The 70,356-nt window shown below is 45.8% G+C and overlaps 4 protein-coding genes, 1 long non-coding RNA gene and 1 pseudogene across 9 annotated transcripts; 4 read left to right on the top strand and 2 right to left on the bottom strand.

The window, feature by feature from the left end:
* The first annotated feature begins 15,530 nt into the window (after window positions 1-15,530).
* Window positions 15,531-18,433, top strand: LOC125511186 (expansin-A7). Its single transcript, XM_048676488.1, has 3 exons — window positions 15,531-15,814; window positions 15,934-16,258; window positions 17,636-18,433. The coding sequence occupies exons 1-3, from the start codon at window positions 15,643-15,645 to the stop codon at window positions 17,943-17,945; spliced, it is 807 nt and encodes a 268-aa protein (XP_048532445.1). The 5' UTR covers window positions 15,531-15,642; the 3' UTR covers window positions 17,946-18,433.
* Window positions 18,434-18,951: 518 nt separating this feature from the next.
* Window positions 18,952-28,018, bottom strand: LOC125511184 (disease resistance protein RGA5-like). 2 transcript variants are annotated; one of them, XM_048676486.1, is made up of 9 exons: window positions 26,936-28,018; window positions 24,236-26,239; window positions 23,965-24,158; window positions 23,537-23,605; window positions 22,855-23,255; window positions 22,295-22,430; window positions 22,057-22,193; window positions 21,843-21,966; window positions 18,952-19,597 (listed from the first exon to the last, which is right to left on the bottom strand). In XM_048676486.1, the coding sequence occupies exons 1-9, from the start codon at window positions 27,772-27,774 to the stop codon at window positions 19,182-19,184; spliced, it is 4,320 nt and encodes a 1,439-aa protein (XP_048532443.1). In that variant the 5' UTR covers window positions 27,775-28,018; the 3' UTR covers window positions 18,952-19,181. The 2 variants fall into 2 exon arrangements, with proteins under 2 accessions (XP_048532443.1, XP_048532444.1); XM_048676487.1 differs by lacking the exon at window positions 23,537-23,605 and having other exon boundaries at window positions 26,936-27,866.
* Window positions 28,019-31,750: 3,732 nt separating this feature from the next.
* On the top strand, window positions 31,751-36,198 carry LOC125511183 (annotated as a pseudogene).
* A 116-nt stretch (window positions 36,199-36,314) lies between these two features.
* On the top strand, window positions 36,315-48,322 carry LOC125511182 (probable disease resistance protein At1g61300). Of its 2 annotated transcripts, XR_007284924.1 has the most exons (9): window positions 36,315-37,197; window positions 37,700-37,887; window positions 37,963-38,218; window positions 38,469-38,691; window positions 38,798-38,936; window positions 41,398-41,568; window positions 41,681-44,485; window positions 47,242-48,012; window positions 48,113-48,322. XR_007284924.1 is itself a non-coding variant. In XM_048676485.1 (8 exons), the coding sequence occupies exons 2-7, from the start codon at window positions 37,726-37,728 to the stop codon at window positions 44,231-44,233; spliced, it is 3,504 nt and encodes a 1,167-aa protein (XP_048532442.1). In that variant the 5' UTR covers window positions 36,315-37,197; window positions 37,700-37,725; the 3' UTR covers window positions 44,234-44,278; window positions 44,376-44,485. The 2 variants fall into 2 exon arrangements, 1 of the variants encoding a protein (XP_048532442.1); XM_048676485.1 differs by lacking the exons at window positions 47,242-48,012; window positions 48,113-48,322 and having other exon boundaries at window positions 41,681-44,278; window positions 44,376-44,485.
* Window positions 48,323-49,220: 898 nt separating this feature from the next.
* On the top strand, window positions 49,221-58,387 carry LOC125511180. 3 transcript variants are annotated; one of them, XM_048676483.1, is made up of 4 exons: window positions 49,221-49,477; window positions 54,121-54,526; window positions 54,631-56,386; window positions 57,128-58,387. In XM_048676483.1, the coding sequence occupies exons 2-4, from the start codon at window positions 54,198-54,200 to the stop codon at window positions 58,103-58,105; spliced, it is 3,063 nt and encodes a 1,020-aa protein (XP_048532440.1). In that variant the 5' UTR covers window positions 49,221-49,477; window positions 54,121-54,197; the 3' UTR covers window positions 58,106-58,387. The 3 variants fall into 3 exon arrangements, with proteins under 3 accessions (XP_048532440.1, XP_048532441.1, XP_048532439.1); XM_048676484.1 differs by having other exon boundaries at window positions 54,094-54,526; XM_048676482.1 differs by lacking the exon at window positions 49,221-49,477 and having other exon boundaries at window positions 52,232-54,526.
* LOC125511181 lies at window positions 57,743-59,224 on the bottom strand. Its single transcript, XR_007284923.1, has 2 exons — window positions 58,848-59,224; window positions 57,743-57,862 (listed from the first exon to the last, which is right to left on the bottom strand). It is a non-coding gene; the product is annotated as an uncharacterized LOC125511181 (long non-coding RNA).
* Between the last annotated feature and the right edge of the window lie 11,132 nt (window positions 59,225-70,356).

The following is a 70,356-nucleotide window of genomic DNA, read 5'->3' as shown; positions in this document are numbered from 1 at the left end:
TGTTTCCAAAGTCTGACCTTTGCCTGAAGACCATGTCAATGCTATCTCGAAGCATATATATGTTACTCCAATTTTCAACAAGAACATTTAAAGCCTAATGTTAAATGTTTCCTGCTCAATTATCCAAACACCGCTGTATGGGTAATGTCTTGAAATTTCTCCCCCTTACCTAAAGAGTTTTCTACATTATATCCTGTCATGGATATCGTGCTCTGTTTGTCCTTGAGAAGGTATACCCTGAAATATGTGTCAAACACATTTTCCTTTCCATTGTTCTGTTTGATCTGATGATCATATTTTCCTTTCCATTGATTTGTTTAACCTTCCTTGTGATCCATATGATCTAAGCAGTAATATTCTTCTTCTGATGTAAACACCTTGGTGTACAACCGTGTCACTAAGACCCTGTTGCATTTGTCGATAGCATTCCGGTAACCACCGATGGACGAGAACTTTGCCTATTGGTCCGCCTCGTTCAATGAGCAGGAAAATTGTTCTCTTCGTCCCTCTCCCTTGGTACCGATGTTGACGTCGACGTAACTAACAGGCTTTCCTCTGACCTGCATTGCTATCATGATCGTGCATGATCACAACGCCCTCCTTAATTTTTTTTAAACCCACATGGTGGGCCCATAACCCTCGGCTCCATAGGATCGTAACCTGACTCTCCTGTACACCCCTGTTGCTAAAGTTATTTCTCGCGTTGACTTCGTATGTAATTCACGGGTCAGCTTCCTAGAGATGATCTATTCTGGTATCGGTCACAATACTTATTCTCATTGCTCTGGACCCCTTTCACACTTTGTTTCAGGCATCGAACGATTGCCTGCCCGCTCAAAAACTTCCCATGATACCTCCTTACTTTGCTCTCGATATTTTCTTAAGTTTCAAATTCGAGAGTTACTTTCCACCACCTTCCTTGATATTATTATCCGGATAAGCAACCTTGTAGAGGTATGTTCTTTCATAGATACCCTTATCCCTTTCATAGGTACGATGGAGTTCCTGAAGAAAGGATTACGACTTCATCATGAGGAACTGAAGCAGAGAAATGGAGACATCAACGTAATGGATCGACCTCTTCGAGGGGAGCAACCAAGACCGAGAAGAACCGTTAGAATTTCACAACCACAACTTCCCCCCTTACACCACCTCTTAAATCTCGGGACGAGATTTCTTGTAGTGGAGGAGAATTGTGACGCCCGGATAATTAGGCTACATTAATCACACGTTAATGATGCCACGTCACCTCGGTTACTGTTGTTAATCTCGCGATGGTTCAAAAACGATTCAAATTCAAATTTAAAATAAAGGAAAACCTCAAAAGTTTTCAAATGTTAAAACCAAAATGTTTGGGTTGTGCCAGATAATGCATACGTGATTATGATGAAGAATCCACATTATTATATAATGTATAAATTTACCAAAATGATTTAAACGGTAGCCAAAAACATTATTTTAAATGCCTTTGATATTTTTTCAAATACTAAACTATTTTATTTTGGGTTAAAACCTTTTGTGGTAGTGGGTTATTCTGAAACATTATTCTAGGAGCTATCATCATATTTTACTAAACCAAAATAAAATTAAACCAGTAAAAGGAAAATAAGGAAAAGTAAATTGAAAAGTCAAAGCAAGGTAAAAAAGGAAACAACAGCCCCCTATGGTCAACTGGACCTCAGCCCAGTCGGCCGGCCCAGCTGACCAGCCGGCCCACCCCCACGCCTGGCCCACATGCCCCCACCCCCCGGAAACCCAGCGCACACCCCCACTCACCCCCATCCCCCCACTCTCTCCCATCTCTCTCCCTCCCTCCCCATCCAGATCGGGATCGGGGTGCTACGCCCGCCCCACACTGTCCCCGGCGCCACGCACTCGCCCCCAACGCCGCGCCTGGTGACGCCCTGGCCCCGTCGCCGGACCTCGCCGACGACGTCCTCGCCGCCCTCTCCCGGCCTCGCCTCACCCTCCGGCACCGCGCCCGTCTTCCCCGAGCTCCGCAGGACATCATGCTCATCCGACGCCAGCACGCCGCTGCGTCACCGCCGTCCCACCACCACCTCGCGGATGCCATCTCTCTCCGAAGCCACCGTCGAGCCCCGCACCGCCTTGTTCTTCGTCCGCCTCGTCGAGCTTCGCCGTCGATTCTGGCACCTCCGAGCCTTCCCCGAGCGCCTAAGCACATCTGCAGGCTCAATGTGAGCTCCGCCACTTCCCCGTTTATTCCCGAGCTCGGATTCGAGCTCGAGCACCCTCGCCGTCGTTTCGTAGCTCGTCACCGCCGCGACCGAAGCCGCAGTCGCCCTCCGCCCATGCCCATGGCCGCCGTCCCCGCTCCCCTGCACCCCCCCCCGCAGCCTCCCTGGTCGCTCCCCGTAGCAATCCGCTGCCCACGCGCCGCCCGTGACCGCACCGCCACTGCTGCTGCGGCCCGCGCACTGCCTGCACACCCTCGCTACCTCTGTCGCTATCCCCTCGCCCCCTGCCGGCCTCACCCCCCCCACGCTCCAGCCGCGCCGTGGCCGCCGGCGCTCGCCCTCCTGGGCGCGCGGTTGTTCCCTGCCCCCTGGTGGCCTCGGGCACGAGCGCCCGCAACCAGCGCCCGCCCCGTTAACCGCTGCCCGAATCCACTATGGCCCTTGTGCCTATGGCACATGGGGCCCGCCCTGGAACATTAAAAAAGAGATTAAAAAAAAAATAATAAAATTAATTAATTAAACAATTAACCTAATTAATCATTAATGTAATTACATAAATTATTAAGTAATTAGATAACACGTAATGACATGCGGGACCCATGTCAGATTGACCCAGTCAATGCCTGTTGACTGCTGACGTCATGCTGACGTCATCATACACTATTCTGGATAATGTTAGAATTAAATTAATTAAATAAATCAGAAAATTATTTAAATCTTTAAAATAATATAAAATAAACCGTAGCTCGGATGAAAACTTTGTACATGAAAGTTGCTCAGAACGACGAGACGAATCCGGATACGCAGCCCGTTCGTCCGCCACATATCCCTAGCATAGCGAACACGCAACTTTCCCCCTCCGTTCATCTGTCCAAAAACGCGAAACACCGGGGATATTTTCCCGGATGTTCCCCCTTCACGGTACCACCTCATACCGCGTTAGGGCACCCCTAGCACCGCTACTTGTCATGTCATGCATCGCTATGCATCTGTTTGCTTAATATTTATTGTTTCTTCCCCCTCTTCTCTCGCTAGACACCGAGACCGACGCCGCTGCTACCCAGTACGACTACGGTGTTGACGACCCCTCTCTCTTGCCAGAGCAACCAGGCAAGCCCCCCCCCCTTGATCACCAGATATCGCCTATCTTCTCTATACTGCTTGCATTAGAGTAGTGTAGCATGTTACTGCTTTCCGTTAATCCTATCCTGATGCATAGCCTGTCCTTGCTACTACTGTTGTTACCTTTACCTGCAATCCTAATGCTTAGTATAGGATGCTAGTTCATCAGTGGCCCTACACTTGTCCGTCTGCCATGCTATACTATCGGGCCGTGATCACTCGGGAGGTGATCACGGGTATATACTATATACTTTATACATGATACATGTGGTGACTAAAGTCGGGTCGGCTCTGGAGCACCCGCGAGTGATTCACGGATTGGGGGCTGAAAGGACCTTTGTCCCAATGGCCCTCTGTGTGGATCTTTGTGGCGAAGCGACAGGGCAGGTTGAGACCACCTAGGAGAGAGGTGGGCCTGGCCCTGGTCGGCGTTCGCGGTTATTTCAAGATAACACGTTAACGAGATCTTGGTATTTGATCCGAGTCTGGCCACTGGCCTATACGCACTAACCATCTACGCGGGGACAGATATGGGCACTCGACCTCGTGGTATTAGCCGAAGCCTTCATGACGTCAGCGACTGAGCGGCGCGCGCCGGGTTGGACCGCGTAACGCAACTTCCTTTGTAATGGAGGTTGCTAGGTCTGCTCTCCGGCCGCCCTCGCAACATGCAGGTGTGCAATGGGCGATGGGACTAGACCACTGCGCCATAGGATATAGACCGGCATGCTGACCTCTCTGTTGTGCCTAGGTAGGGCTGCGACGTGTTGATCTTCCGAGGCCGGGCATGACCCAGAAAAGTGTGTCCGGACAAAGGGGATCGAGCGTGTTGGGAAATGTGGTGCACCCCTGCAGGAAAGTTAATCTATTCGAATAGCCGTGATCTTCGGTAACAGGACGACTTGGAGTTGTACCTTGACCTTATGACAACTAGAACCGGATACTTAATAAAACACACCCTTCCAAGTGCCAGATACAACCGGTGGTCGCTCTCTCACAGGGCGACGAGGGGAGGATCATCGGTTAGGATTATGCTATGCAATGCTAGTTGGTGAACTTACCATCTACTCTTTTCTCTTGCTGCAAGATGGAGGTTACCAGAAGCGTAGTCTTTGATAGGACTAGCTATCCCCCTCTTATTCCGGCATTTTGCAGTTTAGTCCACATATGATACCCTTATTCCATTTGATACCAATGCATACATATGTATTGTAGCTCCTTGCTTGCGAGTACTTTGGATGAGTACTCACGGTTGCTTTGCTCCCTCTTTTCCCCCTTTCTATACCCGATTGTTGCGACTAGACGTTGGTGCCCAAGAGCCAGACGCCACTGTCGATGACGACTACTACTACTCGGGAGGTGCCGACTACTACGTGCAGCCCGCTGACGGCGACCAGGAGTAGTTTAGGAGGATCCCAGGCAGGAGGCATGCGCCTCTTTCGATCTGTATCCCAGTTTGTGCTAGCCTTCTTAAGGCAAACTTGTTTAACTTATGTCTGTACTCAGATATTGTTGCTTCCGCTGACTCGTCTATGATCGAGCTCTTGTATTCGAGCCTTCGAGGCCCCTGGCTTGTAATATGATGCTTGTATGACTTATTTTATTTGTAGAGTTGTGTTGTGATATCTTCCCGTGAGTCCCTGATCTTGATCGTACACGTTTGCGTGTATGATTAGTGTACGATTGAATCGGGGGCGTCACAGAAGGCCTCTCAAATAGTGTATCATTTTCAATTGCTTTCTAATGATCATTTGTTACTAATAATAAAGTGGCTTAATTTTCACATAGAAAACATAAGCAAAATATGGTAGGACCCGATAAGCACTAGTTGGATTTAATACTTTTTATTGATATTTAGAATGATATGCCTTTTCTTATTTATCCCACAAACAATATTCAAAAATTGACAAAAATTAGATAAAGAATATAGAAAGATCTTCTATGGTACAAGAGATGGCATTTTTGTCTTATGACCTAAGTGTTTGAACTCATCTCGCTGGTCACCCAGGTTGTCCTTGGGTCGGGATCTGACTGGTATGAAGACATCAACAAGTATATATGTTGTTGGCAATAACTAATTTAATAATAGAATACTCATGATCACACATCTTCAAATAAATAAGCCAGCATGACATATGTGGGTCGTGTCCATGTTGAAGGTGTGGGTTTGAAGTTTTTCTTTGGGGATGATAGTCCCAAGTTTAATCTTTCATTGGACTCCATCATGATCTACACACTTTTAGTGATCCATTCATATGGGAGTAGCATACTTCAAAAAACACTTCCCAATATTATTTAATTTAAAAAGGTTATCAGAATCATTCCTTACATCATATGCCATGCAGGGCGAAAAACCAACTGAATTTCGCAATCTCATGTGCCACCCCATTGGCCTAACGATTGATCTTGGTCAACTTAAAATTTGGAGAAGTTTTGATAGGCTTCACGCTCCTTATTCATATAAACTAGATGAGATCTGTCAAGATTATCATCTGCTAAGAAGGAAGCCAAAAACAACAATCAATTTCCTAAAAGAAAAATCATCTTATGGAGGATGAATGAAGGATGATACCAATATAGCGATCGATGAGGCACATCCCAATAAAATCCCATGAAGATATGAGGACGTCGCCAAAAGAGTGCCCAACACAACCCTCACACTCGCAGCGCCAATGCTCTCCACATAATTAGTGTCGACATTGATCTTAATAAGACCAGAAGAGGATGGGTGCCACACTACATGTTTTCTACACGGAGTGGTGTGAGGCCTTAGCCTGGCCTCTAACCCCTTACTTTTGTTTTTTCAATCCATGGAGACGACAACTACATTCACTTTAAGTAGGGCACCATCTAAGTCCATGGAGACGACACCTATGGATTGTGGTTTGGCAAGAAACCCAAGTTATCGTTTCTTAAGGTTTGGGGATGTGATGCTTATGTCAAAAGGCTTCAGCCAGAAAAGCGCGAACCCAAAGCAGACAAATGTGTCTTCATAGGATACCAAAAATAGATATTTGGGCATACCTTCTATCTCAGATCCGAGGGCAAAGTGTTTGTCGCTAAGAATGAGTCCTTTCTCGAGAAAGAGTTTTCTCTCGAAAGAATTGAGTGGGAGGAAGATAGATCTTGATGAGGTTGTTGAACCTTTACTTCAACCAGAGAGTAGCGCAACACAGAAATATGTTTCTGTGGCACCTACGTTAGTTGAAGAGGAACCTAATGATGATGATCATGAAGCTTCGGATCAAGTTACTGTCGAACCTCGTAGGTCGACAAGGGTATGTACAACTTCTGAGTGGTACGGTAACCCTGTCTTAGAGGTCATGTTGTTGGAAAACGGTGAACCTACGAGCTATGGAGAAGCGATGGTGGGCCCGGATTCCGACAAATTGTTAGAGGCCATGAAATCCGAGATGGGATCCATGTATGAAACCAAAGTATGGACTTTGGAAGTATTACCTGAAGGGCAAAACGTCATTCAGAATAAATGGATCTTGAAGAAGACAGATGTTGATGGTAATGTAACCATTTACGAAGCTCAACTTGTCACAAAGAAGTTTCCGACAAGTTCAAGGAGTTCACTATGATGAGACTTTCTCACTCGTAGTGATACTAAAGTCTGTTGGGATTATGTTAGCAGTTGCTGCATTTTTTGATTACGAAATCTGGCGGATGGATGTCAAAACAGAGTGTCCTTAACGGTTTCCGTGAGGTAAGGTTGTATGTGATACAACCAGAAGGTTTTGTCAATCCTAAGGATGCTAAAAGGCATGCAAGCTCCAGCGATCCTTCTATGAACTGGAGCAAGCATCTCGGAGTTGGAATATACACTTTGATGAGGTGATCAAAGCTTTTGGGTTTGTACAAAGTTTGCAAGAAACTTGTATTTACAAGAAAGTGAGTGGCAGCACTACAACATTTCTGATAAATATATGTGGGTGACATATTGTTGATTGGAAATGATGTAGAATTTCTGGAAAGCATAAAATGTTGTTTGAAAGGAGTTTTTCAAAGGAAGACATGGGTAAAGCTTCTTACATATTGGGCAACAATATCTATAGAGTTAGATCAAGACGCCTCATAAGACTCACGGAGCACATACGTTGACATGATTTTGAAGGAGTTCAAAATGGATCGGTCAAAGAAGGAGTTCTTGCCTGAGTTGTAAGGTGTGAAGTTGAATAAGACTCAAAGCTCAACCACGGCAGAAGAAAGAGAAAGGACGAAGGTCGTCCCCAATGCCATAGCCATAGACTCTATACGGTATGCCATGCTGTGTACCGCACCTGATCTGTACCTTGACACGTGTCTGGCAAGGGAGTACAAGAGTGATCCAAGAGTGGATCACTGGAGAGCGGACAAAATTATCCTTAGAAGAATAAGGAAATGTTTCTCGATTATGGAGGTGATAAAGAGTCCGGCGTAAAGGGTTACGTCGATGCAAGCTTTAACACTAATTCGGATGACTCTGAGTAGAGTTTCTCGGTTATGGAGGTGATAAAGAGTTCGGCGTAAAGGGTTACGTCGATGCAAGCTTTAACACTAATCCGCATGACGACTCTGAGTAGCAAACCGGATACGTATGGTGGAGCAGCCGTTTGGAATAGCTCCAAGTGGAGCATGGTAGCAACATCCACAGTATGACATAAAATTTGCAAAGTACACGCGGATCTGAATGTTGCAGACCCATTGACTAAAACCTCTCTCATAAGCAAAACATGATCAAACCCAGAACTAATTGGGTGTTAATCACATGGTGATGTGAACTAGATTATTGACTCTAGTGCAAGTGAGAGACTGTTGGAAATATGCCCTAGAGGCAATAAAAAATTAGGGAAGGGGGGCGGCGCCCCCCTTTGCTTCTCTTCTCTCCCTCTCCTTCCTCCCCCCTTCCTCCTCCTAGTAGGACTAGGAAAGGGGAGTCCTACTCCTACAAGGAGGAGGACTCCTCCTCTCGTGGCGCGCCCCAAGGGCTGGCCGGCCTCCCCCCTTACTCCTTTATATACGAGGGCGGGGGCACCCTAGAACACACAAGTTGATCATTGATCCCTTAGTCGTGTGTGGTGCCCCCCTCCACCATAATCCACCTCGGTCATATCATCGTAGTGCTTAGGCGAAGCCCTGCGACGGTAGCATCATCATCCCCGTCATCACGCCGTCGTGCTAACGAAGCTCTCCCTCGACACTCAGCTGGATCGAGAGTTCGTGGGACGTCACCGAGTCGAACGTGTGCAGATCGCGGTGCTGCCGTACTTTCGGTACTAGGATCGGTCGGATCGTGAAGACGTACGACTACATCAACCGCGCTGTCATGACGCTTCCGCTTATGGTCTACGAGGGTACGTGGACAACACCCTTCCCTTCTCATTGCTATGCATCACCATGATAGATCTTGCGTGTGTGTAGGATTTTTTTTTGAAATTACTGTGTTCCCCAACAATTAGGAGTAGAGATGATCACGCATCTTCAAATAGATAAGCTAGCACGACGTGTGTGGGTCATGCCCTTGTTAAAGATGTTGGTTTGAAGTTTTTCTTTTGGGATGATACTCCCAGGTTTAACCTTTCATTGGATTCCGTCATCATCTACACACTTTTAATTATCCATTCATATGGGAGTAGCATACTCAAAAAATACTTCCTCATATATTATTAAATTAAAAAGGTTTTCGGAATTATTCCTTACAACATATGTCACGCAGGGCGGAATATTAACGGTATTGGCCTCACGGTTGATCTTGGACAACTAAAAATTTGGAGCAGTTTTGATAGACTTGACGCTTCCTTCTTCATATCAACGAGATGAGATCTCTCAAGATTATCATTTGCAAAGAAGGAAGCCACAAATGAACAATCAATTTCCTAGAAGACAAATCATCTTATGAAGGATGATACCAATATAGCGAGCGATGAGGCACATCCCAGTAAAATCCCATGAAGATATTTGGACGTCGCCAAAAGAGTTCCCCGCAACAAACCCCCCCCCCCCCCCCCCACTCGCAGCGCCAATAATCTCCACATAATTAGTGTCGACATTGATCTTGATAAGATCAGAAAAGGGAGGTTGTTGTATTACGTGTTTTCTAACCGGAATAGTGTCAGGCCTTAGCCCAGCCGGAACGAGATCCTCTAACATCACGAAGGGATGTTAGGGAAAGCTACAGTACCCTGACATCCCTTCTTCACATCTATATGATTAAGTCTAAAATGACTTGAATTAATTTACAAATTACAAATCTACTTTATACATTTACAATAATTACATACAAACAAAATTATGGTATAATAAAATTAATTTCGAATTTTATTTTCTATGAACAGTAATTACGCACATTGTCTTTGCTACCGTGCCCGTGACATCCCTTCTTCGTTTTGCACTAGGGTTGCATTGTAGCTTCGTGACATCCCTTCATGATGTTAGAGGATCCGTTCCCAGCCCAGCCACTATCCCCTTACCTTTGTTTTTTCAATCCAACCCAGCATACTTTTCATTTGTCTGGCCTCCCATTGTTTTTGTTATGGTTTGTCCCCCGTGATAGGTTGTGGTATATGTCGGGGAGGTGGCAGTATCTAAACAATGCAACAAGAAATCAATTGCCCTGGTTGTCTCTATTTTTATCACTGTTCAAGATATCTTTCTATATTCCGATAAATTAGCCGATTTATCGCTTACCGTTGTCTGGCCGATAAGATAAATTGGCCAATAAATCAACCGATATGGCGATAAATCGGCCGATATGCCGATAAACCGGCCGATTTACCCCTTATCATGGGTCGACCGATAAGTTCCCGATAAGCGATATCTCCAACATTGGTTTTTATTTAGTCTGCATATTAGATTTATCTAAAGTCAAACTTTATATACTTTCAATAACTTTATAGAAATAGATATTAATACATACACCACCAAATCAATACCACTGGATCATGATTGCATATATTTTCACATCATATAGATTTGTTGCTGTAAATGTTCATATTATTTTCTACAAATTGGTCAAACTTTATAAAGTCTGACTTCAGTTAAAAATAATATGTGAAGTAAATAAAAACAGGGGAAGTATGAAAAACAAAAATGCGGCCCGAGGCCAGCGAGCTAGTTTGCGGTCAACCACCCTGATCATCGCTGCTCGGCAACACGAAATCCGTCGCATGGCTAGTTAAGATAGTTGCAACCGGACCCAACAAGGAAGGTTCGGGTCTACTCCCTTCATTCCAAATTACTCGTCGCAGAAATATATCTAGATATATCCATTTTTACGACGAGTAATTCGGAAGGGAGAGAATAGCTGTGACGAACAGAGTGTAGGAAGCACGTATGGTGATAGCCAAGAGGTAGCGGCAGATTTGAGCAAGGGTGGCAGTGGCAATGCAATGATTGATATCGTCAAGGGAAAAAGAATCGTACGGAAATTGAAGCTTGCTTTCATAGTTGACTTGTGTGTTCGTACATGTAAAAGGAGCTGCAGTGGGTTACGTAGGCAGCGTAGAGGTAGAGTAGAGCGCGTAGCCATCCATGCGTTTGACCTCGATCAGCTTCGAGACGGACAGCGGAAACGTAGAGGCGAAGAAGAAGCCGCCGTCCCACCCACCCACCGGAGTTAACACGCGCGCACGGAGGCGCCCGAGGAAACCGTTGTTTTAGGTGGCCGGCTGGCGATCCCCCCCTCGACGTACCGTACGTACGTGCCGATCACCCGGCCGCCACATGGCCAGCCATGCAGGCCGGAGCGTACGGCGCGGCGGGCTATCTAGCTGGGCTACTCTACTGTCTACCACAGCGCGCGCCCACCGCGTACGGCATGGCCCCGGCGGGCCGCTGTCGACCGCCGCCGCGTTCGCGACGATCGAGGGGCTCGGACACGCCCACAGACTTGAGCGAACATGGGGCGCATGCATGCATGTACGTGTGCATGGCGACGTGGCCGCGCGCACACCGATCCTCCCGGTGGACGCAGCCGTGAAGTTTCTCGTGTCTGTGCGGGCGGACGCCTGTCGCGGCGGGGAGTGGGGGACGCCGAGCGCGAGTCACGCTCCGCGTTCGCCCCGCTCGTCACGCCGCGCAAACTGCCCGACGGCGACGGCGACGGCGGCCGCGAATGCCGGCCTTCGTGGGCTGCCTTCTTCACTGCCCGTCAAGAAAACGAACGGGCACGGACGATGTGGCAAAATCAATTTCACTGCCCGTACGTACGCGCTCGTGGATTGCGCACGGACGAAGGCGTCCCGGCGCTACCGATCCTGTCACCGCTCACCAGTACTCCATCACGTATCCTCGCAGTACCAGTACGCGTATCTCCTCGGATCCAATTGAAGGCACAGGAGACGTACTACGCATCCCGTTCGAACCATGCCGTGCGAGATCGATGCTCTCCTGACCCCATTTATGCGCGCAGGCGTGCGTCATGCACACGCAGTAAATAGGGGCGCACGGAACGGGTGCCATGTCCATGTGTGTGTGGTGCGGTCGATCCATCCCCGTGGTGCGGCTACGAGGCGATCGGCCTGCGGTGGGGCATGCGTGGTCGAGGCGATCACGCAGGCCGCCCGGGGTGGACGTGGTGCGTATGTACACTCGTACGGACAATGCCGAGGTATCCTAGGGCGCGTACGTACGTACGTGCGCCTGCTGCGGCCTCCACTTTGCCGCATGCACCCTACCTACGACGTGCTTGGCAAGGGCGCACCACCGACACCATGCAATTCCGTCTTACCAACAACAAAATGTACTGTCATTTTACTCACTGTGTGTATGAGCACATTTTTCCGCCCCAAGTGTGAAAACATGCTCTATTCGAAACTCAATTTATGATCAAATTTTTTTGAAAAAAAAGAAACAAATGATGCACTATTTTTTTTTTTGGTTGAGACCCCGGGAGAGCGTACATATGCGTGTACCGGGCTCGTTCGATCGCAATCAAGTCTAAGCTCTACCTTTTTGGCACCACTCAATCGCGTGCCCCAAATGTACATCTACCGCTACTGTTGGCATTGAACGGCTGCACGGGCATATTGGTTCATACGCCAACCTTATTTTGTTAACCAACCTGGTCCACGCTACTGCTACCACTACATGTCACGCGGCGCCACCCATGGCCGCTCGCTCACATTTGTCTGTCCACCGAGCAAACCATGATCAGTATGCATGTGTTGCCATCCACATTTGCACCCCTGCCAGCTACCCAATCATCGTCTTTTAGTCTATGTGTGTATCCTGTTCACGGCTGTTTTTTCTTCACCGCGGTTCCGTACACATGAATTGTGGACGCTGTCCGGCAAGAGCATCTCCAATACTACCATGCATATACACTGAAACATGTGAACTGAAATGAGTGAATAAACACACTGAAACATGTGTGGTTATATCTGGCTCAGGAAAAAGTTAGAACATCTATTTGTGAGCGAAGAAATTATTTTTATCCCAAGACACAAAATCTAGAAATTTGGGTTTATCACACGGGGACCCAAAAAATTTGGGTAGTCACTCACATTTTGCTAGCAAAGACCCGTACCTGGGTCCAACCTATCACAACGTTCATCTGACACAAAATCAGTTGCACGAGAAGTTTCATCGATGTCGTGTCGTTCCACCCCGCCTCCGTGTCGGCCAATTTCGATGTGGGCCGCCGCTCCCAGTTTGTCAGCCACCTTGAGCCCCATCCCCCAATCCCACTGCTCAGGCGCCCCCCCCCCCCCGCCATCGTTTCACATTGATTTAGGCCGTCCACCAAACCCGTTGCCAACCAAGATGGTCACCCCCTCCCCCCTCCATATGGTCAAGTAGGTACTAAAAAGGATGTTGAGAGTGCATTTGAGATTTTGCGAATCTATTTTGCTATCGTGCGAGAAACCGGCTTGATTTTGGGACCAACATACGCTTTATATGATCATGACTGCTTGTGGGATTTTGCACAATATGCAAAATTTGGACTACTCCTACTATGTCTTCATGGGAAGGGTAGTGAATCCGTGTAGGGGAGACGTCGGTATTTGTTATTTTTTCAAGTTCACCATGAAATTCAAGATACAAATATTCATGGCAGTCTTCAACAAAATCTCATCGATGAGTGGTGGAAGTGGAATGGGCTACAAGGCCGCTATTCCTACTTCCATGTTCCGTGTTATGTTTAATGCACTATGTTTTATGTTTGATAAACAAGTGAGTTGAATTCAGGTTGTGGATTGATGAACTATCTAGTAATCAAGTATTGTTTATGTTTTATTTGTGTTGGATCCACTTGACATGCGTTCGGTATTATCTGAAGCATCGCATATCTATAAATATAAATAAAAGTTGAAATATGGGTATGTAGATATGGATATGCTGTAAAGGCATAAATGTTTTTCCCTACCCAATCTTCTCTCCCCGGCCCATGATGAATTTTGGCAGCTAAATTTTGGATGTGCTCTTTTTTAACAGCACGTGTAGGTGGGCAAAAAAAGAAAAACTCTGGGGCCGATCGAGGCGGCAAAGGTGCTTTGGTGCCACGGTGGCATTTCCTCTGGTTCCATGGGCTGCCGGGAACACGCTGCAGACTTTGCAGTCAGCACAAACGTACGCACGTACGTACGTACGTCCGACAATTATTTGGTGAAGATATTCGGGTGGAAGGACATCAACGTGCGTAGGTAAAATAATACTAGTAAAAATTAAAGTTTTTACTGGATGAATGGCGTGATGATTGAGTAATACTACAAGCTCTTTTCCCTGCCAAAATAAAAGGGAAAAGAATGGGCAGTGCTAAAATGATGGAATTCTTACGGGAGAGGATAAGATGGAGAAACGAATACCGCAGACAGCATGATGGCGTGGCGTGCTCATGGTTTTGCCCAAGCACACATGCATGCATGCCATCGCCATGCACTCGCCCGAGTAAAATCCTACTAGTAGTATACGTACGTATCCGTATGACCACGCCACGCGATGAAGTACCGGCAGGCGCCGGTACGTACAGTACGCGCGGCGCGTGGCACGGGCATCCCATTCCCGCCATACCGACGACGACGACAGACGGAACGGAAGGTTCACGACGCCGCGCGCGAAAGCGCATGGGATTTTTGCCGCGGTTCCCTCCATATTTTTCTCGAACGAAACCAAACGAAACATGGCGCCGGCCCATCGGAACTTCAACAGCACTATTACTACTACTACTCGCAGCGGCCGGGCGGCCGGGCGAAAGCGAAAGCGAAAGCCAGAAGGCTCGGCTGCAACGGGATTAAAGAAAAGCTGCAGCCGATGGATCGATCGGGTCCGTTCGCCGCTCGCTCACCGCCCGGCGGCGTCAGCCAGCGGCGGGTCCGGGAGAGGACCAGGGGAAAGAGAAGAAGGGGATGGCACAACTTGCGATGGAAGCAAAGTGGGAGGAAGCGGACAGCCGTGCTCCATGCCCACCAACATGCCACAGCCGTGCCGCGCTTTTGGTCTCCCCGCCGCTCCTCCTCCGATCACCCATATCGTCGTATCTCCCCGCCGTAAACGTACGCGCGCCGCGCCATCCCGGCCGTCCGTCCGCTCTGCTTCGCTCCTGGTTCCGGCAGACAGAATCATGGCCGGCAATCAATCCTACTAGTAGATCCAGCATTTACCGCGGTCATATTCTGTATATAACAGATTTACTGCGAACAGCAATCAAGTGTGCAATACTAGGTCTTTTCCACAGCAGCGGATTGGAGCCGGGGAAAGAACAATATTCGGGATCGACAAATCACGCGCCCGGATTTTGTACTTGAATGCAGGAAATAACCCGAAAAATCTCTGACAATTAGGACAAACCAGCAAATTATTAAGCTTTATACATATACTAGTGAAAATCTTTTTTACCCGACAAAGCCATGGCCGGCGCTGTCAAGCAGTACTGTTCTGAAATCTGAAGCCCAAACGGTGGCAGGTAGTAGCAGGGAGGAGGAAGAAAGAAAAAGGCAGAGGTCCCAACTGTGCTTTCCATGGTAGCACGGCGGCCACGAAGCAGCAGTAGCTGCGCCCGCCATCAATGGCTAAAACCAGCAATAATCACGCACTTCCGAACGGAGAAACGCCCGTCCAATTTCCCTTCGCGTCGCTTTGCTGGAGCGTGTGTGTACATTTTCTTTCCGAAACTCGTTTCTTTTCTTCGCCCGGCCCGGCCCGGCGCCGATGGGATTGGATTAGCCCCTCCCCCGGCTCGCCCGGCGCCATTATTCGGTCTCCCTCCCGCCCCTCCATAAGTACCCCGCCCCGCTCGCTCCCACTCCTCAACTTCAACCCCCCACACCACTCGCCAACGCCTCCGCCGCCGTCCACTCGCCTTCTTGCTCTGCCCACCGCGAGCGCGCCCGGAGCGACGATGGCCGCCGCAATGCCACCGCCGCCGCTGCCCGCCCTCCTCGCGGCGCTGCTGCTGCTCCTGGTGGCGCTTCCGCCGGCCGCGGCGCGCGTCCCCGGCGTGTACACGGGCGGCGACTGGCAGAGCGCGCACGCCACCTTCTACGGCGGCAGCGACGCCTCGGGCACCATGGGTACCGTTTTCTTCCTCCCTCCACCGGCAGTTGGTTTCCGCCATCATGTCTTCTGATCTCGTGTTCTTGGTTCCCGCCATCATGTCTTCTGATCTCGTGTTCTTGATCTGGCGTGGCAGGCGGCGCGTGCGGGTACGGGAACCTGTACAGCCAGGGGTACGGGGTGAACAACGCGGCGCTGAGCACGGCGCTGTTCAACGAGGGGGAGAGGTGCGGCGCGTGCTTCGAGATCCGGTGCGTGAACCAGCCCGGGTGGGCGTGGTGCCTGCCGGGGCGGCCGTCCATCGTGGTCACCGCCACCAACTTCTGCCCGCCCAACTACGCGCTGCCCTCGGACGACGGCGGCTGGTGCAACCCGCCCCGCCCCCACTTCGACCTCGCCATGCCCATGTTCCTCCACATGGCCCAGTACCGCGCCGGCATCGTCCCCGTCTCCTACCGCCGGTAACTTTCCCTCCATCCCTCCCTCCCAAATCTCCCGCCACCTTTCCTTCCTATCCTGTCACTTCCCAATTTTTTTACTGCTCCGGAGTCAAATGCGACGCTGTTTCTTGGTCGTAGTATAGTAGAAAACATTCGTCTTGGTTGAAATTTTCTGTTCTTGCGCGGCCAATGGGGAGAGCGCAGGCCCTGCAGCGCGCCCCCCACTTTACCCGGCGCAGAACAGCGATTCCTTTTCTTCGCGTCTTTTAAGACGTCCGTCCTTCCATTCCACAGGAAAAAACGTCCGTCCTTCCATTCCACAGGAAAAAGGAAAAAGAAATGTGCCCTCCGTCCCGTCTGATAATTAACTTCTCTTATTATCCTCGCCGTCGCTTGCACAGTAGTACTAGCATGCGAGTAATAAAGTTCATTATATGGACAAAATCTCCTAGTAGTAGTAAGTTCAACTTGATACGGTAGTAGTAACATGGGCTGTCTCTATTCTGTCCCAAAAATAAATAAATTGATGATACGGTAGATATGTATGGGTGGCACGGCATGGCGATAAATCCCTATAAATCTTGCCGCTTCTTCTACTAGTAGAATCGGTAGCCTTTCTTATCTTCTGAATCTATGTATAGTGAGAACGTGGGCCATAATGAAAGCGGAACGTGACATGACCGGCCGCCATTACTTGTGCGTGTCGTGGTACGAGTAAAAGCGGCCTTGGAAGCGGCGGGCCGCGCTGGTTCCAGCCAACGCCTCCGGCCGGCCGGCGTCATGTGCTTTGACGTCCCTTTCGTCGTCGTGTCAAAGCGGGCGTTAATGCCGCTCAGTAGTACACTGTCTTTGTCACGTTTAGCTTTAAATTTGTCAGCAGTAAGCTGGTGATCTCGACGCTGTTTTTGTCATGATCTCCGGTCGGTGGATCGACAGCTCCGGCGCTCATGCGTGTCCGTCGTGGTTGTGGCACGTATAGTAGCTGCAGTACAACCCACTGTGCAGGGCACAGGGCGCACACACCGAAACCTTTGACCTTTGGTTTCTGGTTTCACTGACAGTCTGACATGGAACGCCCAAGGCCATGCTTCGACTCACCCGGGGGCCGGGGCCATCTCGTCCTTTGGCCCTGTCGTCGACCACGCGTGAACCAGCTCACCCTGCATTGCTCGGTCGGTGGGTCGGTCGTCCTCGCCTCTGCGACACTCCGCCGCACCGTCCCGGCCGCCCACTACCCTGCCCTGGCACCACCCCAAATTTACCATCCTACCCCCACGACCAGATTAACGACTCGCGGCTCATGATTTGCTCACGTGCCATGTACTATATCTATGTGTGTGTGATGTGCTGATGATTTGGCTAACGTGTGATGGATGTTGTTTGTGCGTGTGTGCACAGGGTGGCGTGCCGGAAGTCGGGCGGGGTGCGGTTCACCATCAACGGGTTCAGGTACTTCAACCTGGTGCTGATCACCAACGTGGCGGGGGCCGGGGACCTGGTGCGGGCGAGCGTGAAGGGGTCCAGCACCGGGTGGATGCCCATGTCGCGCAACTGGGGCCAGAACTGGCAGTCCAACTCCGTCCTCGTCGGCCAGCCGCTCTCCTTCCGCGTCACCGCCAGCGACCGCCGCACCTCCACCTCCTGGAACGCCGCCCCACACAACTGGCGCTTCGGCCAGACCTTCGAGGGCAAGAACTTCAGGGTCTAGCTGCCCTTCTTCTCCTTCTCCTTCTCCGGCGCCGGCGATGGATGCGGCGCATGGACGTCGTCTTATATACTACTACATACTAGTGAGCGAGTAATTACTACAGTGAGTGGGCGAGGTTGGTGTGTGGCCTGCGAATGCAGATGCAAGGTGCAAGCAGGTTCATACTAGTAGCAGTCTATCTATCTAGTCTTAATTAGGGTGAAGCTGGGAACTGAAGGGTGGTGGTTGTGTGGAGCGGCGGCTGAAGTGGCTGCAAAGCTGCAGCTGAAGATGGGAGCGGCGAGTGTAGCCCGCAGCTGCTGCTTCTCCGGTGTCCTGTGCCCCGTGTCGTGTCATCTTTGTCTCCATGGCACGCTGCTGGCTGTTACTAGTACTATTTATCATGTCAATCGATCAATCATGGACCTGATTTATATATGTGTCTATCTATCAACCAGCTTGGTCGCTGGGGTTGCAAAGAAGGATAATACTATTACCTCTCTCTGACATGTGCGTGTGCACCAGTATGTATGTGTATGTTTGAGTCTGAGTCGGGCAAATTTGCAGCGCCGTGGCCATCAGTCAGTCCTCCCGGGACAAACGCTGGATGGGAAAAAACGCGTGCAAAGTATGAAAACGGAGGTGAAAAGCGAAGGCACCACCCTGAGTTCCGAAAGCGAACCCTTCGCGCCTTCGCTTTTGCTCGGACGAGCACGGAATGGCGCCAAGGACGAGCCATGGCGCGCCACCGGCCAAGCATGCCGTTTTCACGGTCGGCATCATGGCTTTGCAGCAACCACGTCCTCCTGCTGGCATTGCCGTTGCCTGTCTGGCCTGACCTCGTCGCCGTCCACATCGCCGGGAAAGGCAGGAGCAAGTTTGCAGATCGTCCACGTAGTATCCGAGTCAAACAAACAGGGACGGCGTTGCTCTCACCGGTGATATCTGCTGACGCCCAGCAGGATCACACACACATAACCATCCAGGAGTATGTGTCAAAGTCAAAATGCACGGCAGCAGCCAGTAGTGGACGACACATGCAAGACAGTGAGTACTCGGCAGCATGAGCTCCGCTGCCAAGAATTCAACGACACACAAATACATCCATGTAACTGGCGTACTCAGGACATTTTCAGACCATCACCCTAGCTAGCTACTTCCTCCATCCCATAATATAAGACACTTTTTGACACTACACTAGTGTTAGTGTTGAAAAACATCTTACATTATGGGGCGGCGGGAGTAGATAACACAGGTTCAGACTCTGGGTTGTTCTGAAGTACGCGTGTTCGCGCTGGGCGGTGTCATTCTGCCGGCAGACTTGGGTTCTTGATGCTTCTCTACTGCTTGTTTCTTGCGTGGGTCGCTGGAGTCTTGAACCCCTTCTAGAACAGAGACCACGTAATCCATGGTCGGCCTCATATTAGGTTCGACGTGCAAGCACGCGACAGCAAGGTTGCCGATTTTTCGCGCCCCGTTGAGCGAGTATTGGCCTCCTAGCTTTATATCAACAACACGAAAGATCTTGCGCTTGCTTGTGAGATACGGCCGGGCCCATTCAACAAGACTGCGCTCCGCCTGGGGACGGTTCGTGTCAAGTGCGCGACGACCACACATCATCTCTAGAAGCACAACCCCGAAGCCATATACGTCGCACTTTGCAGTAAGATGGCCTGAATATGGGTAAATTAGTTGAATGGATGTTAATCACATGCTGAATATGAGCTCCTGGTAATAATATAAAAAGTAGGTATATGTTCTTTGCCAAGAACGCAGCATTGCAACATTTGTTCGGTTAAAGTACATTCAGCCGAATTCAAAATGTAAGAAGACTAGAAGAACGCCCGTGCGTTGCAACGGGGCCACATTAACTTTAAGAGTTCAATATTAATCATGTTAATAATACATTTAATATTCTCATACATATCAAGTGACACTGGTGATCTTTTTTGTCAATTTAGCAACGGGCTCAGTTGCAACGGGCTCTTTATACATATCAGACAACTCGCTACTACTTAAACTACAACTATGCCTACCAATATTTTTTTGTCAATTTAGCTCAGCAATAGTGCCTGGCTTAATAGACTGCTTTGCATTCACCCCCTCAAAAGACAGAAAGAACCAACTCAACATGTCAGAAGATTAACAGAAATTTCATTTGTATGGCATGAACATATAGCAGGAGCACCAACACATAGATCAGCAGAGAGCAGAGCACAGCATGCACACACTCAGGCCATCTATATCATACACACACAGCAACGCACACACGCATCACGCTGGCATACACATACAGAAAAGCAGGCACACATGCATCATGCGCATTGGCCGGTGCGACGCACGCAGAGCAAGTACGTACGCACGGAGAGCAAGCTAGCAAGCACGCACGCGTCCAACCCCGCTGCTGCATGCGCTGGCAGAAGGTGAGGCAGCAAGGGAGACTGCACATTGAAGCTGTCCATGCAAGGCTGGAGGTGCTGGGCCGGCGACGGCGGTGTCGGGACGGCGCTTGATTCGTTCCCGGTGGCGTGGAGCTTGGGGCGGCAACGCGGCGATAGCTAGTGCTCGGGGATGGGGGTTTGGGGCGGGGGCAGTCGACCCGATGGCTGGCGAAGTTAACGGGCTCGGGCGGCTGGAAATTCGGCGGGTGGCGGCGGCACAGCGCGAGGATGGGACAGGCGGAAAACCTAGCGGGCGTTCAACTACCAATACCCACGCCTTTTTTTAGGGGAATTGCTTGTGAAAATAACGTGCGACGACGACTTAGCGAGCGGATCCCCTTAAAAAAACATAGCGAGCAGATTCCCTTAAAACTGGTAGAAATGGATACGATTGATGACGTTGATAAATAGTGGTGAATGTTGGCCTAATTTACTATCATCATGCATGGAAACGAATCATCAAGAAAAAAAAATACTTCCTATTACTACACTCATAGGAAGCTTCCTAATCTCTGCTACCAAACAGTTTCTGCCCAAACAAGGAAGGAAAGTTATGGACGTGATTCGGAAGAAAACAAACGTTATGAAGATTAATTAATTTAGATTTGATCTTTAGAGATTGATTGTGATTGATTCTTTTACATAAAGACATTACTAAATAATTTGCGTCAGTATGGAAAGTTCTGATCCGTTCAGTTTTTTTCGTTGTGTGAGAGGGTGAAGTGAAAATAAACCGATGAAGTGGGGGAGGCGACGAAAAAAATCTACGACGGTTAACCTACGAAAAAAAACCAGACGAAAGTGGTGGGACGAAAAAAAAACCTGGAAGCGAGACTACCAACTGCTCCATTAGGAGTAGGGATGAGCTGAAACTACTGACCGGTTAAATGAATGTTTACCGCACGCTGAATATGAGCTCTAGGTAAATTTTACAAAAATGTCAATGCATACTTCTTTGCCAAAGGGTAGCTTGCAACATTTGAAAGCAAATTAAATTGAGTGTAATTCAAAACATGTCATTTGATGGAACAAATTATGGTTGAAGGTAAAAAACTCATAAAACATTTCCCGATATAGTTTGCGTATTCACACCATTGTACATAGTTCACAAAGAAAAGGTATGAATAAATCATAAATTTCATGATGGCACTGGGGCATTAGATATTCAGTATCAGATCCTGACACTGAATGCATTTCAACTGCATGCGTAGCAACTTCAAGAAAGTAATGTTGTTCCAAAAATGGTATCTGCGCAGCAGCAGATTGACAGAAGACGAAACAACTTGTACATTTTTTATTAACTTGTACTCCCTCTGTAAACTAAACTAATATAAGATCGACTGCTATTAACTAGTGCACTAAAAGCTCACTAACACTCAATTGTTCCAGTCATATGCCAGATGTTTTATATCCAAAAGACAAGCAAATGCGCAGAATACTGGCTTCATGAAACACAAAATTGCAAGTCAAAAGTTACCTGTTGACACATATTCTGGAGCTGCATAACCATATGTTCCCATTACCCTTGTGGTCACATGACTGTCTTCACCAACAGGACCATCCTTTGCCAATCCAAAATCAGAGAGTTTTGCAGTATAATCCTGGGCAGTACAATATGCATTCATTTAAGTGTAGAGATCAGATGGTCATAGAGGCTAACTATGCTATATTGACGATTCACTTTCACTTACGGTGTCAAGGAGAATATGAGATGGCTTAAAATCCCTATAGATAACGTTAACCTCCGCATTGTGAAGGTAGGCTAGTCCTTTTGCAGCTCCAAGTGCAACCTTCATCCTTATGTTCCATGAAAGAGGTTCAAAGCCTCCTACATCAAGGATTCATATATAACAAGTTATAAGTAGAAACAGTTTTACAGCGATGACATATGCAAAACGAATAAATGCTCCACGTCCAAGTGTAGCTTACTCCTGAAAAGATGATTGTCCAAGCTCCCACGTGGCATCCACTCATACACCAGCACCCGATACTCATCATCTATGCAGTACCCGATTAACTTCAGAAGGTTGGGATGGCAAAGCCGACCTAGGTAATTAATTTCGGCCTATAAATGGACACATGAAAATGTGAGAAAATATCCATTTTTTTTATTAACACTCATGAAGCTGTGTGTAAATGAATGCAGAAACATCACATAAAGGACAGAGGTGCGAACCATGGGACTTATAAAGTTGCAAATAGGGAATTCAAATACATCACGTAACTATGGCCATATTCGAAAGTGAACTTCAAATAAACATGAATCAACCATGATATCGGCAATAGTAGCAGTATGGATAGTTGTATAGTTTCTTTGACTTCTTTAGTTTTTGGCTTCCTTTTCTTCTTTTGTTTGTTGGCTGTAAGTTTGACGTCATTTAGACCTTTTCTTCTAATACAAAATGATGTACACTTAGGTGTGTATTCGAGAAAAAGAAAAACATGATATCAAGGACAACAGAATGAAATAGAATGCCCTTTATGCTCACCAACCACTCTCCGTGCCCTTGAAAGCCCTCCTGGTTGAGTTTTTTCACAGCAACAGGTATTCCTGTACCGGGTTGGCAAGCTGACAATGTACGCTCATCAAGCCATCCTTTATAGACAGATCCAAACCCTCCTTCGCCGAGCACGCTGTCAGGAGAGAAGTTCCTCGTGGCAAACCTGAGAGCATTATAGCTGAAGGCCTTAACTTTGGCTGACTGCACGATTTCACATCCAGTGTTAGCACTTGAAGAAGTGTTCGCACTTGAAAAGGTGTTCACGCTTGAAGGCTTGGAAGCTGAAAAAGTTTGACTGCTGCCGCCAGTAAGTCTGGAAGCCAAAAAAGTTGGACTGCTGCTGGCAGTAAGACTACTCTCATGTTTACGGCGACTCCTTGAGAACATTCCTGCAGATCATGTCTTCAGTACAGATTCTTCTGAATGATACTTGCATATAAAAGTTACAAAATCAAGACACTATTTTAAATGGAAGTATTATCTGATGAATAAGTTTTTGCATTGATCTATCCCAGGTACTCCCTCCGTTCCGAATTACTTGTCGCAGGTATGGATGTATCTAGATGTATTTTAGTTCTAGATACATCCATTTCTGCGACGAGTAATTTGGAACGGAGGGAGTACATGGTATGATAATCATGTATTGCAAGTTCTGAATGGTTGATTCTACCTTTGTAAAGGAAATTTTGCACAACAACTAGGGACTGGATGAAGAAAGCAATCGTTAGTTGCCCATTATCTGAACAATATGAGCCATGAGAATGCAAATTAGCCATTGCCATCTGTGCCACACAAATCTAGCAATTATTAGTTAACTGGTGTTCCAGAAGTTAATGTGAAGATTGTTTCAAACAGCATAACAAGCAACATAGCAGGAAGCCAGGAATGTTGATTCCTGCGAGTGGTGGTATGCTCCGGACCCAAAAGATAGATAATTATCTGCATCGAGCACTATGGCAAAACGAATATGGTTGAAAACAGAGGGGGTGCCCTCCAAGGTGAGCGGCTTCAGGGCAGCCGCGACGAAGGTGCCGGGGTAGACTCGACACAATGGTCCTCGAGCAGATTGTTAGCTCGTATGACTGGCGGAGAGCTCACCAGTGTTGGATGGCGCAAGGTGGTGCCACCAGGGGAGGCTGTCGCTGCCTTCATAGGCAGCTTTCAAGATGGTCTGGGGTCCGGTTTTCATGGTGGGCCTGGCCCTGGCCCACACAGAGAGGATTCTCCAGCCATATCGCCTATCAGGGGGTCTCCAAGGTGGCGCAGGCGGCGACTCCAGTAACGTAGAAATCCTGATTACGGCAACTGATTAGCGTCAAAGAAAGACAGGTTGAAGAATCAATCAACTCAAGGGAGGAAAAGTTCATACCCGCTATCAGGTTGCTGTCTGTTTTCATCTTCCCCTTCGTACTCATATTCTGTGTTTTCCTCCAGGATCTCACCTAGTTCTTCTATAATTGGTCCTGCATGCCTTGGTGGCGCCATAATTCTATCTTCGTCCTCAAAGAACTTCCAGTTCACCAGTTGATCGTTGATTTTCGGGTTTTTTGGATCATTCCTAACATAAATCCCCAAGGCAGACTCTGTGCCAGCAGCAACTGCACCCACAATTTTTGCGGAGATCTCTTTAAGCCCTGCTAGGTGCTCGATGCAGATAGGTGCAGCATCATGCTGCACTTCATGGGCATTGAAGACTAGATTGAGCTTCCAAAGATTAGGCATCGCACCAGCCTCAAATTTCAACAAAGGTTCACTGCACTTCAACTTGAGGTACTTGAGAGCTGAAAATCCTGCCTTGCTAAAGACAATCCTCTCTGCAGGTGCAGTCCGGATATACAGCGAGAGAGCAGTGAGGGCAGGCAATCCTTTCACGATATCAATGTCACTGTTTGAGAACTCTCTAACTGCTACCTTCAGACTACAGAGTTTGCTGAGTGTTTTGAACCACTTTGGGAGGCTGGGAAAGATGCAAATCCGCGGCAGTAACTCAAGTCTCTCAAGATGGGCTGGAGAAGGGGACACGCTGCTCAAGCCATTGCACGAAATACTCATCCTCGAAGTATTTACGGGAGATGAGCCTAAAGATGTCAGAGTTAGAGATTTGAGGTTGCTGAGTTTCTCGAGAACTGTGCCCAGGTATTTCATGTTGTCCTCCAAATTATCAACTGGGTGTACTGTAGAACAGGTGAGATGAAGATCCTCAAGGTTAACCAGCCCACCAAGGTCCCTCACATTAGCCTGGTTTGGAAGGCGGAGGTGCCGTAATTTCTCCAAATTTCCAATATCTGATGGAACAGCAGATAGTCTTCCATCTATTTGCAGTGTCTCCAAGTATCGTAACCCTTGAATCTTGTCTGGCAAATTGACAGTGATATTACATTCAACCTGGATATATCTCAGTCGACAGAGTTCACCGATTCCAGTGAGGTCAAAGCTCATCTTGTCTTGATCAGCCCAAATATGAAGAATTAGAACTCGAAGAAGGCCATAATCCAGAATGGAAGGTACACATCCAGAAAATCCACAGAAGAAAAGCGATCGGACTTGGGACATTCTGATGCTTTCCGGTATCTTCACACTTTTTGCACCTCCGAACTGGATGGACAGTCGACGAGCCTTGTCAGGAAGCCCTATAGTTGATTCAAGATAGTTCACAGTAATGATGAAATTATTCTCCATGGATTTGTGCCTGATAAGATCCAGTACCATGTGGTTAACTGTACATGACAACACCTCACCGTGATAGTTAGTGTCTACCGGTTGGATCATACCTCTTCTGAGAAGCTCGTTAAAGTAACCATGCTCAGTGTCACTGACAAAACTTTCAGCAACCCATTGCTTCTCCAAATCACCCTTACTGATTGTGTAGCCCTCTGGATACATACCAACATAGAGCAAGCATGTCTTCAAATGAAGTGGAAGCTTATCATATACAAGGATTATAACATCTTTCATCCCATTGGAAGTAGGATTTGTCCTCAAAGTGGAGGGTAGAGAACTTTCTACCTTCTCCCACTGCTGAAATGCAGGGTTTGGTTTGCTTGGGAGCAACAGGCTTGCTATATTTAGAGTTGATAACGGTAAACCACCACATTTCCTGATAATCCTATCCACAACTACTTCGAATTCCTTAGGACAACCACCTTCACATTCAGAGCCAAAAACAGTATCGAAGAATAATTTTCGAGATTCATCGTTAATAAGAGGTTCCAGGTTAAATATGTACTCTGACTCATAACCAGAACATGCCAATGCTACATCCTCAATCTGTGTGGTTGTCAGTATTCTGCTGCAACAATCACCATAAGGAAAAGCACGGCTAATAATATCCCATACTGATGCTGCCCATAAATCATCAACAACAATGAAGTACCTGCAAGATAATTGTGTTCATGTTGAATATAACATATTTAGTTACTATGGGGAGACCAGAGCATGTTTGCCCAAATAAAGTTTACAAGATACCAGACCCTAGTTAGCCAGAGACTTAAAATATGGTTTGCTAAAAATATCTGAAAGTAAATTCTAGCAGCCAAAGAACCTACAATGTGATATCCTCCTCATCAACTCAAGAGATATTGGGCACGATTTCCTTCAGGGAAGCATGACGTGCATCAAGGTATGTACTCCCTCCGTTCCTAAATATAAGTCTTTTTAGAGATTTTAATATGGAGTACATACGGATGTATATAGACATATTCTAGAGTGTAGATTTACTCATTTTGCTCTGTATGTAGTTCATATTGAAATCTCTAAAAAGACTTATATTTAGGATCGGAGGGAGTATTTGCTTGGCACTAGAACCATGAAAACAATTCTTGTTTGAATAAAGCATGGTGCTAACAGTTTGGCATGAGAAAATGGGGAATAGTAATCAATTAATCATGATAAGTAGAAAAATCAGATTCAAAAAAACTTTTACGGGATTCTTTCTCATTGATAACTGTTTTTTTACTTTGAGATCAGTACACTTGTACAAAAGCAAGACTCATTTTTCCTATGCATTTCAAGCAATCTAAAGATCCCCAGCCTAAACTATCAGTTTGTTTTCGAAACAATTGGGAAATACCTTTTCTGATGAAGATGTTTGATGATACAGTCAATAAGGTCCTGCGCATCAGAAAAGGTGTGAGCCCCTGGTGCCTTGATTTGTGAGAGGATGCTGGTGAGAAGCCTCCTCATATCAGGATTCCGGGACACCCGTACAAAAGCCCGGCACTGGAATTCCTCTCCAAACTGATGATATATCGCTCTGGCAACTGTCGTTTTCCCAACTCCTGCAGATCCAAAGATAGGTATCGCCTTGAGCTGTTTCTGCTGGTCGTCGCCCAAAGCAAGCAAGTTGACAAGCTTCTTCATGGGTTCCTCGACACCAACTAGGCTACGGCCGGCGGTCGACACCGGCAGGTCTATCGACAGTCCAGGGGTGTGGCGGCTGGTACTGGCTTGTCCATGGTCAGATTTGATGGCTGTCTCCGGAGCAAGCTGGAAAATTTTGCATCTTTCTCTGGCATCATCCACACGGGCCATTAAATGCGAGAAATCTTGCGCAATCTGGGGCAGGCGCCGCTTCCGCTTACTGGTAACTCCGAATATGGTACTGAGAGGAGCGCTTCTGGCGATGCCGCCGCCGGCACCGGACTGCATAACCTCGTCGAAGAAGTCCTCCGAGTCGTAAGCAAGTTCCCGGACCTCCTTGGCCCACCATTTGGGCGTGAAGCCAGGGTCCAGATCTGCCTCCGGCAAACCCTTGAGGTGGTCGCACAATCCTTCTAGGCCCTCTTTCAGAAGCCGGACCCCGTTCGCACTGAGCCCCTCCGGCAGAGGCTGTTGGGAAGCATCCAGCGAATGGAGTCGCCGGAGGAGGCGACCTATGGGGCCGAGCGAAGCAGTGACGGGATCCTCCATTTTCGCCTCAAGCGGAGCGGAATCAGGATCGTCCTCCGTCTTCACCGGAAGCCAGCAGTTGGCTTTGCATCCCCACCTGAAGTATGCATCTGCCTAACTAATTGTTGCCATGGATGAGAAGTTCCTCTTTTTTCTGAGAACATGGATGAGAATATCGAGAGGCACGAGAAAGCATGCCTGACCGCTGAGGAATCGTGACCAATGGTATGGAAATGGAAGTCTCAATCCCGACGAGCAGGATGTGGGGGTACTTCTCTGGTGGTTGGCCTGGGAAAACAAGCACCACACAAACCACAAGGAGAGAATTCCTTATTTAACACCGTATCTAAATTTTATACCCTATTTAACATCAACAGATGATTTTTGCCCTATCTAACACAGAGTTTAAATTTTATGCTTTTTATGACATTTTTGTCTATTTTAAGCCTCAATGACAACTGAAAAGACCCCTTTACCCCTTATGTTGTATGTTTGTGCGCGCGTGTGTGCTGCTGATGTGTGTGTATGTGCTGCTGCGTGCCTGTGTGCTTGTGTGTGCGTGCGTGTGTATGCTGCTGCGCGTGTTGCTCGATGTGTGCTGTCGCATGATTGCGTGTTTGTGTGTGCGTACATGCTGCTGTGTGTGTGCTGATGCGTGGGTGTGTGTTGTTGTGTGACGTGCGTGTGTGTGTGCTGTGTGCGTGTGTATGTGCTGCCGCTGCATGTGTGTGTATGTGTTGCCACTGTGTGTGTGCTACTGCCCCGTACTGATATTACATGTGTGTGCTACTGTCCCGCACACATACATATCACATGAAGGCAAAATGGTCTTTTCAGATGTTATTTAGTCTTAAAATGGACGAAAGTGTTATAAAGGGCATAAATTTTAGACTTGTGAAGAAAAAGTTTTTCAATGTTAAATAAGGAAACACAATTTAAAATAGTGTTAAATAAGGAATTGTTTCAACCACAAGCATGTTGCATACGGCAATTCTTTAGTTCTGGGACATCAAAAAATATGAAAAAAAAAATTATGAACATTTGTTATGCTGAGCCTACAATTAAGATCAATCCACAAAATTTTAGCACCACAGTATGTTAGGTAAATGACGCAGATCGGGTGACCGATTACTCGTGCGCATCGGTCTCGCGCCACACGTCTAGTGGGACTCACGCGAGCAGAGTCTTATCCTTCTCACGTCCACATGTTTTTCCCTCTTGTGCCGCACTGCATCTTCTTCTTTCACGCAGCACCAACACCCATGTGATGCCACGTGCCCTCGCACCGCGTCCTCTCGCTCTCTCACGAATCGTCCTCGGCCGAGCTCCGGCCGGTCCGTCGCGGGAGCCAGGTGGCGTCATATGTGTCGCGAGCGGGCCACCAATGGTGTTGCGAGGGTTGCGACGCCTCCAGCGAGCTTCATGTCACGTCCAATTTTTTTTTCAAATTAGGATGTGAATATAATATTCATGTGCATAACGTGATTTCAGTGCATTTTGGAACTTTTTGGAATTAATTTGGCTATTTTAGGAAACCCTAAATTGATTTTGGGATTTATTTAATAGCCATATTAAATCCATTTTGCATAAATAGATGTTCAAGATTTGCATCATGGTTGATTTTTTTCTATGATCTACATGATCCCTAAGTATTTGTTTAAATTTTCTGAAGTTCAAAGGATTTGAATTCAAATGAATTTGAGCCAATTCAAATCTTGTAGAAAAAGAAAAAGAAATCCAACCCAATTTGCCGAGCAGCCACTGTTGAACACGTAGTGCTACTTTGAATCACTTCATATGTGTAGTTTATAAAAAGGAAAATGTTATTGCTCCTTCTCTCTCTCTCACTTCTTTTGGTGCCTCTATGACACATCATTTTTTTTACAACTCCGTGTTGCATTTGTTTTTTTCTCTCAAGGTAGAAGCAACACCTTACAATGGCGATCTGTACGCTTTTCTCAACCTCATTTAAATGCAAACATAGCTCTAGCTATGACCATGAAAAGAAACTATATATGATGTCTTCGACATAGCCATGAAAAAACAATGATCTATGTAGCATGTATTATGATGAACCAAAGCATATGACAATGACTACTCATATCTAGTCATGTAACATAAATGTTAGTAGTGCATGACAAATTATTCTGAATGGTTATGAAAATGCCATAAGTAGATAGGTATGGTGGTTGTTTTATGGATATGTTGGGTTTATGTGTAGGAGGACAAGAGGAAGCCCCCCATGTGGTTGGATATACCAGCAAGCAATGCAAAACATATATAGGGCATGTTTGGTCGGAGGCTTGGAGCAAAATTGTTGGGCCACAAGTTTCCCTCGAATCTTCCTGGGCTTTGTTTGGTTGGTGGCCCAGAAAATCTGACTCTAGGCTGGCCTGCAAAAGCAACTAATTATACGGTAGTACTGTAACACTATAATATCCTCTCAAGCGCAAACCAAACACCACGTACTCATGCCTAACCAAGCAAAAATCTCATCTTTGTCAGGCTACTCTGAAGCAATACCTTTCTCCAGGCATGAACCCCATGTCTCAATCCAAACTGGCCCATAGTCATTAGACACGCACATGTCAATGAGTAAGGATACACATACGGGGAAACTCGGAAGGACGAGTCCAAGGTGCACATGTATGAGTGTCCAGGGGCTCTCGAGTATTGCGCCTCATCAAGATCGAGTAAACACTCGTTAGGGGCACAGACGACTGCAACATTTTAGGGATAAGGCAGTTATGAGAATACACGACACACTTAACCGCGCCACCTCCTGATCGTATCAGGTCTAATGAGGGGTATTTGAACAAACCACGTATGCCCTATATACATATAGAGAGGTTGACATGCTTGGTAGAAGGTAGGTCTAGCTCAAGATCAAACTTCCCCATATTTATTGAAGATAAGACTTTTCAACGCTTTTTTTTCCAGTGGCATGATGTGTCTGATGACTTTGAGGTGTGTGTGTGTGTGTGGTGATTTTGTCAATCAAAAGATATATCAACCCAGTCTCTAAGTCTTGGAGGTGCCATAGGGATAGGGGTGGGTGTGCGTGAGTGTTGTGAATGTCCATGTGTCCCTATGATGTTTCATCTGGAAGCATGCAAATGATGGGATTTACACGGCGGCCACTGCGTACAAGCCTCAATTCCTAGACATGACTCTCTCCCCCTTGGATCGCATGGTTTGGAAGGCATGGGCACCTTCAAAGGTTAAGTTTTTTGCTTGGTTGGCGTTGCAAGATAGGATTTGGACCGTCGATCGCTTGGAGCGACGAGGTTGACCAAATTGTGGCCTTTACAAGCTTTGCAATAGGGAACATGGGGAGCCCGTCTTTTCTTCATGTGCCGCTACACTATTCGGTTATGGAAGTCTCTCATTGAGAAGCTTGGTCTCGCGCACATGGATACATCCGACTGGTCCATGTACGATTTCATCTATGAGTGGTGGGACAAGAGAACCGACAACTGCAACCCTAACTGGGCAAGCTATATGGCCTCCCACACCATGCTCGTCTCGTGGACCATTTGGAATGAAAAAATGCACGGGTATTCCGCCTCAAGAGTGCGTCACCAACCATCCTACTCACCGCCATCGTCGAGGAGGCCAAGCTTTGGATGGCCACAGGCGCAAAGAAATTAGAGAATATTTTTCAGGGCTAGTAATAGTCATGCCGAAATTGTGTGGGTGTGTTGAAAACCTCTAAACTCTGTTATCTCCCTATTTAATAGATGAGGCAAATTTTATGCGTCCGTTTGAAAAAAAAGCATTTCTCATTATAAAAATACCATACACTGATTTTTTTAAAATAATTTCAGTGTATTTACCAAAGAAAAAAATCAGTTTGTCCAGAAAACCTAAGAATTACCGTACACCTGCAAATGGTTTTCTTTGCAATTAATTATTTTCATATGTAAAAGGATTTTTTTAGGGGAATATGTAAAAGGAATTTAAAAAGGCTAATCCACACACTTCTAAGTCCAAAAAAAAAGTCCAACCGGACGTGCGCCCCTATCCAGTCTCTACTCGCTCACTGGACCAAAACTGCTAGTCCACCCTTTCGTCTTTTCCTCCGGCGCCCGAAACGGCCGCCGCCTGCTCAACTCCGGCCGGTGCAATTTCACCGACGGGGAACCGTTTGCTGCATCCACTGGAGATGCTCTGACAACGGGTGCACAACTAGCCTCATAGGGCGAGAGAGGGGTTAGCAACTTAGCATGTAGACTAGCTAGCTAGGGATATATTGAGATGGAGGTTGCGGTGGTCGTCGGCCCGATAGTGAAGCTGCTGCCGAAGCTCCTATCGGTGATAGATGGCAAAAGGAAGCAGCTGGACAACCTGGAGGTGGACGCCGGATTCATCCGCCGCGACCTGCAGTCGATCCAAGAAATCATTGGCCGCTCGAGTGGCGGCAGATCCATCACGGACCTCTGGGTCCGAGATCTCAGGCGCCTGGCGGACGACATGGAAGACTGCATCGACCGCTTCCAGGTCGGGAAGATGGGCAGAGTCCGTTTCGTCGGGAAGATCGGCAGACTGAAGAAGAGGTCAAAGGAGACTCTCGAGCAGCTGCAGAACTCCATCAGCATCACCGGAGCCGCCGCACCTCCGGCTCCCGCCGGCGGGGGCAACGATCAGGATCCGGAGGGGCAACTACTTGCTCTGCTTCCGCGGAGCCCATCGGAGGGGAGGCTCAAGGTGATTTCAGTCGCCGGATTCGGTGGAGCAGGTATGACTCGCCTTGCCCACAAGGTTTACAGCAACAGGGATGTGCGCAGCCAGTTCCCTCTGCACGCCTGGGTTCGTGCATCCCCGGGCATGAGTGTGCACAAGCTTCTTCAGAAAATACATGACCAACTGCTGCTAATTAGTATTGCCAAGAATCATGGTGCCACTGCCTCCAGCTCCAAAATAATACCACAGGTCAACGGAGAAGCCGAAACTGACCGCGGGCTCATCGGATTACTCAAGACCGGAAGGTGATTATAGCTTAACTAGTATAATGCCTCCTGACCGATATAGCTAAAGATTACCAAAAGGTGATTATATAGATTAACTAGTAATGTTTGCTTTCAACAGTGTTATTATTGTGAACTTGTTGGAGACATGATTCTGTTAGAATATCCTCTTTTGGGAAAATGAAGTAAATAGGGCTATTGCCGAGTGCAAATATGTTTTGAAAGCAGAACTGTGGAATGAGGAAAATTTAAGCTCTAAAACATACATGCGTTGATTCTGATAAAAGTAGATTGATGGAATGTGGTCTAGGACTGTAGGTTAAACTTGTTGAAGGATTTCCCGTTGAATTCAATCTTGAGTATACTGACTCAATGAAGTTCACAAGTAGGAAACAGAGAGCTAAATTGGTGTCAGCATTTCAAAATTTCAGTAACTTATGATTGGAATCGACTAGTAAGATTGCAAGCAAATATTGATAGCTGCAAAACCTGCAGCAACAAAAAAAAAATCATGATTTTTATTTTCTCAAAGATTCATTCATTATGTATCTTGTAGGTATTTGATTGTGATTGATGGTGTGAATACACATGAGTTGTACGACGTGCTATCTGCCTTCTCTTGGGCTGATGGAGTGGATTGCAGAATTATCATGACGACGGCCATTCAGCTGCCAGAAGCGACATGCTGCAGATGTGGTAACGGTTCATCACTTGCTATGGATAGCACAAGCCAGGTTTTCATTGGAGAGCTGACAGAGAGTGGATTTGTGGAGGCCTGCCTCCATCTTCGTGATGACACTATAGAAAGAATTCGGCGCGGCAACAACGAGATCCTATCCAGTCCTGTTGTCCAGGACTTATTGCTGTATTTCTGCATGTTCCCACGCGACCATCCTGTCAGGAGGAATCCCTTGATAAGGCGATGGCTGGCTGAAGGACTTGTGTTTCCTCAACCAGAAACAGAGAGTTTTTCCCAGGATGTTGCAGCCAAGAATTTGGAGAGCCTCATCAGCCGCAATGTCATCCAGCCCATTCAAGTGAGGAACTATGGAAATGTGAAGAGATGCCAAACTTTTGGGATGATGCTTAACTCCATTTCCAGCAAATCCAAGTCACAGAACTTCATCACCATGCTGTGTGGTAGTGGCCAGACGACGGAGAGGAATCCACCGGGCAAAGAGATTCGCCGGCTTTCGCTCCATCTTAACGGTGCGGCAAATGGGCCACTTAATTTGCCAAAGGAGTTATCTCGTCTCCATACTCTGGCAGTATTCCCTGATGATGCAAATGTCTCCAGGCATCAAGCTAATTTGAATTATGCCAAATATAAGCTACTGCGAGTTTTGGATCTCAAAGAATGTGCCGATGTGAAAGCAGAACATGTGGGCAAAATATGTGACCTGTTGCTGCTCAAATATCTGAGCCTCGGGGACAGTATTGACAAGGTTCCGAGGAAAATAGCGAAGCTAAAATGGTTAGAGACTCTCGACATGAGGAGAACCCAGGTAGTGACGCTGCCAATTGAAGTCCTCCAGCTCCCCGGGTTGAAACACCTCCTTGGAAAGTTTCAGCTAGTTGAAGGCGACTGCACACAGAAGAAGCTAGAGAAGCTCCTGTCAAAAGATATTGAACTGCATAGGCTTTCCGGATTTGTCACAGACAAAAGCGAAGGGTTTGCGCAGCTGATGAGTCGCATGGGGAAGTTGAGGAAGGTGAAAATATGGTGCGATTCCACCGCAGATGTGACGAAACTGGTTCATGTTTTAGGAGCCACAAAGAAATTCATTGGCGGAGGCCTGGATATGACAAGAGTCGATCGTTCTTTATCTATCGACTTCCAAGGATGCCCAACAGAATGCTCAGAACAGTTCATGGATTCTCTGAAAGCTACAGCCTACAGGCCGTCTTACCTCGCTCAAATTGCGAGGCAAGCTGACACAACTCCCTCAGTTCCGTGCAAAGCTGAATTACATCGAAGAGTTATGCCTCTCAAAGACTAGTCTGAGCGGTGACACAATCCTGAGTAGCCTGTCTGGACTGAAAATGACACTGAAATATTTCAAGCTGGTAGAAGATAAGCTTGGTCACTTGGTCATAAAACCAGAGCATTTCCGAAGCCTGAAGGGGTTATGCCTCGTGGGCGAGCAAAGTCTAGAGGACATATCAATCCAAGATGAAGCTATGCCCTACCTTGTGTCACTTCATATACTTTGTGAAGCTCAGGGTGATCTTCCAGGCATCGACATCACACGCATGGGAAGGCTAAAAGAAGTCGCGCTCCATTCCGGAGTACAAGATACGATAAAGGATGGATGGCAAGCAGCTGCAATGAACCATCCTAATAGGCCCAACGTTTTGTTTATCCATCATGCTAACTCCTTGCCTAGAGACTCTCCGCCGTGCGAAGCAACAGGGGAGATTGTAAATCGGACCAAACCTATTGGGAGAAAATTCACCGCCTCTATCATGGGGGGCATCTTTTCTCGTGCACGGCCAAGATCCTGACGCACTGAAGCAAGTCGCATTGATCATGGTTAGTTTTGTGTCTATTTCCTCCTGCCTATCATTCAGGTTGTACTCTCAGTACAGTTTCCAGGTATGATGATGTTGGTGCACATTGATTGTCTACAGAGCAAAGCTTTTGCATCCATTCGCTGATCGATGATGTGTGTGCTGCATGATGTGACCTCCATGAGGCGTGGCTTCTCTGCGAGGTGGCTGCAGGCAGTGAGTACAGTGGGATGATGCAGCCTCTTCATGGGTGATTGATGATGTCCTGATAAGCAATTTACAAGCGAATTCCGCTGATAACATTTCATGGCAAAACAGAGTAAATACAGGTACATTGTGTAGAGATGTTGCTAATTAGAGAGTTTGTTAATTTGATTCGACAGACTGGGTTTATACAATGGAACAGCCACACCTCTCTATTTTGCAAATGCATCGAATAAAGTAAGTATTCACTTGTACTATCAGATGTATCGATGTAGTGACATTACTGTGTCTTTTGTTGTCTGCAGCGCAAAGTTTTGAAATCATTCTCTGATCCGTGGAGCTTTCGGTTGGATGCATGGTCCAACTCTATGCTGTTCTATGATGTCTCCTCCAATTAAAAATGCACTCTTCTTCTCACGGCGTGATTACAAAGGGAACGTCATAGGCAAAAGGGAGGGCACAAGCAACATAACAGTTGAAGGAAATTTCAACTATCAGATAGCCTATCATGCCCTCTGCCATAAAACCTTTTGTAGCCAGGGAGGGAGGGAGATGGTGTATATTTACTTGTCCAAAAAAAGAGGGTACAGTATTATTTTTCGGTCTCAAGTGCTGCAGTGCCTGCTATTGTTGCACTACCATGTTACTGATTTTTTTTTTAAAATTGTGAGGCTTCAAAAGGTCAGGAAACTTATTCAACATGGACTTATTTGTCTTAATACACGTATGGTGATTGCAGCTATGAAGATTGATACTTCCCATATCTCTCTGCTTTTTTTTTTACAGTATGTAATGCTCCCTCTCTTTCAAAATGTAAGACGTTTCTTGACACTAATAGTACAAGAGGGAGTACGTTATATGATCGTAAAATCAAAAGGCAAAAGCCAGGCGCGAGCAGGCTGCTTTAGGCTCATGAATGAATGATTTGGCATGTTCGGGCGCCACCGCCCATGGAATTGTTACGAGGCGTTCATGGCTTGCAGCGTTCTGCTGCTGCCCTTGCCATTTCTTTCTGATCTGATACGGCTGCCGACTTGCCGTCCACATCCCCCGGAAAGCAAGAACAAAGTTTGCACATCGCGAGCGCCAAAACAAACAAGGACGGCGTTGCTCTCACCGGGGAACTGACGGCTGGGCTGGGAGTGAAGGAAGTGGATGGCGGCAATGATCGCCGGAGCGCCGAGCTCACCCCCAACATACTCCTATCATTTCCAAACCCTACCTCCCGCTCTCGGAAGCGCTCTTGTTTGCTAGGCTCTCTGTTTGGCTGAAAATCGGTGCTGCAAACATGTGATCAGACGCAGGCAAGTTGTGTAGTACGTACTACTATATGACAAAGCAGACGGATATTCTAATGTTCAGGCCACTAACTGTAAAATAATGGAGCTGGCATTGAGAAAAGTGGATTTGAAGTCTCAACTCTCGGCGAGTATGGGGGTCTGATTTATCACATCTCTCTCCCCCTCCTTTTCTGTTCTCAGGAACGAGATCCTGAGATCTGAAGAGCAAGCTGCAGCCGCTCGACTCACGCGATTCCTCCGACTAGCCGGCGACTAGGATCACCAATCCTCCCACCAGCCGACTAGCTGCCGTCTTCTTCCCACAGCTTCTTCCACTCTGCAGAAAGAAACATCTCTGCCTACCACTCCCTGAGGTTACCATCTGCAAATCTGTCTGCCGCCACCTCTCCCGCTCCTCTGATTAGTAGCGGCGATTTGGAGCGATTATCCCGAATCAACAATCTTGCAAAAGGCTTCTCCAGGTAATCATCACTAGTACTTTTTTTTCCCTTCCCCTTGAGAAGTTTTTTTTTTGTGAGTTACCCTTGAGAAGATAATCTCTTCTCCAGGTAATCACCACTAGTACTTGTTTTCTTTTTTCCCCTTGAGAAGATATTCTCCAGATATTTAACTGGCTGCTGCTATAGATCGGTAGTTTTGAGATTAACAACCTGCTTCCTAGTCCTTTTGGACATTCATCCAGCGCAGGCCAGTTGCATCATGCAGCTCTATGTTTGCTTCAAACTTATTGCAGTTACCTATGCCGTTAAGTGCGTGTTGGGTTTTGTGGAGGAGCTATGCTTGTGCTTGTGCTTGCTCTGTTTCGCAACATTTTTCCGGGCAACTGGGTTGTTGAATTTTTTTTCTACTCATAAAATCAGAAGATTGTTCTCTATTCCATAGCTATATCTTTTGTGATTACTTGAGCAACTGGGATGCTTGATCTACTGGGCCTCCCAAATAATGTGCTCGCTCTTGTTTCAGGGTACTCTCGCCCCACCTAACTGTTAATGGGTCGCCAAGCCAGTGCTGCAAGAAATGACCTCGAGCACATGCTATCTCACGAAAACGAACAACCAAAGGCCTTGCCATTATCACTTTTGGAAGATATTACAGATGGTTTCTCTGAGAACCGTCAAATTGGCAGCGGTGGGTTTGCGGTGGTTTATAAGGTAAGGCAACTCTCAACTGCCCTCAGTTGATCCAAAAACTGAAGTTCATGCTGAAAGGCATCTTGTGACTTGTAGGGAGAGCTTGAGAATGGGACCGTTGCTGTGAAGAAGCTGTTTGAAAGGCTTGATATTCCCGATAATAAGTTCAACGAAGAGATTCGCTGTTTGATGAAGGTGAAGCACAAAAATATAGTACGTTTTCTGGGTTATTGTGCTAACGTACAAGGCGAAATGGTAGGCTACGATGGAGATTTTGTCATGGCAGATGTACGTCAAAGGTTGCTCTGCTTTGAGTACGTACCTAAAGGAAGTCTTGATGAGTATATCAAAGGTAAGATCATGTGGCCTGCAACTTTTGTTTCATTTTAATGAATATATATATATGAAAGGTAGGATCACGCGGCGTGCAACTTCAGTTTCCAATTTTAATGTATATATTAATGTTTATTTAGTTCTAGCAGCCGACAAATGTAGTGACACTTACGGTGTCATTATATCTAGTATTACAAAACTAAGCACTCCTGCCTTCAAATATGTCAAGTACTAAAACCACACTTTCTTCAATTATCCCTCCATTATAGATGCATCTTTTGGACTTGGCTGGATAAAGAGCTATCAGATAATAAAGGGAATTTGTGAGGGTTTACATTACCTTCACGAGAATCATATTGTTCACTTAGATCTCAAGCCCGCAAATATTCTACTGGATGACAATATGGTGCCGAAGATTACCGACTTTGGCCTATCAAGGTGCTTTGATGAAAAGCAAAGCCGAGCTATTACCAAAAATATGTCCGGAACGTGGTAAGTTGGCAAAGCCTCTTGAATTAATCTTTTTTTATCTCAGGCAGAAACTGCACTATTTTCCCTTTTTTCCTCCATTTATATGACTATACAAAATTTCGTGCAGGGGGTATATGCCACCAGAGTTCCATAATGGAGACATATGCATAATCACATACAAATCAGACATATATAGTCTTGGTGTCATAATTATGGAGATGCTGACAGGAAAAAAGTGGTATCCTGCATATCCTGATATTGATGATGTAAGAACAATATTCGCGGTTGTTCCATGATAAAGGCTAGAACTCTATCAAAAAAGGATAAACTTTTGATTTTAAAATAGCAGTATTTCGCTTTTACTTTGCATATAAGTGTTACATAGTATCATTCTTTAAAGTAGATGTAGTAAAGTATCTCTAGGAAGATATATATTTCTTCCTTTTTCTGAACGAAACATGAAAATGCTATTTATATGGTGCTAGATCTTACAAGGCTCCACGAAGTCATATCTAAATTCATTAACGCCACCTTTTTTGTGCACATGGGGAAGACGTCAGAGAAGATAGGCATGACAAAGAGCACATATCTACAATTGACACGGTATCCAGGAGGAGAGTAAGATACGCGATAAAATTATATTAGAGAGAGCATTAATGTTCCAAATACCTATTAATGGATCAAAGAAAAAAAATGAAGATAATAGGATGATTTGTGGACCTAGTTAAATAGAACGGTTGTATGTTGGTTTTACACATCTATTTTCAAGATGCACAATATTGTAGCTATACTTTTTTTTTACTGCTACATGTGTGGATGGAAGATTCTAGATGGAGTCATAAGTACAATCCCTTATTTTTTGGAGGAATTTTTTTGCTGCTCAATCCTGAATCAATATGGGTTTTACATTACTTTCATTTTTAATGGATTGTAAAGTCATGATCAAATGACAATACTTCACAGACAGATTTGTTGGGCCATGGGAGTGCACAATGGTGGTGTAGTAGGACCTGAGTTGGTTACACTCTAGCATGGTGGGTTAGCTTAGGTGTAGAGTAAGATTGCTAGTTTTAGAATAGTGTCACATATACATACCTAGGCATAATGACCCTCTTTAAAGCAATATAATTATAGTAGAACATATTTCAAGAACCCATGCATATTTTACCATTATTTTAGTCTACTAGTAAATGCTAGAGTTATACCAATTTACTTTAGTCATACATATTATGGTTTCAACCAGAAAAGGTTACTTACGAACTGGTTGTTAAATGTTACTATTTATGGTTCCATATTATGGTTTCAACCAGAAAAGAGTACTATTTTAAATATGGAGCAGATGAGATGTTTTAGTGTATGAATGTATGCACATGGAGTTTCAGTAATAGTAGACCGGGGGGGGGGGGGGGACCCTAGCCACCTCCCCTCCTTGCCGCCGGCGGCGGCGGCGGGCCTCTTCATCCTTTCGCCCGGCGGCGGCGGGCGTTGTGTCGTGCTGACGAGGGGCGCGGCGACGCAACGGTGAGATCGCGAGCACGTGGCGGCGGCGTGGTGGGCTTCGCGGGCGTGCACGCTTCCTGGGCTGGGGTGGCGGCTGGGTCTGGCGCGGCCAGATCTGCGGCTCGCCGGCGGGGACACGGTGCATCTGTTGTGGCTCGTGCGGCTGCCGGTGGCCGGTGTGCAAGGCCCGGCTTGGCGCCTCGTGTGGTCATCTCCAAGACGGATCTGTCCGTCCGCGCGTCCTCCTCGTCGGCCAGATGTCCGGCCGGCTCCTCGCATGTTTGACTTGGAGGTCGTGGTGGGGCGTTGCAGGGGCAATGTGAGGAGGCTGGCTGGAGGGATTGGTGGTCTGCCCACCCGTCACCGGCGCGGGGGTGTGCCGGTCGAGGTCTCGCACCGCTCCGCCCCCTCTTCTTTTCCCTGGCCTAGTTGCCTTCGGTTTCATCTATCGAGGAGTTGGCGGCTCCAACGATGGTAGGGGTCTGCTACTGGTCGTGATTCGTTCCTTTGGGCGGTCGTTGGGGGTGTCGGGTGGCAGGGCGGCGGCTCTGCGGTGGGAGCTTCCGTGTTCGTGAGCGGAGCTCGCAGCTCGGGTGTGGACTGGCGACCTTGGTCGCGTGGGCGGCGGGGTGGCTCGGGCTCGGCGACCCGTGGTGATCGGAGATGGAGAGGTATACCGGGGTGAAATCCTTGTCTGACCGCTGTCAGACCGACGGTGGCGTCGTCCGGGGGCGTCGTCTCCTTCCTGTAGGCTCCGTCGCGGTCTCTCCTAATTCTCTGTGGCGCTCCGAATGAAAATCTTGATCTTCGGATCGGGTGGTGTCGGCGCTCCGGTGTCGTGCCCTTCCTGAAGGCACTACCTTGGAGCTTGCGGTACCCGTCGGCGGTCAGCTATGTTCTTCACGGTGGCTTGTTCTCGGTGGAGGGCTCCGTCATCTTTGTAGTGATGCTTGTTGTACATCCGTTGTTTGCTTCGAGTTGGCTTAGCTGATCTCCGGCACCTTTGTATCTTGCTTTGTGTGTGTGTGTGTGTGTGTGTGTGTGTGTGTTTGTTTGGGTGCTGTGTTGTATGGTTCGGTTGTATGAGGGTCGATGCTTTATATATAAAGCGGGGCGAAAGCCTTTTTGGGTAACGTATGCACATACATAATGGGTCACTATACGTGGGTGTAGAATTGCCATTCTTTCTTTGCATATCTAACACACTTAAGTTTCCTATCTCAATAGGTACTTGAAAGTTGGAGGAATAAGTTAGGGAACTCTCAACGGAGCATACAGTTGAAACAGATACGGTTATGCACCGAGATAGGGATAGAGTGCATTGATGTTAACAGAGCAAACAGACCAGATACATCACACATAATCAATAGGCTTGGTGAAACAGAAAATAAATGCATGGTAATTGGCATGAGTTGTTCAATATTTGCACCTGTGACTTTATTCGTGGTATGTATAACTAAATTTAATGCCTATTTCGAGTATTTTACATGTGTAAACTTTTGCCTTGAAGGAAAATCTAGAGGATGCCACCAACAACTTGTTTCTGAGGAGGAAAAATGTTCATCTTATGAATGATAGTACCAAGAAGAATATCATCGTTGGGCAGGGGATAGCTACGAATCTTCATGCGGCCCAAGAATGTCTCAATGATAATCTTCATATTGTTGAAGTCGAGTCAGGTCCATCTATGTCTGCTGATGATTGTAACATTCAAGAGGCCAACAAATGTCTGTGTGATAATCTTCATACTGTTGTAGCCGAGTATGCTCCATCTATTTCTACAGAGGATCGTAACCTTCAAGAGGCACTTCAATTCATTAAGGTTGATCCCGTGGGAGTAATTGGAATATGGGGTCCAGGTGGAGTGGGGAAAACACACCTTTTGAACAATATCAAGAACTCGCTTGATGGAGACTTGACCTTTAACTATGTTGTACAAGTGACGGCTTCAAGGGGGTGTTCGGTGGAAAAGATCCGAACTGACATTGCACGCCAACTCGATCTGAAGTATGATGGTAATGTGCAATCTCAATGTCATGCCATCTTTGATTTCCTGAAGAAGAGAAGCTTTCTTATACTATTGGATGACCTTTGGGACCAAATAGATCTGCAGGCAGTTGGCATACCATATCCCCTGGGAAGTATAGACCAAATCAGGAGAAAAGTGGTGCTCACAACAAGATCAAGAAAAGTTTGTGGTCAAATGGAGGTGAGAAAAGAGCTTAAAGTAGCTTGTCTCCAAGAGGAGGAGGCATGGCAACTATTTCAAGATAAGGTTGGCCATGAAACTCTTTCTTATAGTCCTCGCGTTGATGCTCTCGCAAGAGAACTTGTGATGGAAATGAAGGGCCTGCCATTAGCTTTGATAACTATTGGAAAGGCAATGTATGCGAAATTTGATATGGCTGAGTGGGAATATGCCATCCAATATATGAAACGGACATGTTGTGATAACGATGACCCCTTGGATATGGAAAGAGTTGTTTTCAGCCAGGTCAAGTTTAGTTTTGATAGTTTACGAAACAACACTTTGAGGGATTGTTTCTTGACTTGTGCACTATGGCCAGAGAATCAAAAGATTCCTAAAGTAGAGCTTGCTAAATGCTGGATTGGCTTAGGTCTAGTGTTTGAGTCAGACATACAATGTTCCTACACAAAAGCATATAGTTTGATGGGAGAGCTTTCAGCTTCATGTCTGTTAGATGGATGTGGAAAGTTGTATGATTTTGTTAAAATGCATGACGTGGTTCGTGACATGGCTTTATGGATCTCTTGTGGATGCAGTGAGAACAATGGCAAGTGGTTTGTTCGTGCAGGAGTTGGCCCGGATGAAAAATTTAGCATTCCTTGGAACCAAGTTCGATGCATCTCATTGGTCCAGAACCATTTGTTGGAATTTCCCCTGTGTGACTCGAATCCCCGTTACATGAGTATCTTATGTCTTGGAAATAATCAGTTGCATGAAAGCATAATAGCTGGAGAAATCAAGAAATTCGCTTCACTCACATATCTGGATTTGCGCTTTAACCGTCTGAGCCGAATACCTGAAGAATTATGTTCCTTGCCAAACTTGGAACACCTTGATTTGTCGGATAATCTTGATGTGGATGAAGTGCCTCACTGCTTTGGAAACCTCGTTAAGCTCAAGTTCCTGTACCTAGAATCGACTAGCATACAAAGGATACCGGAGAGGGTCATATCTAGCCTTAAAGCATTACAGCTAATAGACATCAGAACTGATTTTTTTAGTCCAGTTTCTCACGAACTTCTTTCTAGAATGCTTCGAGAGCTGGGCACCCTGCCCCACTTGAAAGCAGTTGGTATCATTGTGGAGTATAAAATACTACAATTAAGAGGAGGCGGTGACCTCCCCATCAGGTATTTAAATCTGCGGGGACTAGAGACACATGCACTCAACTTCTCTGATATTCTATCACATGACTTTGCACGAAGGACCTTGTATGAACTGCGAATTCAAATGTGCAAAATGAAGGAAATAATTTTAAGTCACGAGTTTGCACAACCAAGCTGCTGTTTTGGTACACTCAATCAGCTCCTTTTGTTTCATTTGTCAGACTTGAGAGAGATAATTTGGATGGAAACATCTCCAACATCTCTATTTCCAAGGCTCACTTGTTTGACGGTGTTGTTTTGCGGAAAGCTAAATGACCTCTCTTGGGCGATGTATCTGCCTTGCCTCGAACAACTCATAATAGGTGGTTGTTCTTTGATGCAGCAAGCATTTATGAGGGATCATGGTGATAAAAATTGTAGCGAACAAAACAGCTCTAGTAAGACATTTCCCTGCCTCAAGTATCTGAGAATTTCGAGGTGTGTATCGCTGGTCAATATTGGCGATCCGGATGTGACATTCCCATCCCTAGAGCGGCTGGAACTTAATGATTGTCAAGAACTGAAGAGGCTTCCTTTCAGGACAAACAGCTTGCCACGAAAACTGCAGGTACTCGAGATTGATGTTGAATCATGGGAAAGATTGGAATTGGAAGAAGGTGCCAAATCTTTCCTGCAACCCAGGCTTGAAATTGTGGAAGATGTACCATGAACAAGAATGGACAACTATATCATTGTCTCGTCTCAAAGTGTTACGGTGCATGTTCTTTACACACTGCCATCGAAAACGCATCTTTTAGCTCCTGAGTTGTATTCATGATTTCGTTTAACAATTCTTGATTCTTGATTGGCAGGAGTATGTACTCCCTCCGATTCATATTACTACAAAGTTGTACTAACTTTGTAAAAATTTAGCCGACTTGTCCGGAGGTGTTCTAATTTGTGTGCAATCTGATAAAACAAGGTATGTACTAAATGTCTCTGAATCTCTTGTTTGCAGCTAATGCATCCCTTTTACAGTCGATGTGTGCAAGCCATGATAGGTACTATACAGAATAATCCCAGTGGAGACTGTTCGGTCTTCTACTGCCTGAATTTTCAGGTCCAACAGTACAAATAGGATTGTCTCTTAAGTTTTAGTAACAGTCAAAATCTCTCTACAGAAACTGTTGTACATGTTTCACGAGGTACCTGACAGATATCCCGTCCCTGACTCTACTGGAGCACGACGGAGGCGAGGAACCTCAGGGCGGCGACGGCGCTGACGACGGAGCAGCACAGGTGGACGGGCACCTCCTGCCTCGCCTTGGCCTCCTTCCTGCCCCTCTTGGCCTCTTCCATTTCCTCTCTTGCTCTGCTGAAGGAATTTGGCTGTGGCTGAGTCTTTGTTGGGCACGGACAGGCTCTCTTGGGACTGAAGGAATGTAGTCCTTTGACAGAATTTTTTACAAGACCACCATGGTTTAATTGTGAGCACCGTGCGGCCTTCGACTGCCGAATAGGATTGTTCGCTTCAGTGTCAGTAGTCAAATCTCTGTACTTTTTTTGCTCCTCTGTTCTAGTGGGAAAACTGTTGTACGTTTCAGGAGCTACAGAACCACAGATATCTGACCCTAGCGTAGGACGACGGAGGCAAGGAAGCTGAGCACGGCGACGGCGGCTGACGGCGGAGCAGCACAGGTCGACGAGCACCTCCCGGGTCAAGCGGCAGCTCAGCATCCTCCCGCTCCGTTTCCGCGGTCGTTTCTTTTTTTGGCCTTCATTATTGACCAATCTCTACCTTGAAAGTTGAAAGGGAGCGTGCATCCACTCCACTCCAGCCACAAAAAAGGATGCCTCCCTTGCCTAGTGCAACTTGTTGAAAGCTCTCCGGCGGCTTCACTTCCTGGCGCCTTGCTCTCCTATCGCCGATTCTTCTGGCTGGGTTGCTTCTTATCACGACTGCCGCGCGATTGCCGCTTTGCTCTTCCACTACTGTCCGCGACTCCAGTACTCGTTTTGGTTTTACTTGCGCGATTCTGGAGAGGGGGCATAACTCGTTTGTGATCAAGCTCATCTTTCTTGAACTGATTTCTGGAAAGACAGGAGATCCACGGTGAGTACTTCTGATCTTATAATCTTTTTGTTGGCAGTCGAGTCGTTGTTGCTAGCCGTGATTTTCACCGACTCAAAAATCTAGCCAATGTTCTCAGGTTGATTACCAGCCTGCTTGTTCCTCATAGTTAAAGTGGCTTACAGATGCTCTTCTTGCATCATCGATAGCTGCGTGTTGGGTTCCTTTTGGACATTCATCCAAATGCATGCCTGATGCATCATGACAGCTCTATGTTTACTGTTTATTTGCTTCAAACTTATTGTAGTTACCTATGCCATCAAGCGCGTGTTGAGTTTTGAGGAGGGGATATGTGTATGCTTGCTCTGTTTCATAACATTTCCCTGTTAGCTGACATTCCTGTTTTGCAACGTTTTCCCACTAAGCAGGGCCGGTCCTGAGATTTCTGGGGCTCCGGGGCGAGATTAGAATCCAGGGCCCTTAATATAAACATCAAAAGAAATTCAATATATGTATATGTGAATCCTTAGCAGTAAACATTTGAAATGCACCCAAAATCAAATAACGAATATTTTTGCCTTATAATTTTCTTTAAGATTCCTATATCCAAATTCGTTGATGATGCATGGTATCAATATCAATCTCATTCATATTTTATCTAAACGCATAAAGTTACCAAACGATTTAACCTCTCTTGGGAGACTTTACAAACCTCACATCACTTTTCCTCAATATATAGCTCTGTAAAAGATGCACATGTTATTTCCAGTAGGACAATAACCACATAAGGTAGAATACCTCAGCTATTATCAACACATCCAGCACCTCCTTATACATGCCCTTGATAAAAAAAAGTTGTTCTTAAGCATTAGAACGATCTTCTAAGCCCTAGAGATAACATGGATAAGGAGTTAAGTTTCATTAACTATATGAGAAAACCATTGAACAGGAGATTCAGTAATTACATGATATCATCTGCAGATCCAAATTTGATTATGGAGATATAAGTTCAAATCTTCTACAGGGAATGCATCATCTAAATGCCTTTGAAATATGGCTTTTGCACCACCACTACAAAACCATAAAATTGATCATCTAGTAGAGTTAACAGAATATACCAGTTCATAAGGAATTCAGCGCAACTTAGTGGTAAATCCTTCTTAGACATCATCCCATGCTCCTAATTTTCTAACTGAACCGTAACATCACAGTTTCTAAGTTTTGAATGCCAAAAGAATCTCACTTATGGTGATTATATTTTCCCATGTTGGGAGCAAGGAGAGGCAGTGCTCTCAAAATAAGTACAAAACCACACAAGATTCAATAAAAAACGTGTGAAGCGATCCTTACCAAAGGCTGATTACAAGCCAACTGGCCCTGACAAGGGAACAAAGAATGTAGTAATTGAAAAAAATATTCTCTATTCTATAGCTGTGTCTTAAAAAGAGGAGACCAGTTAGAACTACCCCTGGGCAGCATATTTTTTTTATAGGAGAAGCAACCTGAGCATCCGGCGAGCCCAAGTCTCGAACCTGGGGGAGCAGCTTGCACACCCGCACAACCTGCCAACAACAGAGCAACACTATGTTCATAGATGTGTCTTTTTCATGATTACTCGTGTCTTGTGACCTCCTAGTCCTAAATAACATGCTTGCTTTTGTTTCAAGGGTACTACTCGCCGGACGTAACTACTAATGGGCCGCCAAGCTAGTGTTGCACGAAATGACCTCGAGCATATGCTATCTCATGAAAACGAGCTGCCAAAGGCCTGGCCATTATCACTTTTGGAAGACATTACGGATGGTTTCTCTAAGAACCATCAAATTGGCAGCGGTGGGTTTGCAGTGGTTTACAAGGTAACACAACTCTCAACTTCCCTGGGTTGATCTAATAACTCAAGTTGATGCATATTTTCTTCTTTAATGAATGATACGCACACTCGTGCGTATTCGAGAAAAAAAGTATTTCAATCTTCATATATGTCAAATATGAAGATGGATCGGTGGAAGACGGCGGCGGCGATCTCTGAGAATGCGTCGGACCGGTGTGTGCCCCAGACCCAGTATGAGTCTTGGTTGGGGCCTTCGGCTTTACATGTTAGGATTTGGTGCGAGGTCTGTTTGATATTCGGCTCGGGCCGGGGGTCATCCTCCTTTTCCAAAAAAAATATGTCAAATATTAACACCTTACTTTCTCAATTCTCTCTCCTTTATAGATGCATCTTATGGACATGACTAGATAAAGACCTATGTGATAGTAAATGGTATCTGTGAAGATTTACATTACCTTCACCAGAATCGTATTGTTCACTTGGATCTCAAGCCCCCAAATATTATGCTGGATGGCAATATGATGCCAAAAATTACTGACTTTGGGCTATCAAGGTGCTTCGATGAAAAGCAAAGCCGAGTTATTACCACAAATACGGCTGGCACATTGTAGGTTGGCAAAACCTCTTGAGTTATCCTTTTTGTTTTATTTAGAAATTGTTTCCTTTTTCTTTTTCTCATACGTTTATATGACTAAATTTTTATGCAGGGGATATATAGCACCAGATCGAGTTTCATGGTGGAGACATATACACGATCACATACAAGTCGGACATATATAGTCTTGGTGTCATAATTATAGAGATGTTGATAGGAAAGAAGTGTTATCTAGCATATCCTGATGTTGATAATGTATGAACAATACTTGCGACTATTCCATGATAAATGCTAGACCTCCCTCAAAAAAAGATAAACACTAGGTTTCAATATGGCATATTTTGCTTTAACTTGGCATTTTTTAAGGCGTTACATCATATCGTTCTTCAAAGCATATGTAGTAAAGTATCTCTAGGAGGATAACCTTTTATTTCTTCTTGTTTCAGCTGAACATGAAATGGCAATTTACATGGAGCTAGATCTTACTAGGCTCCACGAAGCCATATCTAAAATTCATTAATGCCACCTTTTTTGGTCAACATGGTGTAGAGAGGAAGAAAAGATAGAGAGAGCAGAGAGTGACACTATATATCTACAATTGACATGGTATCGACAAACAGTAAGATAAATGATAAAAATATATTAGAGTACGTGTACATCTTCCAAATGCGGATTAATGAATGACAGAAAAATGTAGGTAATCCGATGATTTGTATACCTAGTTAGATAGAACAGTTCCATATATGGATTTTACATATATATTTTCGTTACGTCCAATATTGCTTGCCATAAATAGAAGAGCGTGATGTGGTTTGGTGGTGTGGTAATGGCGGGGGTAGGGGGGGGGGGGAGGTGTGTAGGTTATTCGCTCCGCGAGTCGCCTCGCCTCCTCTCTCTCTCTCTCTCTGCGTGTCATCCGTTCATCTCCTAGCTGTTTTCAAATCAGCTCTTTTTTTACAGTAACTTAGGAGATCAGTTGTCGCTCATGCACGGTGCACCCAAGCTCTTGCAGTTCGGCCGACCGTCCATTCCGCAGCTGCGTGCACCCAAGCTCTCGCAGTAAATTCTAAAAAAAAAAAAATCTCGCTGTTTAGCGACTGACGCTACGGGCCATGAACAGGATATTCCAGGCTCAGGGACGACCGGTCAAGACCCAGCTCCGCTTCCACAATTGATCTTTTGTGGCCTCCATTATTGACTAATCTCTACCTTGAAAGGGTCCGTGCATCCACTCCAGCCACAAAACAGACGCCTTCACTGGATTGCTGATCATATCCTTCCTACTGCCACTTGCGGAAGCTCTCCCCTGCCGCTTTGCTCTTCCTCTTCTATCGCTGATTGCTTGCTTTGGGTTCTTCCACTACTGTCTGCAACTCCAGATCTCGTTCTAGTTTTACTTGCGTAATTCTGGAAAGGGGACATGGCTCGTTTGTGATCTTTTCTTGAAGCAGATATCTTGAAAGACAGGAGATTCACAGTAAGTACTTCTGTTCTTAAATTCTTTCTTTAGCCGTGGTTAACGTTATCATCTGTTAGTTCTATAATTTTTTGTGTGTAAATATTGCTCCTTAACTAGTGTATGTCTATCGTTGGAAAGGTATCATCTCTGGGTGAGTGTTGGATGGGTCTGAAATCACCTCTATCCCTCCTCTCTTCGCTGTTTACAGAAACGGTTTTTCTTGTCGCCCTAGTGCGGACATCTAAACTCCTCTTCACTAGGCAGCAAAAGCTTCTCCAGGTAATCACCCGCCAATACCGTCGGGAAGCGCTAAAATGGGTGACCCCAGATCTAGGAAAATCCAACCGGCAAGGCGTCCTCGGTGAACAGAGCCACGAACAGCGACAACCCATTGGAAGAACTGGGATGTGGAGGGCTCCAATGTCACTGGAGCCGCGATGCCACCTTCGTTGGCGAGTGCAACGACGACCAAACTCCGGGTGGTGGAGATGGTAGGTGTGGCGTTTGGAACTACATGAGGCGGGACGGGGGGTGTCGAGCGCGCTAGAGCTGCAGCCTTCGATGGTGAGCAGTTGAGGGCGGGCAGTGGCGAAGTCCAGTGCGAAGACGCGGAGTAGAGAAGTGGGCGCAGGGGCCAGCCCTGCAGGCTGCCGCCACTGCCAGATCTGGCGATGACCAATGCAGATGGAGAGGGGGCCTGCAAATCAGTGGCGGAGCTAGCGACATATGGCTGAGGGGCCAAATGACCAAATATATTTTTTAAAGGGGTCAAAAACTACATTTCTCTCCAATTAATGGCACCCAAATACAGAGCTTCTTCACAAAAAGTCCAAGAGCTGGGGGGGCCATGGCACCTGCAGTAATACACATAGCTCCGCCAGTGCTGCAAATAGAAAACCTGGCTTAAGCATACTTTCAAAACGGAACGAGCATGTCCCAAAGTCAGTTGGGCGAGGATTCGAGCTCACGCCGTCCACGTACTGCACGAGCAAGCTAACCAGTTGAGCTACTAGCTACAAGAAAGATACGAATTGTACCGCAAAACTCTTAAGAAACAATGGAAGCCGCGCGGTTCCAAAAAAAAAAAGCTGACAAACAATAAAAATAAGTTTCACGAATTTGTTTTAAAAAAGGTTCATGTATTCAAAAAAGATCACTCGTTTCAGGAAAAAGTTCACAGATTTGAAAAGTACATGGAATTTTAAAAAGGGCACTAATTTCAGGAAAATTCACGGATTTGAAAAGGTTCATAAAAATTTAGAAAAAGTTCACGAAATACATCAGACTTCAAGAAAATCGAAAAAAGTTCATCGAGTTATTATAAAAAGTTCATGAATTAAAGTTCATAAACCTCAAAATTAGTTCACATATTTTTTTAAAAAAACAATCCATTTATAAAAAATTCATCAAAAAATAATTTTGATTTTGAAAAAAAAAGTTCTTTGATTTTGCAAAAACAATTCATCAAAAAATAAAAATATCATCAATTTTGAAAAAACGTTCATCGATTTTGAAAAAAGTTCATTAAATTTTAAAAAAGTTCATTGATTTTGAAAAAGAGGTCATCGATTTCGAACAAAAGTTCATTGAATTAAAAAAAATCATCAATTTTGAAAAAGTTCATCGATTTTGAAAAAGTACATCCAATTTGAAAAAAAGTTCATCAAATTTGAAAAGAGTTCATTGAATTTGAAAAAGTTCATCAAATTTTTAAAAAAGTTCGTCAATTTTAGAAAAAGTTCACCTAATTTGAAAAAAGTTCACACATTGAAGAAAAAAACAAGAAAATAAAAAGGAAAAAGGAACCAGAAAAAAAACACCCTGAAATCAGCGAAGCAGTGAAAGCTGGTTTGGGGTCTCTCGCGGCCTAGATAAATAAAAGGGTGAAAAGAAGTTAATAGACACAAACAGAATGGTGTCCTTTTGGTCAGTGCACTGCTCTCTCAACCAGAAGATCATAAGTTAGAGCTCGCACATTCAAAATATGATTTTTGCTGCAGTATTGAACATAAAGAAAAAGAAAGAAACGGGCCAGCCAAGCGCGGGGCATGCTGCATGTGCAAAGATCACTCCAACCTTTTTAGGTTGTGACAAGTGGCGCGCTGCATGTACGCTACTTGTCGCAACCTGAGAGTTTTAATTCGTTACTCAAAATGTTTTATCTCTCAAACTGTGCGTCAAAATCTCGAATCGCTTTCATCGTTGGATTTCTTGCATCGAGATCTTCAAAACTAGATCCTATGTTAATAGGTTTTGACGAACTTTTTTTCACGAAAAAAATCGGACGAAAGAACTGAACCGGAAGCACGGGTTTTTTTTTCCTTTCTGAAAGAGGCACGCCCGTGCCTCTTACGAAATCACAACCATGTCTCTCGCGGAAGCAAAACCATGACCCTCGCGGAAAAAAAAGAGAAAACACGTTTTTTTTTTCTATTTCCGAGGAGGCACGACCATACTTCTCGCGAAAAGCACAACCATACCTCTCGCAGAAGCAAAACTGTGACTCTTCCGAAAGGAAAAAACACGTTTTTATTTCCGTTTTCGAGGGGCATAGCCGTGACTCTCGCGAAAGCACAACCGTGCCTTTCGCGGAAGCAAAACTGTGATTCTCGTGAAAGGGGAAAAAAAGAAAACACGTTTTTTTTTGTTTCCGAGAGGCACGGCCGTGACTCTCGCGAAAGCATAATCATGCCTCTCACGAAAGCAAAACCGTGACTCCCGCGAAAGGAAAAAAATAGAAAACGTGTTTTTTTTCGTTTCCGAGAGACACGGCCGTGACTCTCGGGAAAGCACAATCGTGCCTCTCGTGGAAGCAAAACCGTGACTCAAGAAAGTAAAAAAAAACAAAAAACATGTTTTTTTTGTTTCCGAGAGACACGGCCATGACTCTCGCGAAACAAAACCGCGACTCTCGCGAAAGAGAAAAAATAAAAAAACATATTTTTTGCACAAAAAAAATTCAAAAAATTTTATCCAAAAGCTAAGGAAGACCAATGAAAAACCGTAACGTCGAAAAAACCTGAAAAAGATCCTTTAAAAAGTCAAAAACACGTGTGAAAAAAATTCAAAGAAAGCGCTCGGAGCGTAACATGTGACGAACGGCTAAGAGCGCGTCAAGTGATACTGATCATTGTGAGACTCCCGAAGGAGCACTCATTAACTAGTTGCTCCCGCTCAAGGCGCCCGTTAGGAAATGCCAGCAAGGGGGTGGTGGCTGGTGAAGTGGCTGTGGCAACATCGTAGCTGGGGCCCAGGCAGCCCAGGCAATGGCCTGGGAAAAAATCTCGGCCTTATATTTAGAAAAAACAATTGGCCTGGGGCACAGCCCAATTCCTACCTCTCTTGCTGGGCCGTTGGCCAGCCCAACACCCAGATTAGAGAGAAGCAGAAGCGCGTGTGATCCTAGAAAAAAAAAGCGGAAGCGCGTGTGCGTGGTTCTTCGCCCGCGGAGAGTTTTTTGACGAGAAAAAAGGGAACCGGCGACTTGAACTTTGGTCTTTGGAGGTTGTTTCCCTTAATTTTGTAATTCTGCAGAGAACTTAAATGTGGAAACTGATTTAGTAAAAAAAATCAATATAAGTGGCTAAATGACCGTGCGTTGCACTGATTTGCATTTCAAAATTAATCTTCTAAGGTTTAGCTGATTCTATCATTGAAGATGTAATCATGGAAAGCTCGGAGCAATCAATCATTTGATTTCGTACAATATTTCGTATCATCTATGTTATGTATGGTCTTTTAATATCGACACAGATTTTTGGAACATAGGGGCCAATGCACCTGAAATGGAGAAAACCATTTTAGAAAAATCAAAAGGAGTCGAACATTTCTGAAACTTTTCTGTAACAACCATGGTCTATCATAATACTCGTGTTAAAAGTTTCATAGAGGAATGACTCTCGTGGTATCCTGGGTGGGTGAAAAAAGCAAACCTGGCACTATATAAAAGTTACTACTCATGGGTTTTTATAATCGCAAATTTGTTTTCTTGGCCCTGGTGTCGGTCGAAGCTATTCCTTCGCGAACATTTTCATAAGACCCATTGGCTATTTCCGTTTTAATATGTCTTATTTTATTAGTTGAAACATGATTGAACAAATACTGCAATTGAATATTGTGTTAAGAGTTCTTATTAGTTATGCAACATAGCATGACTTCTGTATGCCATGAAACTAGTGTTTTTTTTGGGGGGGTGGGGGGGGGGGGGATTATTTTTCGCCCTTAGTTTCTCGCTCGGGTCAGTCAGCCAATCTTGGCTCCGCCATTGTTGTGGCGGTGGCCGGTGGGGGTGGCCGCAAGTCACATCGGAGAGACGAAGCAGGTGCGAGTGATCCTGTCAAGATCTTGTCCGAGAGGATAAATATTAATGTGGTGACTTGGGAAGATGATCCTAAAGCATTCGACGATAATCATGCTTTACCAGCTGCTACATACAATATGATCCGGATCGGTTGATGTGCATCGTGGTCGTGATTAAGATAGCATAGTGGCCGTTGCACATACTAACTTTTACTTCCAAGTTGGGTATATAGAATAGTAACACGCAGCAAGTCCTAGAATCTGGTCAAGGAGACAAGAGGTGGTATATGAAATTCGTACGCGTTAATATATACCTGGTGGTTGTCTGATTCTAGGATATATGTGTGCGCTTGCATTCCCAGACAGCATTTAGAGCTAGAAGACTAGAACACTTGATAGAGGAGAACCAAGCTGCTTGGTTGAACAGACCGCAAGCAGAATGGAGGTGGCGGTAGGGGCGGCTTCGAGGGTGGTGGTGCAACTGGTGCGTGGAGTCGTGGTGGTCTTGAAGGATGCACTCCAGCTGCAAGGTGCTCGAGGGCTCGACCTTGAACGGCCAACGAGCGGAGACACGCCCTTGCACCAGGTACCGGAGCTGCCGCTTAACATCTGCATGGTATCCGAGATGTTCCTGCAGATCCTTGCCACGGGGCTCGGCGCCCTCGCCTTGGTCTGGGCGACCGTCGTCCTGCTCGGCGGTTTCTCCACTTCCCTAGAGAAGGCTGATTTCTGGGTCATCACCGCCATCGTCTTCATACAAACAGCCAGGTACCTCCTCAATCCTCGCCCTCTTCTTATCACTGTCGACTAGTCGTAATATAAAACAGATCCAGTACAGTAGGAGTAATTAGTTTGCCTCTGTTGAGCCACAGGGTCGTGGGCATAAATGTAAGCCCCGAGGCAGAATTCTTCAACCAAGTTCCACCAGCATTCCTCGAATTGGGCGCCGAGCAGTACACGAAATGGGGGCGGGGGAGGCCGCTGACTGGCCGAGCAACTGGCCAAAATTTCGTTTACTATCTCATGCTGGCACTTGGAAGTGCGAGGGATTTCATAACCATTGTGGCCTTCTTAGCAATATTGGTCCTTGCGGTCCCGATGATTGCAGGGCTAGGCTGCATATCACTTTCCATCTATCGTCTCATTGCCATCCTGTCGAGACACCATGACAATTCCAATGTGTTTCGTGCACTCATCTTGTTCTATGCTCTCGTGCTTCTCCAAGGTGGATTGTTCATCTTGTGGTTGTTTCTGAGGTTGTATCGCTCTTATCTTGCAAACCACGTCAGCTTCAAGTATGGACTTGAGGATAAGAGAGAATTGATTGACAAATATATGGACAAAACCTTGAGCATGGCCATAAAAAATGGGGTGTCAAGTACAATCAACAGGAACCTGGCTTCCTTCGCAGCAGAAATGATGAAATCTGAGTACAGTCAGGACCGCATTGATGCAGTTTTGGTGATGCATAGATTGACATCCCAGGAGGACCATAGAACAAGAACACTATCCCAGATACAATCCTCGCCGCTCTGTGTTTCCAGGCTGCTTGACATGGTTACCTCAAAGAGCCGCACTGATCAGAGGACAAAATTATGCATTGCACAAATTGTGGCACATCTTGCTAGCAACTTGCCCCTGGCTGACATATCAGGAGCAACAGAGTCCATTTCTTCCATGATTGATCCCTACTTTACGAAAATATCAACACCGGCTACCAATGTCAACATTGACCATCAGACAGCTATTGACATCACAATTGACCAGCAGGGGGCTATTCAGTCAGCCAGCGCTGCCAATGGAGGAGAAAGCAATGGATCTTGTATTTTTGTTAAGCAATTAATGGAAAGGGTAGCTCGGCAGAGAGCAGAAATCATCAGAAATAGACAGCAAAGAACTCTTCAATCCTCCAGGACTACCAGTGGAGCTGAAAGCAAACCTCTAATTATCCATGGCCTGTTGATTCTTGCCAAGCTTGCAGTTAACCCGGACAACTGCAAGCACATATATGATTACAAGGGTCTCTTCTCCAAAATCATATCCCCAGTAAAAAATAAAGTGTATGAGATCCTCAGAGATGATGGTATCACCATGGAAATAACTGAGAAGGCACTGGAAGTGGTGAGCATGCTTGTCAGTGGCACAGATGAAACCAATGAAAAGATACGCCAAGATATTTGTAGCAACGGGATAGTAGCGCACAATATTTGCTCAATCTTGGAAAAGGACCACATGTACGACAAGCTAAAGGTTCCAGCAACAAAGATCCTTACGGAGCTATCTTTGGATACGTCCACTCGAGCTACCCTTGGACTTGATGGCGTAGCTGATTTCATTAACGACTTGATGGACATCTTCTTTGATGCTGCTAATGAGAGTGAAGGACTCAAGAAGACCGCAGGTGAAGCATTAGCAGTACTGGCAACGGACAATGCCAATTGTATGACGATCATGAATTTCAGCACAGAGACAAATACTTCAGTTCAGCTGCTCACAGATATGATTCCTGTGGTAAACCATAGATTATATCAAACTCCCATAGCACAACTGCTGATGCAACTTTGTGCAAATTCTAATCCTGCAGAAAGGGAGGAGCATCTCGCATCAGTCAAAACAAATCTACATGAGGTAAGAATACATATAGATTTCCATATTATTTTTCCAATAATCAATTAGTACTCTATGCTTCACAGATACGAAAGAGCAGTTCGGAATGGTGAAGTCACCTAGTGTCAAAAACGTTCTTATATTTTGGGACAGAGGGAGTATATCTCATCTTTGTCATCAGCATCACATTTTTCAGATAGAGGATATAATTAACATGCGTGATGAAACATAACATAAATTTGTGAACTTATATCTAACAGTTCAGTAGACTTTTGCTCGAATTAGGTTGATGTAGTATCTAAGTTTGATCTGACACAACAATTCGTAGTCCTAATCTTCATTGTAGTGTGCCACCATGAAACTGTTTGCTACAATCGAATTTCCAAACATCTACAGAAATTCGAATGGGGGCTAGCACCAAATGGAACCCAAAAGTTCAAAAAAAAAAGATTTTGTTTTCCTCTCGTGTTTTGGACTCATGCATGCCAAACGGAACAGAAAAGTTCGTTGGGACCATGCGTACTCCATAGCAGAAATTCCAATAAAAAGGCATGAGCCTTAACAATTTTGTTTATTGAAAAAAGTAATGAGTAATGAATATTATCATACCTTGGTTTTTAATTAGTACACATCATGAGTAGAATATGCACTACCATTTTTCTTTTTACTTGATGTAACATTGCTGTCGAAATATCACACATGCACCCTTGTTCTTCGAATAAGAGGTTTTGTTCTTTACTAAATTGTTTATTGGCATGGCAGGTGCTCAAAGTTATATGCAATGTTGAACAAGCAGAAAATGCAAATCAGGTGGGTTCTCCACAGCACAACTTAGGCCAGCAACAAGCAGCATACACAAATCAGGCGGGTTCTCCCCAGCATAACCTGGTCCAGCAACAAGCAGCAAATGCAAATGCGAATCAGGTGGGTTCTCCCCAGCATAACCCGGGCCAGCAACAAGCAGCAAATAATGCAAATCAGGTGGGTTCTCCACAGCACAACTCAGGCCAGCAACAAGCAGCAAACGCAAATCAGGCGGGTTCTCCCCAGCATAACCCAGGCCAGCAACAAGTAGCAAACGCAAATCAGGTGGGTTCTCCACAGCACAACCTTGAGCAGCAACAAGCAGCAAATGCAAATCAGACGGGTTCTCCACAGCACAACCGGGGCCGCCCCCCATTTTCTCGGGCACTTTATCGCTTGAACAGTTTTCTCGGGGCTCAACACTCTCACGCTGCTAACAGAAACAATCCCAGTGACAATTTACCGGCTGTTGCTCAGCTCGAAGGTGCTAAAAGAAAATCCCTGGCAGCCTTCTTAGGCCTTACATTGCAGATATGTGACAAACTGGAGATCAGTCCAGATGATTTTGATAATGCACTTGCGCTCATTCCTCTTTCCATGGATGACTTTGTGGATAAACTGAATCATATAATAGAACAGTGCAAGGGCCACTCTTTTGACAGCTTGGAAGGGAAGGGTCCCTCACTTGAGTATCTGATGATAATCAAGACAGTGACAAAGTTATGTACATGGATGATGCAACACAAGCCAGACTGCATCAGAGTATTCCAGAATAAGAACACTAGCACAAAACTGCAAGGTGCCTTAGAAGATATGAGAGACCTGGAACTAGGTATGCTCCTTACCGGCAGTGCAGGGGACATGGCTAATTACCAAACCCTTTCAACCATCGTGGGTGTTGCACGGCAGATGATGGATGCTAATGTGCAAGTTTAAATAGGAAGGGGTGGATAAGTAGTAGTACAAGTGTGCTGTTTTCTTTCGGTGTCTATTTTTCAGAGAATTGTTTTCTCCATGTGTCTCCGCACGTGTCAAGAATCAAGATAGCTGCTTGATTTTATATCTTCCCAGTTTACAATCTGCTTGATTTTCCGTGGATTAATTGTGCTTGCCTTTTGCTGTGTTTGTCAAATAGCCTTTGTATGACCGTTATTCGCATTGTGGTACCGAACTTGTAAAACTAATCAGATTTGTGTTGTAGACTTCTGTAGGAGACTAGTCACAACGTGAGTAACTTAAGTAGTAACATCACACATTTCAATACAAGATTGCTTATGTGGCAGCTAATTAATGAGAAGAGAGGGGTTTGTGGTAACTTAGCTAGTTACTGTAACATCACACATTTCAAGGCATAATGAGTCTATAGCCTAATAAATGAACTCTTTCATGATATCACTTATATGTTACTATCCACTATGGAGGTAGTAACATAGACTAGTAACATTGATAAGTTACTACTCTGTGTTACTCCTCACTGTGAGCAGTTGGATAGAGAGATGCATCGCACATTCATTAAGCAAGCACAACCGGGAAGAAAATATTAAGCAAGAACAAGATTAAGAACACGTTGCACCAGGTTTTAGCATTGTTAGAAATCACCGTTGCATGTCCAATCTCATTTTTATACCTCAGGCACCACCATCAACAAAACATCCATAGAAAAGAAGGGAGAAGGTACCATGTTGTTCTTCGAATAAAATTCCTTCAGTTGAAGCACTGGAACAGCCCCGGCGAGGGCCCTCCAGCGTTCGGCTGGGCTCCTTCCGACGAGTGGCTACGCCATACCACGACTCCCTCAGGCGCGCGCGGAGCGGCGCACTCCGGCTGAGGCGCCATCCGCCGCGATACGGCGCAGCGATAAGAGCACGATGCCGAGCCGCGGAGCCAGCGCCGGCGTCGAATCGGGCCGAGGCGGAGGCTGCTCCCAGCGCGCACGGTGGCCCTCGGCCCCGTCGCCTCCCCGCCCCTCACCCCAGGCGCACGGCGCAGCGGCGCCGCCTCGATCTTGGCGGCCGGCGGCGATGTGACGTGGAAAGAGCCCAACGTATTTTTGCAATTGAGCTGATGTTCCGTTACTTTTTTATCTATATCTATACCAATATAAAAAAACCCAAAAAAATATATCCAATTAATCTCGGTCATCAAATCATCTCAATCCAACGATCTAGACTGCTTCAATGTCAAGCACTCAACATGTTTAGCGTGTAGTTAATTTCATAACAAATATAATGCTAACGCAAATAATATTCTGTTTAATATCCGCATGTACTTAATATTCTTTTCAATTAACGTGCATTACATGTACAGATTGACTAGTTACTAGCAAAAGGGTGTGATGTAACGGATTTTTTTTTTATAATTTTGAAGGCCATGACGATATTTTGCATCACCAAGATTTATTATCACTCTCAAATTCATGAAATTATGAATATTTTTTAAACTCGTGAACATATTTGAAATCATGAATATTTTTTAAATTCACGAACACTTTTACAATTTTGCTAACATTTTCTAAAATCAAGAACATTTTATACTATTTCCAAAAAGATATTAAACAATTTTCTTGAATTGGTGAACATTTCTATAATCAACACACATTTTTTTGAAATTGGTGGAACAATTGTTGAAATTCACGAACATTGTTTAAAATGCATGATCATTGTTTGAATCAGCGAACATTTTATGAATGAATAAGCTATTTTGTAAGTCATGAAAAGTTTTTTAGTTTTTAGGGTATTTTTTATTCATGAACATTTTTTTGAACTGGCAATTTTTTTCAATTTCATTAACATTTTTTAATACACAATTTTTTTTAAATCATGAACATTTTTTGATTTTCTGAACATTTGTTTTCAAAATTTTGAATATTTTTTGAATAAGGAAACATTTTTACAAAATCGGGAACTTTTTTGAATCCGCAAATTTTTATGATTTATTAAACATTTTATTTTAAAATTTCCATTTTTTAAATTGTTGGAACTTTTTTCAAGTCTGAAATTATTTAAAGTAGAAAAAAGGAAAAAGGAAAAAAAATAAAAAAACAGGCCGTCTGAACATGGGCTGGCCCAAACGGGCACGCCGCTCAGCGCGCGGAGCGCGGAATTGGAGGTCCCTACTGCATGGGCCTCCCCAGGTGGGGGATTCCCCGGGGAACTATCTAGTACTCCCACTCTTAGGGTACTCCCGGTGCTCCAAAACTCGGTAGCACATTTTAAAATGTTCGAAAAAATCTGAAAAAATACAGCACATTGGCACAACATCAATATATGTTGTTAAAAAAATTCAAATCAATATTCAAACCATTGCTCGAGATACAAAAATGACAAAATGTACATCAATGTGATAATGGGCCTAACCTCAAGCCCAACTTATGTTGTGTCCTATTTACTGTCGAATTTGTCATTTTTGTATCTCAAGCAATGTTTTGAATTTTGATTTCATATTTTTTTACAACATACATTGATATTGTGCCAATGTGCTGCATATTTTTTTAGAATTTTTTAAACATTTTAAAATGTGCTACCGAGTTTTGAAGCACCGGGAGTACCCTAAGAGTGGGAGTACCAGATATTTCCCCGGGATTCCCTTGTGTAAAGTGTTTTTTATCACTTATGGATGATATTGTTGGGTAATATTTTGCAACTTTTGGGTAATTTCCATGACAAACCGTCAGAAGCAATAACCCTTTTATTATTTAGGTATAGATATATCAAGTTTCTTTTTTGAACATATACCACATGGTAAGCTGACCTTTCCTTCCTACTTAGAGCAAGGCACTTGTTGGAGCAAAATTTGTAACACCCAAAACTATCATTTTTACTCACCAAGACCAGGGCACATTTGTTTATGGAGAAAGTACAATATTTTAGACCACCAACTCAAATAGATGCCCTAAAAGAAAAAGAAAAATGGCAGCTGCATCACTATGAGTAATTTAAATATTTTTCAAAATTGTCACACATAATTAACACCATATCAAATTAACCATTGAATCCACCTATTATTTTGAAATGTAAATCATAGCCTCATAGTGCATCATATCAAACATAGTTCATCATCAAAGCAAATAAAAGTGCACATAAACATAAAAGTATCATAGCCTCTCAACTTTCCTTTTCCCCGTTGTCGCTTGCCGCAATGTCAACATTGGTCTTGTTGTGGAAATTGACCTCATGGTGATCATCGACTTCTTTCTCTTCATTGTCGCATGGTTCATCATCGATGCTGCTACCTTGATCTCCACCGTAGTTGGTTCGCATGGCATGCATGGTGTTACCAAAGTCATCTCTGATGGTACCCCGCAAAAAAGGTACCCATTATACCACCAAATACACCCATCATGCCGCCACCAAAGCCACCTTCCATAGCACCCATTGCACCACCATAGCCACCTCACATGCTACCCATCATGTTATCAAAGCCACCTCCCATCATGCTCATCAAACCACCCATATGAATCATCCCATGTTACCATCGGTCCTTTCCGATTTGGCAACAAAGTTGAGAGTAGGGCTCCTTTTCCTCTCCCCATCACCGCTTCATGCATCACAACAGAACTCTTCCTCCTAGGGAACTTCAAACAAGTTCTAGTTTTTCCACTTTCCCTCGTCTTTAGTCTCCTTGTAACAATTAAGAAAGCGAATGGTATTCCATTTTTCTTCCCCTTGCCCATTCCTTTCCTCTTTGTCGGAACAAACCTTGAGCAAGAATGAGCTACAAAACAATTTAGAACCATAGTTAGTAACACGTCTTCATACTTAAAAGAGAAAGCACTCGAATGTAGCAAACAATCACATTATCACTATCACTGCAACCACTTGGGTTCATGTGCTCGATATTGGTCAAGCAAGTCGCCCATTTTTACATTGGGTGGATATTGTGCCCCAACATTGGCGGATAGGAGGGGCCGATCGTTCATGACCACTTCTGTTGTGTTGATCAAACCATTCTTTGATGCGCTTATAATGTGTGCTCATCGGTTGATCGGTTCCGACGCCGACATCGAGAGAGATTTTCTTCCAAGCTATACATATCAACACGTCTCTGGTGTTATTGTTGTTTGTGGTTCTTCCCTGTGGGGCGTCAAGAAAGCCCTCATCGTCCAAGTCAAGATTGTTGTCATCATATTGCGTTCCCTCATCCTCTTGGGAGGGAAATTCTTGAGAGACAAAATCTTCATTCCCAACATTTGTGAAGTTAAAAAATGTATCATCATCAACACTACATATGCATACAATGTGAGGGGGGTGTTTGATTGTCAGTTTGTGACATGTTCACTCAACGGCCATAGATCATTTGATTTCCATCAGACTTGATCTCTTAAGTTTAGTCAAGCAAATTCACAACGTGAGCAGGCTTTGTTCTCCATAATGCGATAAGTTAGAATGGTAAAAGCAAAAGGCGGAAGCGTGGCACGAGCAGGCTGCTTTTGGAATGTTAATCAAAGGGGGGAAAACGCTTTACAAATACTGTTTTGCTTGTTCGGACGTGCTAGAATGGTGCCATTGACCAAGCATGGTGTTTTCACTAGGCATCATGGCTTTGCAGCGTTCTGCGGCTGGCCTCGATATTTTTATCTGGCCAACCCGATCTGATCTTGTTGTGTTCCGCAGCGATGTGGGTCAGCGTTACTGACCCAACATTGCCGGGAAAGGAAGAAGCAAGTTTGCAGATATTCGTCGGGTCGAGTCAAACAAATAAGAACACAATGCTCTCTCACCAGGAACTGATGGGCTAGGCTAGGAGCGAACGAAGTAGATGGCACTGATCGCCGGAGCTACTGCCCATACATATCATCGGAATGGTCCAGTCGCTGGTGAAATCGGCTGACGCCCAACTAGATCATACTTACAATCTTATATTCTTTTGCTCCAAAAATATAATTTTTTAAATGAAAACTAGCCTTTCTGCCCAAGTCTATATCTAGATGGTTCTCAAATAAAAAACAAATCTACTCGTAGCCTTGCAATATTGCACACCTATCGAGTAGGAAGAAAGTTATCAGCCAAGGAACTGAAGGAGAGATCTCCCTGACTGTAAACGATGTAAAGGCATTTCTAACCGATCCCCTATAACAGAGGATATGGCGGAGTAAACCCTTAGTGGAGTGTTTTTACTTCACTAAGATTTGGTCGGACCTAGCTGATCCCCTATACATAACGGAGTAAAATTTTGTTTTTTAAGTTTGCAATCCTAGTATACATTGCAAATACATATTGTCACAGATATAGAAACTAAACATAATATGAATGTTCAAGCAAATCATGAATATAGTTTACACACCAAATTGAAAGTTTACAAACCAAATTATTCAAATTTGAACACACAGAATGGTCCAAATCTAGCAAATAACATGTGATAGAACAACTAAGACTCGCTAAGACGCTGCGAATGATGCTCAATAAGATCTTGTTGGAGCTGAGCATGAACTTGTCGGTTTTCGATCTTGTGATGCTTTTCAAGGAATGCCAGGATCATGTTCGTATCATACTCTGGATCAACCGAAGTTCCGTTGGTGATGTATCAAAAATTCTCAGGCATACCCCTCTTGTCTTCCATGATCTTGTTATGCAATACGATGCAACAAGTCACGATATGCCGTATAACCTTGGGGCTCCAGTACTTGGCAGGGCCACGAACAATTGCAAAACGCTTCTGAAGCACACTGGAGGTTCTCTCCACATCTTTCCTAGCAACTTCTTAACATTGGACAAAGTGAATATTTTTGTTATGTTTTGGACGTGAAATTGTTTTGACCAAGGTGGCCCATGGTGGATAGATGCCAACCGCAAGGTAGTAACCCATCGAGTGGTTGTGCCTGTTGACCGAGTATTTGCAAGCCAAGAGCATCTCCTGTAAGAAGCCTAGAAAACAGTGGTGATCTTGACAGCACATTCAAGTCATTGTGAGAGCCAGGCAAACCAAAAACTAAATATCATATCCAAAGATCCTTCATTGCAATTACCTCAAGAATGATCTTTGGATCATTGTAGTGGCCTTTGTACTGACCCTTCCACCGTGCAGGACAATTCTTGCATGTCCAGTGCATAAAGTCAAGTGATCCAGGTATCCCTGGCCATTCTCTTGCTTCACTCTTTGTCATCAGCCTCTAAGTATCTTCCTCGTTAGGTGCTCTCAAGTACTCTGGGTCAAAGACAATGGTCACTGCTTTAGTGAACCTTCAAACGGCCTCCAAGATTATGTCTTCACCAATGCGGACATAGTCGTCAATTGCATCGGCCAAACACCCATATGCCAAGACTCGAACAACCGCAATGCACTTCATCAGTGGGCTTTCACTTATCTCTCCACTTGCATTTCTCCGAAGCTTGAACCAGTCATCATACCTCTCAACGGCTTTTTAGAATGGTCAGATAAAGACTTGTGTGCATCCGAAATCGTTGACGAAAGTACTTCTTCGCATAGGTTGGTTATCATAGTAGTCTCTCATGATCTTGGCATGGCCCTCCGCTCTATCATGGTTCATTTGTATGTGGCCAAACGGTGATCCTCTCCTAGGCCGCCGAACATCATCATTGAAAATCATGCCTAAAACAGTGTCAAAGTCATCGCCGTCTTCTTCCTCCTCAGATGACGACGAGTCCTCTAAGATCATCTCCCTCAACCTCATCATCTACAATCAAATGACTACGTTCAATCCAAACGGATCGGTTAAAAAGGAAACTAACAAAAAAACTCACTTAGGCAATTCGTCGAACACTTGCGATGCAGTGGTAGTGCACCGGTCGGCCGATGTCGTTTAGACCAAACCAGCGGGTGGCGACGCGTGTGAATGATCTACGGCGGTGTGCAAGCAAGGATGCGGTGGCCGACAGAAAATGAAGAAGTTTTGAAGCAATCCAACGAATCGACTATGATGATGGCAGTGGCGTTTCAGCTTGATTTCAACGACGGCGACAGGGGCCGAACGGGCTCGACGTCGGGCAGAACCGCAGAACGGCGGCGGGGCCCAAGGAAGGCAACGAGGTAGCGGTGGGGCCGGCAGGCGGTCACCGGGAGGTGCACCGGCGAAGATGCAGTGGCGGGGTGCGATGCAAGGGAGAGGCTCGGCTTTTACTTGGAGCCGTAGCGGCCGAGTATATTTAGGGAAGGGAGAGGCGTCGAAGGATAATTTTTCCTCCTCTACAGTGGGTTGGGGGTCGGTTAGGTGTGCATTAGAGGAGTAAAACCGACTTTTTACTCCTCTAACGCGGGATAGGGGATTGGTTAGAAATGCCCTAACATTGCTGTCCAATTCATAAAGGAGATTGAGTTGTAACAAAAGAAATTGAAGGAGAGTTCCCTAAAAAAGGGAATTGAAAAAGATAAGAAAATGAACCCGCTGACAGCCTGATGGTCAACGCTGGATTCATCCGCGCCACCTTCAGTCGATCCAAGACACCATTGGTCGCTCTACCTCGAGTGGCCACAATGGAGAAATACAAAAAGCTTATGTACCGACCGCGACGAGGTGGCGCGAGGCCCGAGGCATCCGTTTTGGCGCGCACAGATGGGTCAGGCGGGCGTCGGAGGATGGACCAATGGACGGGAAACGTTCTCTGATGGACGAGCGTCAGTGCGGAGTTTTGTAAGAGACATCTAATGATTTCGTTAATAAAATCAGGGAGGGCCCCTTCTTGAAAAAACAGCCCGTAAGGCCTTCTACTATGTAATCGGTGCCCGATGCCTCAAAAGCTTGTCACCTCACCAGCGGTGCCTTGAGAAAAATATTGGCACCGCTCGAGCAGTGTATGATTGCAGCATGTAAAAAAGTAGGACCCACACATACATAAAAAAAGTTGACACGGTGAACTTTCCTCCATGCATGAGAGCAACCTATCAGTAAAATAGTGCTACTTTATCGCATGAAGGAAGTGGGCATCGGAGCAAGTAGGTGCTCTGGTTCCTGAAATTTTTCTGTGCCATTGGCTAAGCAGTGTAGGGCATAACAAAAGTTGATTTGATACTGGTTTTGGCCTACATAGTGGAGGGCAAGATCTCTGTTTCTACCTGTCGTGGAGCATCACTCCTTCGACTTCCTCACATGGAGGTTACATTGTTTTTACCCTGCTCGGATGCAATGAATGTTTTCTGTTCTTATTCATTTTGTTTAGCACTCTTATTTGCTATAGGGTTCTCTCTTTGGGTGAAAATCGGTGCTGCGCAAGCATGTGATTTAGATACAAGCAGTTTGTGCATATGACAAAGCAGATGGCCGACGCTATGTTCTACTAATGTTTAGGCCGCCCCACTAACTGTAAATAATGGAGCTAGTATTGGAAAGTGGAAATTTGCATACTTAGGGGATGGATATGCATTTCGTATGCTTCGCGACATGAGGGTTGTACATGCCACCGTAAAATTTAGACTGACGTATACCAAATTTCGTGACACCAAAGAAATATGATTGGATTGAGGTTAGCCGCCCGAATTAAATATTGTACTTATCCACGTGATGCACTCACTATTAGTTAATGATCAATCATTGAAACTTTTAATCTTAAAGTACTTATTGTTGGAGCTGTTGAGTATATACTCTATTGTGAACCTCTGTTCTTTTGTGGCCTCCATTATTGACTAATCTCTCCCTTGCAAGGGACTTGCATCGACTCCAGCCACAGGAATAAACACCTTCATTGGATCGCTGCTCATTCCTAAGAACATACCGTTGCCTCCAGTCCCTTGCCTACTGCAACTTGTGAAAGCTCTCTTGTTTGAGTTCCTGACGCTTTGCTCTTTTAATATTGTCTGCAACTCCAGATCTCATTCCAGTTATACTCATGTAATTCTGGAAAGGGAACAAGGCTTGTTTGTCATAAAGCCGGTCTTATTTGAAGCAGTTCCTGGAAAGAAAAAGGAGGTTCACAGTAAGTCGGTAAGTACTTCTGATCTTACAATCCTTTGTTAGCGTTATTTCATATTAGTTCTAAATTGTTGGGAATAACTAAATATATTTCTCATTAATCAAGTGTATATTTATCGTTGGATCTTGGTCTCAATTCCCGATCTTACAATATGTTTTTCATTAATCGAGTGTTAGGTCTGATATCACCTATTCCTCTGTTTATTGTTTTCAGAAATGATATTTCTTGTCGCCCTAGTGTGCACATCTAAACTCTCCTTCACTAGGCAGCAAAAGTTAACTGAGATTGCTTTGTTTCATAACATTTTTCAGTTAACTGAGATTATGTATTTTATAATGTTTGCCCAGCGAGCGAAAGTTAGTGTGGTTGGCCCGAGACATCCGCTCCCGAGTCGCTCCCGCGGGCGACTCAGGGAGCCAACCCTAGCGGCGCCGCTCCCCAGCCCCCCTTCCCGGCCTCCCTCCCCTCGCCGCCGCCGGCCGTGTCGCCGGCCAATGGCCGTGCGGCGTAGGCGGCGGCGGGGCGTCTTCTTCCCGCACGCCGGAGGCTTGCGTCGCGGGGCGCGACCTTCTGCTTCGTCGGCGATGGTCGTCGCCCGTCCTCGGGCTCTGCTCCCTCCCCCCCTCCTCGGCGTGCTGGCGTCCCGGTGGTCCTGCCGTCCTCCTCCCTCCCCCTCCTGGCGGCGGTTCTTGGGGTTCCGAGGGCGGGGGCCGGATCTGGGTGCCCCTGTCCAGATCCGGGTGGTGGTGGCGGCAGTCGTGTGGGTGGCGGCGGCGACCTGGCTAAGGTGGTGGCGGGGCGGCCAGCGGTCTGGCTGCTCCTTGCGGGTGATGAAGCTATGTACCTAGGGTAGGGTCATAGGCCTGACCTAGACGCCCTTCCCAAGGACATCATCCTAAAGCCAGAAGCATTCAAAGGGTACCATCATCCACTCGACCAGAGACATTCCACTCGGAAGAATCAATGTCACTCGACCGTCATAGAAACCACTCGACAAACAGAAGATCTAAAGTCACTCTACACAGCAACGGTCAGGCGTTTACCCATAGACTTAATTACCATTTATAGCACTTTAATACAGACGTTACTTGTAACGCCCCTTCTTTATGTATATTGAACCCCTTGTAACGTGGGCTGGCTGGGGTCCTGGCGCACTCTATATAAGCCACCCCCCTCCACCGGCATAGGTTTCGCATCCTTTGTAAATTCACACACACATACAATCCAGTCGACCGCCTCAGGGCACCGAGACATAGGGCTGTTACTTCCTCCGCGAAGGGCCTGAACTCGTAAACTCGTGTGTACAACTACTCCATAGCTAGGATCTTGCCTCCTCATACCTACCCCCCATTCTACTGCCAGTCTTAGATCCACGACAGTTGGCGCCCACCATGGGGCAGGTGTCTTAGCAGTTTGTTGGAGAAGTTGTGATTCTTCCGATTCCCGTCATCATGGTTTTCGGCGGAGGATTGGCTGAAGGCCGCGAGATCCGTCTCGGCGCGCTCATCTTCATCGTCGACGACTCCGCTTGGCTCCACGAGGCTCCACTCAACGTCGAGGCGCTCCCCGTCCGCGGGGCGACGCACTTTCGCGCATGCGTCCGCGGCGTCCTTCTTCGACAGTCATCGATTCAGTATCAGTCGGCTCCTACGGCATCCTCGCTTCCCATTGTTCGCTGGCGTCAGTGATCTAGTCGGTCGCGACTTCAGCGGTGGGTGAGACATGCGGTGACCCGCCAATCGGCCACCCCACAAATCGCGGCGATCGAGCCCGATGAAACTCTCTACAGCATGTTCGATCCGTCGTCTGGCTCCGTCGAGACTGCATCTGAGTGTGACAGCAGCGACCCCACGGTGGAAGTCTTGATGGTCAATGGACCATGCAGTCCTCCCGGCTTCCCCCGTGAAGACGGAGGCGATGGCGTCGGCAACCCATCACATGTCCACGAGGAGTACCGCCCCGAACCCCTCTCTTCGCAGCGGAGGGAAGATCTTCGCCGCCGTAATATGGATGCACTCCACACTCCTATCGTTGGAGAAACCCCCGAGGCCCAGGCCTTGGAGGAGGCGCGCCTGGCCAACTTGGCTGAGCGCACTCGACTGGAGAACCTCCAGCGCGCACTCGACGAGCGTGCTCGGCAGCGGATTCCTGAGTCCAGTCGACGACAACTTTTTTGCCTCCGACTCAGGTATACCGAACTCCGATCCAGAATCTCACAGCTGTAGCTCGAATAGCAGAGTCAATTCAACCTTCCCAGTCAGAAGCTGGCCGAGGTTTGATGCAGATCCGAGCTTTACTCCGGGCAGCAGGAGAGCAGAATACAACAGTATCTCAGTCGCGAAATAGGATTCATAGCAGATCTGTGGTGGCAGATACTGTCCAATCTGCTCACAGCCCAAGATCGCCTCCGCGGCGTGAGGGACGTGGGCACCGGCAAGATCAGTATAGGAACCGTGAGCAGTATGATCATCGAATCGACCACGATGACCGTCGTCGAGTGCCCACACCTCCTCCGAGGAGTGGGTCATACGTGCCTTGGCGGCAAGATGATAGGCGCCCCCACAGCAACGAACGAAGAATCCCGGTCGACCCTAGAGAGCCAGGCTTTGATGCTAGATTTATTCTTGTTCAAGGTCTGGTTGATAGGAACAGAGCTCACAGAGAAGGCCACGATAGGGATTATCTGACTGGAAGCAGGGTGCACGTTTCAGGACCCGAGTGTTTCAGCAGAGCCATCAGAGCAGCAATGATTCCCCCCAACTTCAGGTTGGCGACTCGAGTCAGCAAGTTCACCGGTGAGTCCAAGCCAGACACTTGGCTTGAGGTCTACCGAGTGGCTGTGCAGATCGGTGGCGGCAATGATGATGTGGCCATGAAGCACCTTCCCTTGATGTTTGAGGGCTCAGCCAGAGCGTGGTTGAATCAGTTGGCTCTTGGCATCATATATAGTTGGGAGGAATTTGCTCGAGTGTTTGTTAGAACCTTTGAAGGTACTTGCAAAAGGCCAGCAGGGTTGACAGAATTACAGTCCTGTGTTCAGAAGCCGAATGAAACCTTGAGAGATTATATCCAGAGATGGATCACTCTGCACCACACAGTGGAGAATGTGTCGGATCACCAAGCAGTTTGTGCCTTCAAGGAAGGAGTTAAGTACAGAGAGTTGAACCTGAAGTTCGGCCGGACAGGAGATATGTCCCTGATATGAATGGTGGAGATTGCCACCAAGTATGCCAATGGTGAAGAGGAAGACCGGCTCCGGAGTGGCAAGCACAAAACAGACGCCCAAGAAACCGGAGGAGGGAATTCCAGTCGGAAACAGAAGCG

Source organism: Triticum urartu, chromosome 5 (assembly GCF_003073215.2).
Source record: "Triticum urartu cultivar G1812 chromosome 5, Tu2.1, whole genome shotgun sequence".
Classification (NCBI taxonomy): Eukaryota; Viridiplantae; Streptophyta; class Magnoliopsida; order Poales; family Poaceae; genus Triticum; species Triticum urartu.
The sequence above is the reverse complement of the archived record's forward strand: the minus strand, read 5'-3'. Positions and strand labels throughout refer to the sequence as shown.

Bases quoted from the DNA above. Each gene is read 5' to 3' on its own strand.
- LOC125511186 (XM_048676488.1), top strand. From the start codon at position 15,643: ATGGCCGCCGCAATGCCACCGCCGCCGCTGCCCGCCCTCCTCGCGGCG. The intron at 15,815-15,933 runs GTACCGTTTTCT...CTGGCGTGGCAG, and splicing joins CGACGCCTCGGGCACCATGG to GCGGCGCGTGCGGGTACGGG. The intron at 16,259-17,635 runs GTAACTTTCCCT...GTGTGTGCACAG, and splicing joins GTCCCCGTCTCCTACCGCCG to GGTGGCGTGCCGGAAGTCGG.
- LOC125511184 (XM_048676486.1), bottom strand. From the start codon at position 27,774: ATGGAGGATCCCGTCACTGCTTCGCTCGGCCCCATAGGTCGCCTCCTC. The intron at 24,159-24,235 runs GTATGAACTTTT...TGCCGTAATCAG, and splicing joins AGACAGCAACCTGATAGCGG to GATTTCTACGTTACTGGAGT. The intron at 19,598-21,842 runs GTAACTTTTGAC...ACCCATATTCAG, and splicing joins TCCAGAATATGTGTCAACAG to GCCATCTTACTGCAAAGTGC.
- LOC125511182 (XM_048676485.1), top strand. From the start codon at position 37,726: ATGGGTCGCCAAGCCAGTGCTGCAAGAAATGACCTCGAGCACATGCTA. The intron at 38,937-41,397 runs GTAAGAACAATA...CTATCTCAATAG, and splicing joins CATATCCTGATATTGATGAT to GTACTTGAAAGTTGGAGGAA. The intron at 41,569-41,680 runs GTAATTGGCATG...TTTGCCTTGAAG, and splicing joins AAACAGAAAATAAATGCATG to GAAAATCTAGAGGATGCCAC.
- LOC125511180 (XM_048676483.1), top strand. From the start codon at position 54,198: ATGGAGGTGGCGGTAGGGGCGGCTTCGAGGGTGGTGGTGCAACTGGTG. The intron at 54,527-54,630 runs GTACCTCCTCAA...GTTGAGCCACAG, and splicing joins GTCTTCATACAAACAGCCAG to GGTCGTGGGCATAAATGTAA. The intron at 56,387-57,127 runs GTAAGAATACAT...TTGGCATGGCAG, and splicing joins TCAAAACAAATCTACATGAG to GTGCTCAAAGTTATATGCAA.